This window comes from Sebastes umbrosus, chromosome 6 (genome assembly GCF_015220745.1).
Source record: "Sebastes umbrosus isolate fSebUmb1 chromosome 6, fSebUmb1.pri, whole genome shotgun sequence".
NCBI lineage: Eukaryota > Metazoa > Chordata > Actinopteri > Perciformes > Sebastidae > Sebastes > Sebastes umbrosus.
The window spans coordinates 29,573,000-29,645,088 of record NC_051274.1 but is presented as its reverse complement, the minus strand read 5'-3'; the positions used below and the strand labels follow the sequence as shown (position 1 = coordinate 29,645,088).

The window sequence follows — 72,089 nt, the reverse complement described above, 5'->3', positions numbered from 1 at the left end:
CTGACGCCTTAAACTGTGAACATTAACAGCTGCTATTTTAAAGCGTGTGAAGTGGCTCCAGAGCAGGAAAGGAAACACTGAGCTGAGCTGCTGTTTCACTCATTAACAGGCTGCCACGTTCTGACCAACGAGTACAACTCAACACACTGTTCTGTTCTAACGATTCATAAAGAAAACAGACTGGTACGTCTTTCCCAGGAGAAAATGTACGGTTCTTCTACCAGTTCCTCCAACTCAAATGTTATTTATCAAGCCATAGTTGAACTTTTAAAAGGGACAGTGTGTAGGATTCGATTCACTTATGTATCGCAATTTTTTTTTTTACGATTTTGAAATCGATTTTTTATTGCCAGAATCAATATATTTGTTTCATTTGAGTCTATGTGGAGGTAGAAGGAAGTTACTGCTTTTATTGATGTAGTCTGCGTAACATGACGTTCCGTATCCGTCAACATAAACAAACCGCAGCGAGTCGAAACGACTGAGCAGAAAACAGCGGAGGGTCAGCGTGGATACGACCTGCACCCTCACATGTTAAATCCAAAGTGGTAAACACTACACATCCAGTAAAGTATGGAAACACTTTGGGTTTCACACATTGCAGGAAAAGCAGAGCTAGACATCACGGCTAAAGCTGCATGCTAACTCTGTCATGGACAGGAAACGTTATCGTATTGCGGTAACGTGCGGTCAAGCCGGCCGTCACTCTCATCTCCGTGGTCAAATCGTCCGCCGCTACAACTGTAGACCACCCATATACTGACATTTATGTTAAATGCATTCAAACGGCCCCGATGGAGCTGACCATGTATGTATAAGGAGAACGGAGCTGACGGGAGAGCTAGCGACGACCTTGGAGAAGTTAGAGGAAGTAGACACGTGTGACTACGTCCGGTTCTCAAAATAAGGTGCTAACAAAGGGAACTGTATATATAAAATACATATATTGAATAAGATTGATTAGATTATATTCACCAGAAGTATAAAACATTACATGTCCCTTATAAATCAAAAAGAAAATAACACTAATTTGAGAAGTAAATGTCTTTATTCTTTGATTTTTGGGTTGCTGGAAAAAAATTAATAAATAATTCCTGAAAATGATCCTGATGTATTTAACTTCAGGACATCTCTGACCAAAAGTGTATGATTCAACTTTTTACCCATGGTGTAGTGGTAAAAAAATTTAAGGTAAATCGCAGTAAATTGTAATATCGAATCGCAATACTTAAAAATTGCAATACATATCGAATCGGCACCCAAGTATCGTGATAATATTGATCAGGAGATAGGTGTATGGTTCCATAGTGAATGTGCAGCGGTTAAACAGGATTTTTGATGATACTAATGAGTGTGAACCATTTTAAGATCTAATTTCATTGTTGCAGTTGCTTATTTTGTAACATTAGTGCCAACAAACACCCCTAGCAGAACGGTAAGTTGTAATTCGTACGTGCTTCGTCAGTTTATAAAAGCAGCAGTGTGACATTAATACAGGATCAGTTGACTCTCAAGAGCTTCAGTTACAGTAGAAACCCTCTGATACTCTGAGGTATTCGCTCTGTGAGAAGGATCATCCTGTAGAATATTACTGTGATAATATCAGATTCTCTTAATCTGCAGACTCTTTTATTGAGGTCACCTGCAGAACTTCGATATCTGACGTTGAAACTGTCTGATTAAGGAGGAGGTCAGAGGTCACGGCGGTGTGATGACGATTACGAGAACAGGAAGATAGATGAAGAAACATGGCGGTGTTTCCCTCAGAGCAGCTAGTCTTTCTGTATTTCCACCACAGAGAGACGACTAAAAGCATTCTTCTCTCTCGGGAGATACTTAAATACTCAGTTTACTTTGGGAACTGCATTAGTTGCTAAGTTACAGAACATTAAATGATTATTAGATGATTTTTAAATCAGAAAAACCTAATGTCGAATTCACAGCAGAGCAATGGCGAAGTGCGGCCTGCGGCGAGCTGCCATGTAATATCTGTGAAAAGCTGCGGCGGCCATTTGATTCTGCAGCGAAGTGCGGCCAAACAAAAGTTGGGAAAAGTTAAACTTTTAGCGTCGATGTGCGGCCAGAGAATTCCCTCAGCTAATCAGTAAACCGATCCTGAAACATATGAACACGCCTCCTGACCGCAGAAGTGTGGCGCTCTCAAGTATTGCGGTTTTCATATTGCGATTTATTGTGATTTTTTCACACGCAGACCCTCCACCGTTTTCTACTTTCTAGTTTCGGCTAGCTGCGGATATGACGTCACGTTACTCAGACTACTACAATAAAAGCGGTAACTTCCTTCTACATCCGCATAGACTCAAATTAAGCAAATATATCAATTCTGGCATTAAAAAATCAATTTCAAAATCTTAAAAAAAAAAATGTTCCCACTCCTGTTTGACACGTGTGAATGCAGAGCCAGAGGTTTTATGTGAGTTGGGTCGGCTGGGAACTTCTGATATATGACATTTAAATAAAAGAATTCACTGCTGATCTGCTGAAGCAGCTCTGGTCCATGTTATGACTATTAAATCTAAATATTTATCAGGTTAAGATCTCAGACTGAAACACACTTTAGTTCATCTTTAATGGTTTAAAACAGCATAAAAAGAGATGCTGAGAGGTTTGAGTTGAAAAGTCCAAACTGACATAACAACGGAGACGTCCAACACAGCTTTGGTGTTGTTACATGTTTTCAGTCATTTACTACAAATCACATGTACTTTACATTCCTGAGGACCATTTAACTGAAACACAGCGCAGAGTTTCAGATCTGTGGACGTGCTGTTTATGCGTTCATCTAAAAACTGATGGTTTGTTCTGAAAACAGTCACACGAGTGGAAACTCTACAGGATTTATAGCTAATGTGGAAAAAAACATGTGAAGAAAAAAACAGTGTTATGATCCTTTAATGGCTAAAAAGGGCAGGACTCCACCCTGAACACACACTAACACACACACACACACACACACACACACACACACACACACACAGGGAGTCTATGTGTCCCTGTTGGTTCATAAAGCATTTCTATAGCTCAACAGCTGCAGCGTGATGCCACACACACACACTAACACCGGAGTAACATGCAATTATGCATACACAGGATGTGAACACACTGGTACATACATGTATTTGACCCTAGACTCCAGAGATTAAATCACACACACTTTACAGCAGCAGCTACGTGTTTGCTTAAAGGTTCTCTTTAAGAGTCGTAAACAATTTGACTTAGTTTACGAACATGTTTTACTTAGTTTTCACACATATTTTACTTAGTTTACGTACATATTTTGCTTGGTTCCCATTCGTATTTTACTTTGTCTACGTATTGTTTTCCGTTATGTTATCTTGTTTCCATACGTCTTTTGCTTATTTTTCGTACGTATTTTACGCAGTTTACATGCTTATTTTACTTAGTTCCTTGTAATATTTTACTTAGTTCCTTGTACGTATTTCACTTAGTTCCTATGCGTATTTTACTTCGTTTACGTACATATTTTACTTGGTTCCCATACTTATTTTATTTAGCTTACATGCGTATTTTACTTAGTTTAAGTATGTATTTTACTTAGTTCCCGTACGTATTTTACTTAGCTTACGTACGTATTTTAAGCCCAACCATGATGTTTTTTGTGAACCTAACTAAGTGCAACCCTTTCATGGTAACAACATGGCGTTAAATGACAGGCGAAAAGCCTAAAATGCGTTATCATGACACGCGGAATGTCCTTAAAATGTTGTGCTATTTCTACGCCTTTCATGAGATCAGGTTGGAAGAGGAGAGGACCGTCATGTGAGCGCTGTGTGAAGGACGGCAGATCGATTTGTTAGATGTTTGTTACTGAAAAGAAGACTTAAACTTCCTTCATGTTGTCTTCATTCTCAACAAAGATATAATGCAGACGAGATTATCTGGGTTTGTCAATTTTACACTCTAAACAAGTTCAGACATTTAGGACACTTTAGTCATTCTTTACCCGTTTGGTTTTTATTTTATGTTCATTTATTTTATTCTCTTATTCCTTCTAACTGATTAAAATTATTGTATGGATTGTTGCCTGCTATGTGTTAAACTGTGCACATCTATCATTATGTGGAATATACTGTATCAGTTTTATGCATTTTATTTAACATCTGGCGAAGAGACAACAGATGGAGATTAAACAGTACAACACTTCTCTTCATTATGTTCAATTAATGGAGAAATTAATGAGGCAGATCGTTTATTTCTGTATTTTTCTGCCTCTTTTATCCATTTCTGTAGATTTACTTTGTTGGTTGTGCTTTCCTGCAGTATGTGTGAATTTACACTCCAGTGAACACACTAAACACACTTCTGAACACAAGCACACAGTATGTACACACACAGTACACACACAGTACACACAGAGTACACACACACGTATGTATTTGACCCTGACCTCTCTGAGGATGAAGCACGCACTCACACACTCACACAAACACAGTACACACAGTACACACAAACACACAGGTCCAGCTGTCTGAGGTCAGGAGGCAACGAGGGAGGAAGTGAAAGTGTCAGCTGATTGTTTCCTGCCTGTTCCTCAGCTCATACTGTGTGTAGTATGCGAGTTACAGTCTTCAGTGAGAGCAGCGATGGTGAGGAGACGGTCAGTGTTTCAGGGACATAATGAATGAAAATGATTCAAAAATACATATACGATACAATACATTAAATTCATTAAATTAGGGCTGTAAATCAATTCAAATATTTAATCGTGATTAATCGCAAAATAATCACAAATTTTTTTATCTGTTCAAAATATACCTTAGGGGGTCATTTGTCAAATATTTAACATGGGTTAATGGTTATCAACATGGGAGTGGGCTAATATGCTGCTTTATGCAAATGTATGTATATATTTATTATTGGAAATCAGTTAACAACACAAAAGGTACTGCATTTAGCATAAAACAATATGTTCAAATCATAACATGGCAAACTGCAGCCCAACAGGCAACAACAGCTGTCAGTGTGTCAGTGTGCTGACTTGACTATGACTTGCCCCAAACGGCATGTGATTATCATAAAGTGGGCATGTCTGTAAAGAGGAGACTCGTGGGTACCCATAGAATCCATTTTCATATCTTGAGGTCAGAGGTCAAGGGACCCGTTTGAAAATGGCCATGACAGTTTTTCCTCACCAAAATTTTGCGCAAGTTTGGAGCGTTATTTAGCCTCCTTCGCGACAAGCTAGTATGACATGGTTGGTACCAATAGATTCCTTAGGTTTTGTAGTTTCATATGATACCAGTATCTTCACTCTTGCTCATGCCCGCTACGCATTATTATCGCATCAACTTTGACAGCCCTACATTAAATACATTAAATACATGGGTCATCCCAGAACAGCAGCTGAGTCGGGCCGGTTACGGCTGAAGTTCAGTAGATCCGGCTGTGCTCTCTGGCCCATGAACTGCCGTCAGATTTGGCTTTGGGTTTTGGGAACAATTTGTGAATCCGCTCCAGTCAGCGGTGCTGATGACGTTGTTATGATACGTACATGAAATAAAGCGGCCGTTTTCACAGCACTCTCACTCATCATTTAGCTTCATTCCAGATGGCCATGTCGTTGTGAACATATCCGTGCATTGGAACGTTCAGATCAGATGAAGATGACAGACAGACCAGACAGACCAGACAGACAGACAGACAGACCGGTCAGAAAGACAGACAAACAGACAGATGGTCTGACTGTAAAATGTCTCGGAGGTGAAACGCTGCAGGCTGAAAATATCATATCAGAGTCTGTCTCTCCCTCTCTTTCTGCTGACTCAGCATTTCCTCAGCGCTGACTCCATTGCTGACTCAGCGTGTGTGTGTGTGTGTTTGTTTTGAGACTAATTGTGTACTAATAAACATTGTGTGTTACAGGAAGACAAAGTGCTTTAGACTCAATTAGACACAAGCACACACACGTCTACCTGATGTCTGAACACACACACACAGGTGACAAGTTGACCTGATTTCATTTAAATGTAGCACGCACACACACACACACACACACACACACACATACAAGGTCAAACACACACACACACACACGATCAATATTCCATAATAAGCAGCAGCAATGATGGATTTCCAATAGCAAGATAACTGGAGGAGGAAATAATCCCATCATTACCTCCACACACACAAACACACACACTTTAACACACACACACACACACACATAGACACGTTGCATCGTATCCTCATGCAACGGTTCGTATGATATCTTACAAAAAGTTAATCCTCATTTTTCGGGCGTTTTCCTACGATGTCCAGCAACACGTGTTAATTTACACTTGTTACATGCATACAGTCTTTTCAAAATAAACTTCTGTCTTCACAGGAAACTATTTAGTTAGATTTAGGAAAAGATTGTGGTTTGGGTTAAAAAATAACTACAGAAGTGGCATTACTTAAAGGAAGTAACAAATAAATCAACGCTGACTTCTGATTTCACACGGGACATGAACAGCGGTCTCCTGGTGAAAGTCTGGTGTTTTACCACTATAGATGACAATAACAAAGTACAGTACAGAAATGTGTACAGTACCCTCTTACACCAGAAAAATAGGGCTCCCCCAGAAGCTACTGTGTAATTTGAACACTGTAACTATTGTAACTATTACCATGCATATAATGTTTTTTGTGTAAAATATATTGAACATTGAATGACCAGATCTAAAATATTGTTCCTTCATTTAGCGCAGAGATTTCAAAAGTGGCAGATAAAATTTCTCAGTGGCAGACAAAGAAAATATTTGCCTGCCACAGTTGCAGGAAGTGAGAAAAGTTCATTTCAGACCCTGCCTCCGGTCTGTGAAGGCTTTAACACGTTATAAACTGCCTCGTGGTTACACACACAGCTCAGCACTTTATTCTTCTCTTTATTCTTCATGTTGCAGAGCGTTTCTACTGTTTCATGTTTGTAGGAAGCCTTGCAGCTCAAAGAATCTCAACTGAACTGAAGTACAAAAAGTCACCTAAACTGCCAAAAAAAAGCCAAATATTTTATTCAATTCTGATCTCAGAATTCTTCTATATGGTCTCATAAACATCCAGAATAAAGTGCTTTTCTCTGGTCGCCCATCGTAGTCACAAAATGTCTTCGGCTGCTAGAGTCCTCACAAGATCATATAAACTCCTGTTCTGATGTCTCTCTGTCGGCTACCAAAACTACATCTGACTTACCAAAGCTTTAAGTGTCTCCGTCCTACATCTCCAGTCTCATTACTCCATCAATTTCCTGACCTCAACCATGTTGTTCTATTAAGATTTTCCCCAGTGAGTGTGTTTTTACATGTGAATATTTTAACATTAAAGTGTGCAGAGACTCTTTGGATGATAAATAAACTAAAGTTGCCTATAAATTGTGATTAAATCCAGTTCAACCAAAGCTCCAGTGCTAAATGCTATAATACATAGGAATATGCACAATGTGAGCACAACATGAAACCAGAGTTACAAGGTTTCTACATGAAAGCAGTAATGTGAGCCATGAGAAAGCGGCGACCTCTGACCTCTATCATTGATTCTCTGAAACCGACTCACATGCTCACCGTGACAATTAGGGACCGGCTCTAGGTCGGCTTGGAAAGGCTCGGGGCGAAGGTGCTTCCCGGGGCCGCGGACTGTCCTTAGTGCGCCCCAGCCGCGTCGTGCCCCCAGGACGGGGCTCGGCCTACGTAAAAAGGCGCCAGGGGTCTGTGGCGATGTCGGCAACCCACCCGACCCGTTTTGAAACACGGACCAAGGAGTCTAACTCACACGTGAGTCAGACAGTGCAAGCAAAACCCTGTGGCGCAATGAAAGTGAAGGCCGGCGCGCAACCAGCTGAGGTGGGATCCCGGCCCTGCGGGGTCGGGCGCACCACCGGCCCGTCTCGCTCGTCAGCGTGAGCGCGTGCGATAGGACCCGAAAGATGGTGACGAGAGGTTAACGTCACGCTGCCGTAACGTGGTATCGGTGCCGTTGCATCGGAGCCATTTTGCGATTACGATTACATGAGCACAGTATTGGACCCAATACCCGATACTGGTATCGGTATCGGTGCATCCGTAGGGACAATGCTAACATGCTGATGGTTAGCAGGTATAATGTTCACCATGTTAGCAAAGAGTATAGAAGCAAAGAGATGAAACTCTGCTGTTTTTTAAAACAGCCACCATTTTGGACTGAAAGTACTTATTATATTTATAATATTGTTATTGCTAAACACAGGCCATTTCAATAGAATATGACAATAGAATAAAAATAATTTACTTTTCATCCTGAATGATGAACCACATTTCATCACCATCCATCCCATAACAGTTGCAGAGATGTTGTGTGTAGTGTGATCTGAAAACAGGAGAGTGATGAAAAGCAGAAACAAATGTTGCTCTGTCAAACATGATGAAGAGTTTGTAGCAGATGTTTCAAACAGAATGAGTGTTTCCATGTCCCTGTGTTTATTAGTGGACTAACAGAGCTGATGTAAACTCAGCTACTGAGAGCTGGATGGATCTAAACAGCAGCTCCTTAAAATACAGTCTGAGGACTTTAAGTAGGACGACGTGCTCACATGGTGCTTTCTCTTAATAAAGTGTCTGCAAATGAAGCAAACACATACAGACAATAAACAGCTGTGTTTACAGTTATAATGATTAGGGGTTGGGGAAAAAATTGATCCACCTATGTATCGCGATTTTTTTTTTTTTTTTACGAATCTGAAATAGATTTTTTAAACTCTATCATGAACAGGAAAAATTACCGTATTGTATACTTCCTCTAACTTCTCCAAGTCCGTCTCTAGCTCTCCCGTCAGCTCCGTTCTCTTTATACATACAAGGTCAGCTCCATCAGTGCCGTTTGAATGCATTTAACATAAATGTCAGCATATGGGTGCTCTACAGTTGTAGCGTCGGCCCATTTGACCACGGAGATGAGAGTGATGGCCGGCTTGACCGCACGTTACCGCAATACGATAACGTTTCCTGTCCGTGACAGGAAACTCTGCTTTTCCTGCAATGTGTGAAACCCAAAGTGTTTCCATACTTTACTGGATGTGTAGTGTTTACCACGCTGGATTTAACATGTGAGGGTGCAGGTCGTATCTACGCAGACCCTCCGCTGTTTTCTGCTTTGTTGTTTGTCACGTTACTCAGACTACAACAATAAAAGCGGTAACTTCCTTCTACCTCCGCATGGACTCAAATGAAGTAAATATATCGATTCTGGCATTAAAAAATCTATTTAAAAATCATAACAAAAAAAAAATACATGGGTGAATCGATTTTGTTTTCCACCCCAAGTATCGACTACTAAATTTCTGGTATTGTGACATCCCTATGTAGTGAAACACTGTAGAGCCGTCATAAAGAAACAGCACATAAAGATTTATCCAGTAAATACATATCTCTCTCTCTCTCTCTCTCTCTCTCTCTCCCTCTCTCTCTATCTATATATACTGTATATATGTTGCAATAAAACATGTTGAGCCTCAATGTCAGACTGCAGCTCTTCATCCTCATCTCTTATTCTGATGGTTTAAAACACCGTGGTCATGTGACTGTTTTTATCTCTCCTAATAAAAAACGAATCACATTACAGATTGATCTTATTATTGATAACCTATCAGGTCGGCTGAAGGTTCATCTGGCTGGGAGAGTTTATAAACTATTTATTGGAACTAAAGATGCAAAACCAAAACAGAGTCGTTGGATGACGTCCAAACCGAACCGTTGCTCCACCATTAAATACAGGCCTGCTGATGAGGTGGCCATTAAGTAGTCTGCCTTCTCATGTATTGTCTTCAGATAATATAGAAATATCCTACTATCAATCAGTCTATTTATTTATATATTTTAGAGTTCAAACACATTGGATGTTTTTCTTCCCCTTAATGTACAAAACAAACCGAACCAAAACCGAGACCCAAAAACAGCAATACAAACCGAACCGTTACACCACTAACTGGATTTATCTGGCATCATTAGCGTTGTCTATTTCATTCATCATTTATTTAGTTGACTGTTTTCCTTCTTATGGTAAATTCTTATAACTGTGTGTTTTATTTTCTATGTGATTGCTGTTATTTTGATCAGGACGCTGCTATAAAACAGATTTTTAATCTCAGTTAAGTGTCTCCTGCTTTAACACAGTTCCATATAATCTGAACAGCCATTTACTTTCATTATCAATTATTCGGCTGATTATTTTCTTGATTGATTGATGAATTGTTTGGCCTTAAAAGTCGGAAAATAGTCAAAATAAATGCCTGTTGGAGTTATTTAAAAAGGGACATCTTCAAGCAGAAAATCCTCACAGCTGAAATCATAAAACGATCAATTTAAAGGATTAATTGATTCGGCTGTAATCTGCTTTTATTCACCTGCTGCACTTCCTCCTCTGTAACACGCATAATCACTACTGATCAATCTGGTTATTGATCAGATGAACATGCTTCAGATTCAGTCAAACACTCTCTGAGGCTCCTCTTGTTATTTCTCTGCCTGTTCACATAAATAAATAAATAAATCTCCATTTTGTTTCCTTTATCATTCACCTGAATCTAATCCACTCGATCGATCAGGTTATTGATCAGCTAAACATCTGTTGGTAAGGACACATGTGGGTGAGAGCTGCTGCTGCTGCCTCATTTACAACCTACTCATTCATTATCATACAACCGATCACATCAGTTATTGATTACATGATCCATCAGCTACAGACTGTTGACTCACATATTTATTGATCCTGTATTATATAACTGATCAGAGAAGTTATCCTGCAGGAGAATCTTTATTGTCGTTAAAAAAATCTGATTAATGTGTATTGATCATCTGATCACGTCACTGATTGAGTTCTAAATATATCATTTAAAAACTGATCATCAGGTGTTTTCTCTGATTGAATGTTATTTTAGGATCAAATCAGGTGATTGGCTCTCTGATTGACAACCTTCAGCCTGATCATAAAATCTAATTAATGTGTATTGATCATCTGATCACGTCACTGATTGAGTTCTAAATTGATCATCAGGTGATTTCTCTCATTGAATGTTATTTTAGGATCAAATCAGGTGATTGGCTCTCTGATTGATAACCTTCAGCCTGATCATAAAATCTGATTAATGTGTATTGATCATCTGATCACGTCACTAATTGAGTTCTAAATGTGTCATTTTAAAAAATTGATCATCAGGTGATTTCTCTCATTGAATGTTATTTAAGGATCAAATCAGGTGATTGGCTCTCTGATTGATAACCTGATCATTTACATCGATCACAGCGGGATGAACATCTATAACCAGTTCGATCCCGGTTCTACTCGGAACACGAATCGATCAGTATCGGTTTGTGTGATCCGGATCGGAGGATGGAGGGCTCCTTCCTCTCCAGCACATGGACGCACGGATGAAGGCGGATTCAGGAAAAACATCCATCTGGATTTAGTGCGTGTTTTGCGGGCAGCAGATCATCTCATCTGCGGTTCTGGAGCGACGTTTACACGTTTTTCCGGCGTTTCAGCTGCGATTTAAAGCGTTTTTCTGCTGCCTCCCCCTCTTTGTTCTTCTTTAATGGATCGGCGTCTGGAGCCTAGCTACCTCCCAGACCCCCCTCCTCTCCTCCTCCCTCCTCCCCCACCACCACTCACTGAAAAACACACATTTTTCAGCCCACAAATCGCCTCTTTAACGCACAGAATGTAACCGTTTAAAAATGGAACACACAGCGAGCGGTGCACTAACGGCAGGCCGAGCATGTCTCACTAAATACCCTCCGAGGGGTGAAAGAAAGCAGCCCTACCTGGAGGTAAAAACCCTCCCCCGGTCCGGTTCCTTCACCCCTACACTCCCCCACTCACTGGGTGAGGAAACAGTGGAAAAAAGAGGACATTTCCACGCGTAAAAACGTGGAGAAGAAGCAGCAGATGAGCGGTGATGCGGCGGGGAGACGAGGCGTTTTCCCCCCGAAACATCCACACACATACACCCCCCTACACCACCACCAGCTCCACCACCTCCACCACAGCTACCCCCACATCTATCTGGCACCCTGGACCTGGAGAACCCCCCATAACATCTCCACACAGAACCTCCTCCAGAAAGAAAGCTCCAGTCTTACCTGGACGGAGACGCGCAGAAAAGTCCAATCAGTTATTTAAATCCAACTGCCCAACTGCTGCCGTTACTGCCTTTCTTCTTCTTCTTCTTCTTCTTCTCCTCTTCTTCACATCAGGTGTTGGTGGTGGAGTCCGGACAGGTAAACACGTCCTGCGTTAAAAAGGTGAAAGAATAATAATCCAGAGTTGTTGAGAGTGAGAGATGTGAGATGTGAGATGTGAGAGATGTGAGAGCGGAGCGGCGCGGCGCGTCTCCCCGGTTCACACACAGCCTGCCTCGGCTTGGCTCGGCTCGGTCTGCCGCTGCTCCGACACAACCAGCCCCCACCATCTGGACCGTACCACTCCACACCCGGCTGGGAGGGGGGAGGTTAGCCAATTAAAGGGAGCTCAATTAAACTAGTTCCATGTAAATGAATCGATTAACAAAAGGCTCAACTAGCCAACAACAATATTATTACTAAACAGGAGAATCTAGTGTTGTTTTTTAATCTTAAAGTAGTAGAGATGGAGTGTTTGCAGCTGTTCCACCCCTATACAAACTACCCCTTTGGTTCAGTCCAGCTCCTTAATCTGCTGTTTTTCTCCTCCCAAAGCCAGATGTGGAGAGAGACTGAGAGAGAGACCAAGACTCACAATGAGAGAGAGAGAGAAATATATAGACAGATGCAAGGATGTATATATAGAGAGAAGAGAGATATAAAGATAGAGGGGGAGTGAGGAGCTGCATGGAAATATAAAAAAAGATGCAGAGATGGAGGAGTGAAGAAACATGGAAATAGAATATAGAGATGGAGGAGTGAAGAAAAGAAAGCAGAGTAAAAAAATATTGCTTACAGGGAATGAGAAAAGGAATACAACAACATGACGTAGAGATGGACAAAAGGAAAAATAGAATAGAATAGAATAGAATAGAAAGCTTTATTGTCATTGTATTAAATACAACGAGATTCACAGTTGCCACTTCTGGTCAGTGCTTTAAAACAAATACTTGACAAGGCTAAACGAGGCACATAAAACATATAACAGGTAAAACACACACAGTTATAAAGCAAATAAAACAGGTAAAGTAGAGGTAATAAATAAATATAAACAGAAGTGTTACACTAGAGGTATAACATATAAAAAATAGATGTTATGTAAACAGAGGTAATTGCACCGTAAAATAGGGTAGGGTAGATGTAATAAATAAAATGTAAACAAAGGTAGTTGCACTTGAGGTGTATATTGCATCAAGGATATATTGCACAGACAAAAAGACAAAGATGTAATTAAAGAAGAGAAATATATGTAGAGAAAGAGGGAGATATGTGGAGGAAACGATATAGAAGAAGGAGATAAAATGAACTGTGCAATACTGTCATCAAGACATATTCTTATTAATTTCTTATTTATACCATTCTGGCATTTGTATCAACACACTTAAAAGATCCCACTTCTCAGCATTTTCTATTATTTGTGGTTATTTGTTATATATTGCATGTCTTAATGCAGATATTTGTACATATTTCTTATTTCTTATATTCTCATTTTCTTATTTTTAATTTTAGTACTTATTATACTTACTTATTTCATTACATATGTTGTGTTTATATTGTGGCATTATGGACATAATTTACATGTATACTCCTTTATTTCTATTTTCTTACATTTCTTTATGTTTATACAAGAGTAACTGTAACAAGGATCGATAAAGTATTTCTGATTATGAGAGTCAGAGATGGAAGAGTAAAGAAAAATGGAAATAGAATAAAGAGATGGAAGAAATGTGGAGGAGGAAGAAAAGAAAACAGAAACGGTTATTGGCTCACAGGGAATGAGAGAAGAAATACAACAACAAGACGTAGAGATGGACCGAAGGAAAAAGACAAAGATATAATTAAAGAAGATAAATATATGTAGAGAACAAGGGAGATATGTGGAGGAAACAATATAGAAGGAGAAGACAAAATTAACTGTGCAATACTGTCATCAAGAAATATTCTCATTTATTTCTTATTTATACCATTCTGGCATCTATTCTACACACTTATTATATTTGTTATATATTGCACGTCTTAATGCAAATATTTGCACATATTTCTTATATTTTAATTTTCTTATTTTTGAATTTTAGTACTTACTTATTATACTGACTTATTTCTTTACATATATTGTGTTTATATATTGTAGCATTACGTACATAGTTTACATTTTTATATGCAGTAGATCTTGTGCAATGTGAGTGATGTGCAATATATGTTGTTTGTGGTTTATATTGTTTGTGTTTCTCTGTTTACACGAGGATTGCTGTTTGTTTGTAGTTATTGATGCTGCTGTGGAGGCAGCTGATGGTGTGCAGCACTGAGTCCAAAAGGAAATTCCCCAAGGGGACAATAAAGTGTATCGTATCGTATGTTACATACTTCTTTATTTCTATTTTCTTACATTTCTTTGTTTATGCAAAAGCAACCGTAACAGGGATCAATAAAGTATTTCTGATTTTGAAAATCAGAGAGGTGGAGAAATGAAAGAATCAGAGATGGAGGAGTAAAGAAAAATGGAAATAGAATAAAGAGATGGAAGAAATGTGGAGGAGGAAGAAAAAGAAAACAGAAACGGTTATTGGCTTACAGGGAATGGGATAAGAAATACAACAAGACGTAGAGATAGACTGAAGGAAAAAGACAAAGATATAATTAAAGAAGATAAATGTGAAGGGAAAGAGGGAGATATGTGGAGGAAACTTTGGAAGGAGAAGACAAAATGAACTGTGCAATACTGTCATTAATAATGCATTTATACTGTACATTCAAGAAATATTCGTATTCATTTCTTATTCATACCATTCTGGCATTTATATTTATACACTTAAAAGATCCCACTTCTCAGCGTTTTGTATTTACTTATTTGCACTGTGGTTATTTGTTATATATTGCGCGTCTTAATGCAGATATTTGTACATGTTTCATATTTCTTACATTCTCATTGTCTTATTTTTATTTTTAGTACTTTCTTATTATACTTACTTATTTCTTTACACATATTGTGTTTATATTGTAGCATTATGTATATAATTTAAATGTCACATACTCCTTTATTTCTATTTCTATAAAAATAGAGGTGGAGAGCTTTATGTTAAGATAGTTAGCTTTATGTTAAACAAGTTAGCTTTATGTTAAACTAGTTATCTTTATGTTAAACTAGTTAGCTTTATGTTAAACTAGTTAGCTTTATGTTAAACTAGTTATCTTTATGTTAAACTAGTTAGCTTTATGTTAAACTAGTTATCTTTATGTTAAACTAGTTATCTTTATGTTAATCTAGTTAGCTTTATGTTAAACTAGTTATTTTTATGTTACTATAGTTAGCTTTATGTTAAACTAGTTAGCTTTATGTTAAACTAGTTATCTTTATGTTAATCTAGTTATCTTTATGTTAAACTAGTTAGCTTTATGTTAAACTAGTTAGCTTTATGTTAAACTAGTTAGCTTTATGTTAATCTAGTTATCTTTATGTTAAACTAGTTAGCTTTATGTTAAACTAGTTAGCTTTATGTTAAACTAGTTAGCTTTATGTTAAACTAGTTATCTTTATGTTAATCTAGTTATCTTTATGTTAAACTAGTTAGCTTTATGTTAAACTAGTTAGCTTTATGTTAAACTAGTTAGCTTTATGTTAAACTAGTTATCTTTATGTTAATCTAGTTATCTTTATGTCAAACTAGTTATCTTTATGTTAATCTAGTTATCTTTATGTTAAACTAGTTAGCTTTATGTTAAACTAGTTATCTTTATGTTAATCTAGTTATCTTTATGTTAAACTAGTTAGCTTTATGTTAAACTAGTTAGCTTTATGTTAAGATAGTTAGCTTTATGTTAAGATAGTTAGCTTTATGTTAAACTAGTTATCTTTATGTTAAACTAGTTATCTTTATGTTAAACAAGTTAGCTTTATGTTAAACTAGTTAGCTTTATGTTAAACTAGTTAGCTTTATGTTAAACTAGTTATCTTTATGTTAAACAAGTTAGCTTTATGTTAAACTAGTTAGCTTTATGTTAAACTAGTTAGCTTTATGTTAAGATAGTTAGCTTTATGTTAAACTAGTTATCTTTATGTTAAACTAGTTAGCTTTATGTTAAACTAGTTATCTTTATGTTAAACAAGTTAGCTTTATGTTAAACTAGTTAGCTTTATGTTAAACTAGTTAGCTTTATGTTAAGATAGTTAGCTTTATGTTAAACTAGTTATCTTTATGTTAAACTAGTTAGCTTTATGTTAAACTAGTTAGCTTTATGTTAAAATAGTTATCTTTATGTTAAACTAGTTAGCTTTATGTTAAACTAGTTATCTTTATGTTAATCTAGTTATCTTTATGTTAAACTAGTTAGCTTTATGTTAAACTAGTTATCTTTATGTTAAACTAGTTAGCTTTATGTTAAACTAGTTAGCTTTATGTTAAACTAGTTAGCTTTATGTTAAACTAGTTATCTTTATGTTAATCTAGTTATCTTTATGTTAAACTAGTTAGCTTTATGTTAAACTAGTTATCTTTATGTTAATCTAGTTATCTTTATGTTAAACTAGTTAGCTTTATGTTAAACTAGTTAGCTTTATGTTAAGATAGTTAGCTTTATGTTAAGATAGTTAGCTTTATGTTAAACTAGTTATCTTTATGTTAAACTAGTTATCTTTATGTTAAACAAGTTAGCTTTATGTTAAACTAGTTAGCTTTATGTTAAACTAGTTAGCTTTATGTTAAACTAGTTATCTTTATGTTAAACAAGTTAGCTTTATGTTAAACTAGTTAGCTTTATGTTAAACTAGTTAGCTTTATGTTAAGATAGTTAGCTTTATGTTAAACTAGTTATCTTTATGTTAAACTAGTTAGCTTTATGTTAAACTAGTTAGCTTTATGTTAAAATAGTTATCTTTATGTTAAACTAGTTAGCTTTATGTTAAACTAGTTAGCTTTATGTTAAGATAGTTAGCTTTATGTTAAACTAGTTATCTTTATGTTAAACTAGTTAGCTTTATGTTAAACTAGTTAGCTTTATGTTAAAATAGTTATCTTTATGTTAAACTAGTTAGCTTTATGTTAAACAAGTTAGCTTTATGTTAAACTAGTTAACTTTATGTTAAACTAGTTATCTTTATGTTAAACTAGTTAGCTTTATGTTAAACTAGTTAACTTTATGTTAAACTAGTTATCTTTATGTTAAACAAGTTATCTTTATGTTAAACTAGTTAGCTTTATGTTAAAATAGTTATCTTTATGTTAAACTAGTTAGCTTTATGTTAAAATAGTTATCTTTATGTAAATTTAGTTAGCTGTAGGTTAATCTAGTTAGCTTTATGTTAATCTAGTTAGCTTTATGTTAAATTAATTAGCATTATGTTAAGATAGTTAGCTTTATATTAATCTAGTTAGATGTAGGTTAATCTAATTAATATTAATATAATAAGTAAATAAATAAATACAAATTTGATATCAAATATAATATAATATAATATATAATAAATTTGATCATAATTTTAGCAAAATCTATATTCATAAATCCAAATTTAGCCACTCTAAACCCTTATTTATAAGATTTGAAAATGAAACCAAACAGTACATCAATACCATTTTAATTCACTGTTGAGCACTCTCTCTCTCTATATACTGTATATATATACAGGCCAACTCATTAGGAGCCTAAACCACTATCAATAGACTCACAATGTATTGTTACTTTAAATAAAAAGGTACTTTCTTATGGTTACAGAAATATACTGTGAGTATACTGACATAGTTAAAATATACTCAATCAGACATTAACTTTACATTTTTTATTATACTTTAAATGTGGAAAAGCATACTTCCTTTTTACTTCTTGGTGGTTGGGGAGGAATTAGAGGATGTTCACAGTTTATTTAAAACATCAGTAAAAACGTACACGTGTGTGTGTGTGTGATTACAGATTAGTCACATCCTGACAGGCTGATGAGTCAGAGTCAGACGAGCTGCTGCCGGCTACAACTCCATCAGAGAGACAATGACACAGACAGACAGACAGACAGACAGACAGTGAGACAGGTAGAGGGTTAGTCAGACAGACAGACAGACAGACAGGTAGACAGGTAGAGGGTTAGTCAGACAGACAGACAGACAGTGAGACAGGTGAGAGGGTTAGTCAGACAGACAGACAGAAAGACAGAAAGACAGGTAGAGGGTTAGTCAGACAGACAGACAGGTAGACAGGTAGACAGGTAGAGGGTTAGTCAGACAGACAGACAGGTAGAAAGACAGACAGACAGGTAGACAGGTAGAGGGTTAGTCAGACAGACGGACAGACAGACAGGTAGAAAGGTAGAGGGTTAGTCAGTCAGACAGACAGACAGACAGACAGACAGGTAGAGGGTTAGTCAGACAGACAGACAGACAGGTAGAAAGATAGAGGGTTAGTCAGTCAGACAGACAGACAGACAGACAGGTAGAGGGTTAGTCAGACAGACAGACAGACAGGTAGAAAGATAGAGGGTTAGTCAGTCAGACAGACAGACAGACAGACAGACAGGTAGAGGGTTAGTCAGACAGACAGACAGACAGAAAGACAGACAGACAGGTAGACAGACAGGTACACAGGTGAGAGGGTTAGTCAGACAGACAGACAGACAGGTAGACAGGTAGAGGGTCAGTCAGACAGACAGACAGGTAGACAACCGGCTAATTCTGTTAGCAGTTTGTTGAGGCAGGGTGGCATGTGATTGGCTGAAAGGTGAGAGGGCAGTGACATCACCACTGTCATGAAAAGTGACATCATGAAATAAAAAGTGAACGTCTCATTGTGGGTTTTGGAGAGTTACAGATGTTGTTGGACCCCAGTTCAAGTTTACTGGCTGAGTTCAGGTCCTGACACACTGAGCCGACGGTCGGCTGTCAGACAGTTTGGGTCCGTCGGTGAGCGTCTGTCCAGGTTTTGCGTTGTGTCTCGCACCGTCGGCTCTAGTCGGGCCGTGTCAGAGTTTTTTCGGCTAATCCAGCATGTTGAATCAGCGGCTGTCGTCTTTGCGGCGTGTTCAAATGCAACTTTTTGGCTAAAAAACACAGTCGGCCTTCATCGCCGCTAGTTCTCTGATGTCAGCCTGGTGTGTCTGAGTCTTAATCTTTGATAGACAAAATAAACTCTTTGATTTCCAAGTGACGTCCAGGAGACTCTGAACCAGAGCTGAGGTGGATTATTCTGATATATATATATAAATACTGTCTGTTTGGAGCTCATATAGACTCAGATCCAGAGAGAGACTCGTGGCCTTCAGACCTGCTGCTGTGGTCTGAAGCAGCAGACTCAGTATTTCCAGCAGCTGGAGCCTAAAATAACCGGGACCCGGGGCTGGGTTCAGGTTCAGGTTTAGACTGGAGGTTAGATCCTGCGAGGCTCTGAGGGTTCACCCTGTAATCAGCTTCGGGTCTGACAGTTCTGGTTTTTCCTTCTCCCTCTTTCTCTCTCTCTCTTTCTCTCTCTGTAATTTACTTAATTGAAGCCACTTGAGGGGTCTAGCCCTCTCCTCTTTTCATCTACGCCTTCTCACTGTTTCCTCTCTCCTTTCCTTTCACATTGTTTCATTTCCTTTTACTTTGTTTCCTTTCCATTCCTTTCCTTTTAGTTTGTTTCCTTTCCTTTCATTTCCTTTTACTTTGTTTCCTTTCCTTTTAGTTTGTTTCCTTTCACTTTGTTCCCTTTCCTTTTAGTTTGTTTCCTTTCACTTTGTTTCCTTTCCTTTTACTTTGTTTCCTTTCCTCTTACTTTGTTTCCTTTCCTTTCCTTTAACTTTGTTTAATTTCCTTTCCTTTTAGTTTGTTTCCTTTCATTTCCTTTTAATTTGTTTCCTTTCCTTTGCTTTTACTTTGTTTCCTTTCCTTTCCTTTGCTTTTAGTTTGTTTCCTTTCCTTTCTTTTGACCTTGTTTCTTTTCCTTTCCTTTTACTTTGTTTCCTTTCCTTTCCTTTCCTTTTACTGTTTCCTTTCCTTTCCTTTTACTGTTTCCTTTCCTAAGTGAAGGTATTTCGGCCTCCAGTCGGGCAGAGAGCATCAGACTTTGTGTACGTCCAGAAGAAGAAGAGCTGAACTGTATGTGGAAATAAAAAATGTAATAAAAATGAATTGATTACCTTTTTCCTGAGTTTTATGTTACATAACATGTCGTATTATTTAATACTCCAGTAGATTTTTCCATCCACCTTTTATTCTCCTTTTCAATCTGTGCTTGAATTAAAAAAAAAAACAGAGTGGAAACACAGGAAATTAAAAAGTAGTTGTGAGGATAAAAACAGAAACAGATTTAGTGAATAAATGACGAGGAGGCTGTAACCTTCCTCACATTAATACATGAAACTATCAGTTTGAGCTCTTTGAATCACCTCTTCATCTTCTGTGGTGCTTTAATGGCACCGAACAGCTGGTTGTAGATATTATACTGATATTCACACAACAGGAAACAAGACATCAGTCAGCTTTTATTTTGAAGGTTTTATGGAGACTAGAATTTAAACTACATCTGGATGGAAACTCTGAAAGGGGAATTTACAACATTATCTGTCTCTCTTCCTCTATCTTGTTTTTTCTTTTACTCTCTAAAAACATTTTCTCCCCCCTCCATCGTCTCTCACACCTCCCCCCCTCCACCTCTCTCTCTTCAGTGTAAATTGATGCCGATCGCCCGTTAATCTCTTTAAGTCGGCGTGAAACAGCCAGCGGCATGCATGACAATAGGCCTCTGTGTGTGTGTGTGTGTGTGTGTGTGTGTGTGTGTGTGTGTGTTTGTGGTTGCAGGACCTACTGTATGCTTTCTCCTTTTACATCCCTGCTACTATTACCCAACATCTGGACCCGTGTGTGTGGTTGTGTGTGTGTGTGTGTGTGTGTGTGTGTGTGTTTACGAGGTCGAAGCCGCAGAACTGAATGAATTCTATGTGTGTCTGTTTTTATTTATTTTTACTTCTCTGAGGTTTGACCGATATCCAACACATCTGTCTGTGTGCGTATGTGTGTGTGTGCGTGTTTGTGTGTGTGTGTGTGTGTTTGTGTGTGTGTGTGTGAGACAGTTTATTAACCAGAACCCAAACACACTTAAAGCTGAAAACACAACCACGTCACACTGATCACACTCCAGTTTTAAGTTACTCTTAATGTTGAAATTCCCTTTCAAAGTTTTCGTTCTGGGGTTCAGGTGTAGCAAACCGATCTCGAGGGAAGGCGTATAAATATCACGACATTACACGGACATTTCGCGTGCCATGAGTACGTATTTTAGCGTTTTAGCGTGTCATTTGTACGCCATGCAAACGTCCGCAATTCAGGTTCAGGCAAGAAAACAACTAACTCAGGTTCAGGCAAGAAAAACGCTTAGTTAGGTTAAGGGAAAACATCATGGTTGGGCTTAAAATAAGTACGTAAGCTAAGTAAAACACGTACGGAAACAACTACGGAAAACATGTCACAAACGTCAACAAAAAACGCGACAATTGTTGTAACGTGACAAACGTCACTAACTTAACTTACAAAACAAAACACGGTTCACCAACAGTCTCGAACACGGGTCTCTTAAGTCCGATGTCCGTTACATGGACATTTTGTGCGTCATAAATATGCATTTTTGCATTTTTAGCACTGCTTTTTGCGTGTTATTTGTATGCAACGCAAATGTCCACAGTCAGGTTCAAGCAAGAAAACCACATAGTTAGGTTAAGGGTTAAGAAAACGTCATGGTTGGGCTTAAAATAAGTACGTAAACTAAGTAAAACACGTACGGAAACAACTACAGAAAACACGTCACAAATGTCAACAAAAAACATGTGACAATCCAACAATCACAAGGCTTTCATCACAGAAAATGAAAATACTCAAGAAAAGTACAAGTACTTGTACCCCACTCTCCACCGCTACCTATCAGATGATTATACGTTAGATGTTGTGTTTACAACCGGATGTCTTCTGACGGCTAGTTGAAGCACAGGTTGACAGGATAGTCTGCCTGAGAGCCTTGACTCAGGGCAAAGAAGCTCTCCATCTCTCTCTCTGTCTCTGGTTGATGGCGGGACGGCCGCCAGGCTTGGTTGCTGAGGTGGTTACCATGGTTACCGCTGAGCCTCGCTCTGACCTGATTGTTCAAAAAAAAAACAATGAGGGAAAACTTCAAAGAGGAGCTGCTCAGTTGCCTAGCAACAAGGCCCGGTGGCAGGACGACTCCTCTCTCTCTCTCTTAAATCACTATCTGTCTTTTTTCATCACTCTATCAGTCCGTCTCATCTCTCTCTCTCTTCATCACTTTCTTTTCCCATCTCACACCACTCTCCCTCTCTTCTCCGTTAACTCTCTCATCACTCTATCATCCATGTTTCTCCCTCTCTTCTCCGTTAACTCTCTCATCACTCTATCATCCAAGTTTCTCCCTCTCTTCTCCGTTAACTCTCTCATCACTCTATCATTCATTTTTCTCCCTCTCTTCTCGGTTAACTCTCTCATCACTCTATCATCCAAGTTTCTCCCTCTCCTCCGCGAACTCTCTTATCACTCTCTCTCTCTCTCTTCTCAACCAGGAGACGGCTGTTCGTGTCCCGTGGGAAACTAAAAGTAGCGTTGACTTATTTTGTCATGTCAGTCACATGACTCGTCGGTATCGTCAGTCCTGTGAGTCACATGAGTCGCTAGTCAGTGAAGTTAACGTCAACCATGACTGTTTCCTAACACTAACTAAGTGGTTGTGTTGCCTAAACCTAACTTGCTGTGAATATGGAAGTTTATTTTGAAAGGACATTATGCATGTAACCGGTGTATATTGACACGCCGTCCCGGTCCGTCCGAAAGTAACGCAAGAGGGGAACCCCGTGTGTCCGTCTCCGATGCTGAGGGGCGCTGACCAAACTCCACTAAGGACAGGTGGGTCAAACAAACACACGACTTTCACCAGAGAGACCGCTGTTTGTGTCCCGTGGGAAACCAAATATAAATGTTTCGTCACGTTATGTTTCACAAGAAAGTCCGCTAAGGGTGGTTGTTATTTATTTATGGTTGTTGCGTTACGTTGTTGCGTTACGTTGTTGCGTTACGTTGTTGCGTTACGTTGTTGCGTTACGTTGTTGCATTATTTGTTGTTACTTTGTTGTGTGGCATTATTGCTTTATGTTGTTGTGTTACGCTGTTGCCTTACATTTTTGCGTTACGCTGTTGCATTACTTTGTTGTGTGACATTATTGCTTTATGTTGTTGCTTTCCGTTGTTGCGTTCTGCTGTTGCTTTCCATTGTTGTGTTGCGCTCCGTTGTTGCTTTCCATTGTTGTGTTGCGCTTCGTTGTTTGCCTTCCGTTGTTGCGTTGTGGTGTTGTCGTTAAAGTGAAAAGCCATTATAGAATTTTTGCCCAGTGATGCCAAAAACGTTCTGCCTACAGAAGCTTTAAGTGCGGTTCTTGAGTTCTTGAGTACTTATTTACTTTCCACCGCAATCACAGACATCATGACACAACAACTCATTTTTTATTAATTTCCTCCATCACCTCCGTCTATTTCTATCTGGATGCCTGTGGTCTCTCCTCCATTCACAGAGACAACACCCACGACCTGACCGTGTGTGTGTGTGTGTGTGTGTGTGTGTGTGTGTGTGTGGCTGCCATAAAGCACACACTACATTTATTGCCAGTAGTTCCCAACACACAGCTGGCAGTCAGAGAGTTGCACTTAGTGGTTTTAAAGAATCAGAATGAGTGACAGACAAGTACAAGTGTGTGCGTGTGTGTGTGTGTTGGAAAAGTCCTATGCTTGCAGCAAAGCATGATGGGAGTGCAGGAAGGTCTTGTGGTTGCAAAGGATTTAACACACACACACAAACACAGAAAACACACGGTTACAGCATGTGTTACAGGTTGTGTGTGTTGAATCACGTCTGCTATCTTTCGTAACCTATGATGTCACACACGCACGCACGCATGCACGAACGGCACACACACACACACACAGTCCAGTCAAGCCAAAGGTTTAATTGAAACCACCTTCTTCCTCTCTGAGTGTGTTCTTTCTCTTCCTTTACACTCGTCTTGGCTCTGATATTAATTCACTGTGTGTGTGTGTGTGTGTGTGTGTGTTTGTGTGTAGCTGTAACTTCATCATCTCACAGTATTATAAACACACACACACATGCTGGTGTTTCATGTGTCTCTGCTGCCTCCCGGTGGTCAGCTAACAGTACTAATACTACAGAGTAGAAATACTCTGTTACAAGTAAAAGTCCTGCATTCAACATGTTTACTTCAGTAAAAGTACAAAAGTATGAGCCTCAAAATATACTTAAAGGTTCAGTGTGTAGGATCTGGCGGTATCTAGTGGTGAGAAGAGGAGATTCAACCAACTGAAGCCTCTTCCGTGTGCCAAGCGTGTTGGTGAAAACGTGAATGTTCCTCTCTAGAGCCATCTGGAGCAGAGCCAGTGTGTAGAGTGTGTTTGTACGTGGGAAGTGAGTGGTGAAGCAAGAGAGAGAGAGAGAGAGGCGGCGACGACAGGAGCGGGTAATGTTATTGAATAAAATATGATTTAAAGGACCTGCGATGTTTCTAAAAGACGAGGCCTTAACGCTACTAAAATAACACTCCAAGTGTTTTTTGTCCAAAAAATGTTTATTTGGCATTGATTTCAATATTTTAGTTACAAAATCAACACATGAGAAATTGTCTTTTTACTTTATAATATTTTTGACCGTTTTTATATTGAATGTACATACTTGACTTTGGTTTCTTTTTTTGTTATCTTATTTACATTGTTATTGATCTTATTTGTTATTATCTCAGTTTTACTTGATCATATTTCATTATTATAATAAAACTACTGCATTTGGAGTCAAAATTATACAATTTAGTTGTTTTTTATTGATGTTATACTGTGCACAATGGTAGAATGTGAAGATGCACAGGGTAAAAGTCATGGCCAAAGGCTCCATTGTGTGCACATAGTCTCCTGTAGTGGATATCAGTAGTATTTTATAGCCAGATTCCCTTTCAAGAGGTAGAAAACCCATTTGGCACACTTTGGGTATCCAAGTGGCCAAATGGAGAGTCCGCCTGGTCCTATTCTCACTAAAACCTTTGTAGAATCTATGTGCTTTGTGTTATTTATATCTGCTTTGGCACAGTTCTGGTCAAGGAGTTGCTGAATGAATTCAGTGGCATATCTGTGCATGGCGTCGTTGCTATAATGCTGTTATCCACTGTCTAATCTAGAAAACATTTTAGGTGAGGAAAAAAATGTAAATATTCCTTTGGTTCATCACAATTTACTCAGGCATAGTAACAGTCACAATGTGACTTACACTGGGGGTGAATTCTCTGCGGTCTTACGTATCCATAGAGATCAAAATCATGCATATAGACCTGGTAGTTGTGGAGCTATTCTTGATTTATTTTGGGTATGTATTTTGCGAACCACACATTCCAGCACCCTGGAGCTTAAGAGGTTAAAAATAAAACATTTATAAAGTACACAGATGGTTAACATAAAGAGCAGAAATATTTACAGATATCAGATCAGATCTCGTCAGATGAACAACACAACATATCACATCATAACACAAAGTTTTGACAGTCCAACTCCCTCCAGTTCAATTCTAAATAAGAATCCTCTTTAATGAACTGGTCCGGTCTAACAGTCTACTGGAAACCAGTGAAGTCCAGTTTAACCGGTTCATCTCTCCAGTCGGCTCCACTCAGCTGGAGGATCTCGGGGTCCTCTGGGCTTCTGAACACGCAAGTTAAACCCTGAAAAAGACACAAATACATTCAAATACACAGTTTAAATACACAGAATGAAGTATTTATACACACAGAGAGAGTTAAAGGGTGATGTCACGTAAATGCTGAGAGACGGGGGTCGACCCTGTTTACACCTGGGCTTCGTCCGAAATCACATGCACTACAAGAGACCACCCGAAACCCTCGTTATGTGTGCTCATTTCATTTAGTCGACAAAATGCCAACGGAGGAAAACCCGTATCCTACTTAGTGGTTGAGCTACGAAAGACCAGCTGAGAAGAGACGTCGGGTCCTTAAAAGGACTGACAGCAGAGCCAGGAGAACATCAGGTATGATTTCATGTGTAGGGAGGACACAGCATCGTAGCGTCTGTTTAATGACAGTTACTTTGACTATGTTCTGTACAGTGTAAAATGTAAGGCAGTTTGTGGCACGGTGTGCAGGGCAGCATTAGACTAAGAATAGTTTAAGTACGGTTATCTGTGTGTAGAAAAAATCAAAACCTTGTTACTGTTGAAGTACTGATCTGCCTCAGAGCTTTTCAGATTGTTCATCGTTTCACCGTCTGTAGCAACGGAGTCAATAAAGTAGCTAAATATGCTAGTGTAGTTTATCTGAGGCCATTTCTTCAGGTCGTCCTCCCATCCCTCGGTAGAAGAAGGCTGAGGTATGATCACATTATCTCTATGTAATAGGTGTTGTTCACACGTTTCACTAGATTTTTTAATACAATCGCTCTAGGAGAGAGGATTAGCATACTGTTACCAATGAAAATGCCGGCTCTGGTTAAGTGACACGACGCACCGGAGGTTGAACCCATAATTCATGCAAGGCATCATGGGGGATAGAAATAAGGTGGATAGACACAGGCTGTATTCGAAACTGCATACTGCATACTACTGACGAACGCACTATGCAGTGTACAGTATACAGTACATACTGCGTTTCTGAGTAGTATACAGTATGCAGATGTATTTTGCCGTATGCTAGACCAGGTTTTAGCCTTTAAACCAGCTCTTAAAGCACTGGATAAAAAAAACAAAACACGTACCACTATTGCAATATTTCCCTTCTAAACTCCGAAAACGTCGGAGCAAATGTTTGATTCACCATCTAATATCGTAAAACTGTAAACATTCAAAATCTACACAGTTGATTTCTCGCATCAAACATTTTCAGAAGTGAATTTAGTGATGAAATAGCTACGAAAAATGTAAAAAAAACGAGCCGTTTCTGCTGTTGTTGTAACCATAGCCTGTACCGTTCCAGTGCTTTGCATTGTGGGATACAGTAGGCGAGGTAGAATGGTCCGATGTATACTGGAGATTTTTTCCAAATCAGTACGACATCCGGGTATTTTTGGCATAGCCTACTGTAGATTTTGCTTTTCTTTGCATACTATATGCTACATTTTGGTAAAATCAGTTTGTACTGCTAGTATAGTATAAAGGTTTAGAACACAGCCCCTGTCTTGTTTTGATTTATTCTTCTTTAATTTCTGGGGGACTCGGCACAGGAAGTGCATTACTGCCTCCCGTCGGTTAAAAACAACGAGGCATTGAGTCTTTGCAAACAGAAATGATGAACGTGTTTATTTGCATACAGAGCGGGGAAGTGAGATCTGATCACAAGTGGAGACGCACGTTAATGCCAGGTGTGAACAGGGCCAACAATCCTCGATGAGAAGTAGGAAAAGGGAAGAAAGATGTGGGAATGGATCAGCCTTCAAACAAACAGTGAGATTTTAAACTCCAGATCAAACAGGTAGGACAGACACCTGTAAACAAGACAGCAAAGAGGAGGACTGTCCCTTTAAGAGCTGTGGACAGACTGTCCAGGTGTACTGACCGATGCCTCCAGGTGAGCAGAGGCTGCTGATGTCTGAGACTGAACAGGAGAACTCTTCATAGTCTTCGTCCGTTGGTGAGACACGTGTAGCTGGAAGAGAGAGCACTCACTCTGTCACTTATTCATCTCATCACGTTTCTCTCTCAATTCCTTCCTTTCCTCCTCTCCTCTTACCTGGCATCAGGTGATAATCTCCGCTGTTGCTTAGCGACGGCGGTCCCTCCCCCAGCCTGTGATTGGCTGCCGATGCCGGCTCATAAATGGGCGTGGCAGAGAGCGGCAGGGTGTGAGGTTTACCTCGCGGTGTGACGGTGCTGTAGATGGGAGCTGCCGATGCTCCTGCAGGGTCGTTGTCATAGTGATGGGACGGCGGCAGCGTCCTAAGGGTTAATCATCAGGAAGGACGGTCACATATCACACACTTCTAAAGGGAAACAAACACCTGCAGCATAAAAACACCTCCGCCCTTATTCTCTAATTAACTGAGTAGTAATATCACTAAGTATTCAGATCCTTTACTGCAGTAAAAGTACTAATACCATACTGTGAAAATACTCCACTACAAATAAAAATCCTGCATTCAAGATCATAAATCTGTTTTCATTTTGATTTTATCGATACACCAACTTTCACACCTCAGACAATGGGGAAAAACATGCTATATTTTAAGATTCTTTTTTAAAATTTGCATAAAAACAAGTGGATGGAAACGCTTTTCTAGTTTCATATGACACCAGTATCTACACTCTAGCTTTGAAACTGAGCCCGCTACAACCTAAATATCACAAGTTGCGCGCTAAAGTAATTGGTGGCGTTAAAACGAATTTGCGTGAACGCATTATTATTGCGTTAACTTTGACAGTCCTACTCAAAATATAAGAACAGCTACAAGTCACCACGTTTTATGTGGTTTGCATAAAAGTAATTTGAAGACGACCTTGAGGTGTTTGTTTACCTGTTGGATTTGGGGGGCGGTGCTACAACAGAGTAGGCGGGCTCTGCTGAAGGTGGGGGGGCATGTCTGGGCTTGTTGACCACAGCGTACGTGTCGTTCATGTCAGTCAGACGAGACAGTCTGTAAACGATAGAAAAAAGAGAAAGAGAGAGTTAGAGAGAGAGAGAGAGAGAGGATAATGAAGAAGTAGTTCCAGCAGAAATCACAGACTGTTTCTGCAGATTAAATAAACAGGATTTAAAAATTAAAACATAGAAAAAAGGGTTTATCATAAACTCTTGTTGGCGTGTGAACAAGTGTTGAGATGAGCGGCATCACAGAGGAGGAAGTTTTGCTTTTAGTAGTTTAACCTTTGTATAGTTCCTCTCTGTGACAGAATATAAAATACATCAGAATAAAACTGACTACTGCAACTTCCGTTTCCGTCTCGTGATTCTATTGGGCCCAAAAAGACTTTTCCCCATAGATTTATATGGGGAAAGAGACGTCTGTAACTCAGTGGATCATTTGTTTTTGAGATAAATCAACTCCCCAGTACGTATTCTCAGTATTCTCAGTTAGTAACTACAAACTAGTTGTGCAGAAATTTGAGCTCATTGTTTAAAAAAATAATAATTCTGATTTGAGAATAATTGAGCCAAAGCGAATGAGAAAAACTGTAACATGTATTTCCTCCTCCTCTCTCATTTCTTCTCCTCATCTCCTCCTCTCCTCTCTCGCTGCTCCATTTCCATGGCAACGTGGTAACATATGGGGATGGAGGGATGGAAAAAGGAGGGTGACAAAGTGTTAATTTAACACCTCGGGGTGAGACTTATCTTGTCTGTCTCTCTGCTCGCAGACAGACAGAGACAGATAGACAGACAGATAGACACACAGATAGATATATAGATATATATATATATATAGATAGATAGTTAGATAGATAGATAGACGGATAGACAGATTAATAGATAGATAAATAAATACCTCTTGGAGGAGGAAGCAGATGATCTTGTGGTTTTATTCTCAGGTTTCTGTTGAGAAAACAGGAAGCAGAAGAGTTTAGTTCATGTTATCAGGTCATAAAGGAACAGTGTGTAATATTTCAGGGGATCTATTGGCAGAAAAAAGGCCTTTTAAGGTATAAAAACAGTCTTAAATATATTTACAATAGTCTTAAATATTAGATTACATTAGATTAGATTCAACTTTATTCTCATTGCACATGGTACAAGTGCAACGAAATGCAGTTTTGCATCTAACCAGAGTGCAAACTAGTAAAGTGCTGATAAGACAATATATACAAATGAGGATATATTGGTGTATGTACATAGGCATATACATATATACAGATTGTAATTAAAGTGCAAGTGATCGACATTTTATATTCTGATGAATAATAGCTTAACTTTAAGTTGCATGCTGATGGGATATTGTATAACAAATTTGTATAAGACTATTCTATATCTTCTCTAGCCTGAAAATCCTTGGTACCATAGTTCCAGACCTGCGACCTTACTGTATGTACGTTCATATGTGGACCATAAATAAATGAGTTATTCTTAAACTTTATTAATTATTACACGGCTTTGTTGAATACTCGATTCTGATTGGTCAATCACGGCGTTCTACAGACTGTTATTTCTTCATAACAGACCGTTGCTATGGACGCAGCTCTGATGTCGGACTCTGGCAGACTCTGTTTTTGTGTCAAATTATTGATTTCTTAAGTAAGTAGCCGTGTAATAAGCGGTATAATGTACAGCTAGCGGGTCATTGTTGTGTAGGAAAACTCCTTCACAACTATGACGGGCTAGCTGTACATTATCCCTTACATTATTTATTATATAATATATAACTTTCTTTGTTTAATCCATCTATCCATTCATGATTTGCTGCTCATCCAGGTCATGATTAATTAATTATATTACTAGGAATTGTTGTTGAAAAGGACAGACACACATGTGATATAAATGAAAATAAATTCATGCACTTGGTGACAAATTCTGGGCTTTTCTCCCGCTGGTTTACACGGATATCTTTCATACGGTATGATGGTGAAACAGGTATTATAAATAGCTTTTTCTTAAAGAGTCTGAAGTTTAACCCGGTAGAAACCCCGTTTACTCCTCTTTCGAGCAGCAGGTAACATTTTTGCACAAACAAGTAAGCAATGATGAGTTTTAGTAACAGGGTGTTGTTAAAGTGTGATATTAGTACTGCAGTAGAGGATGTGAACACTTCCTCCAGAACGGAGTAGAAATGTGCTTCTTAATATAAGCGTTTCTCTTTCTGATTGAGTAACATGTCATTCAGTCGTCTCATTGAGCTTTAGATCTTCTGTTCCACAGATTATAAAGAGATTCACTGTTAACACGCAGTCAGAGACACAGAGAAGAAGATTAACTTCATTAAACTGATGAAGGAAACAGAGAATTCACGTCTTTCTGTTGTGATGAGAGTCAGCAGGTTAACGTGATGTTTTATAATCTGGTTAAGAGTTCACCTACCCGTCAGCGTGTGTCGTCCATTAGTAGTTCTACTGTAGTTTTAGTGGCTGTTAAATGTTGACCAGCGTCTCTCTGAGTGTCTCTGAGTGTCTCTCAACTATTTGCTCTCAAACCGTCAAACTGCAACTCTGAATTTACATACAGGAAGTCACAATTATACGTTGGTTCCTCTTTCTGCAGCTGCTCTCACATCTACTTCCTCTCACACACAGACACTCCTGAGGCTACATGAGGAGGAGGAGGAAGAGGAGTCTAAATGTGTTTTACATGAGACAGGTGGAGGTGGAGGAAGTGGAAGAGTCTACATGTGTTTTACCTGAGACAGGTGGAGGAGGAGCAGGAGGAGAAGGAAGAGGAGGAGGAGTCTAAATATGTTTTACCTGAGACAGGTGTCCGAGGAGCTGACGACTGCTGTCCGACTGCAGGAAGCGTTCAAACATGCAGGCGGCCGCCGTGAAGATGAACTGATACTGCTCCTGGAGGAGGAGGAGGAAGAAGAGGAGGAGGATTATGTTATTATCAACCACACAAGTTGTGTTTGTTAACAGATGAAACCTTCATTGCACATGAGTCTAATATTCTACAATCTAGCGTTAAATATTACAAATACACAGAAAGTTCAGACTTTCTACAACTCATGGTGTTTGTCGTCAAACTAAGAGTCAATCAGCTCTTTGATCAGGCGACAGCCAGGCGTTTCCCATAATGCCCTGGGTCTTGCAGTCGGTGGAGAGCAACTGCGGCGCCTGGCTCTAAAACCTGCGGCCGACTCGATCTCGTGAGGTTATCGTTGCCCACATGTGCATGATGTCAGAGCAAGTCGGGATCAAGTCGGACACAAATCTAACCGGTGTGCATTGTGTGCGCGCCGATCGCTGGTGATGGATTCTACTGAGGCCTGGCTCATCTGGAACGAGCCCATTGTACAGCAGCACAGAGCGCCCCCTGTGGGCTCGATGCTTTAAATCCACCTACTTTAGTTTGGACTGAAGAGGGTCTCTGTCTGCGGAGCTCCAGGACGACCTTCATGATGCTGAAGTCTGCTGTGATCTGCTACAGACGACAGGAAGCAACACACTCAAACACTTAAACACTGCCGAAGCATCAACATCAACTCTGTTATTTTTCTGGTTATTTTACTCTCATATTTTGATTGGTTTTGTTGCTGAATTTTGCCCGAGAAGAATCTGCAAGAAAAACATATATTTGCAACAAAAGTTTTTATATATTTATTTAGGCTACTTGCTTACTTATTTACTGACTTCCTTATTTTGTGTTATTGCTGTTACTTTTTATTATTTTATGGAGGATGAAATACGACCCATGGATAAATAAACAAGAGTGAAAACAAAAAGCAAATTATCTAGAACATCAAAACACAAACAAGAAAATATATGTAGTTGGTAAAATGATATTCAGGTTTTTACTTCACAGAAGTTACTTTATCAGAGTACAGTGTAGTAGAAGTAATTATGGATGCAGTATTTCTCTGAAGAGGTCTTTGTGTCATCATGTGTTACCTTGGTAACCAGCAGGTCATGGATGTAGTCGAGAGCACAGATGACTCCTGTCCTCCCACAGCCCGCACTGTGACACACACACACACACACACACACACACACACACACACACAGACACACACACAGGAACAGATGCAGTGTTCATGTTCGCTGTGCCATCGATAGCTGGTGTTACCTGCTGCATATTCACAGCCTCCTGCTCCCTGTGTGTGGGAGTGTGTGTGCCTGTGAGTTTGTGTGTGTGTGTGTGTGTGTGTGTGTGTGTGTGTGTGTGTGTGTGAGATAAGCTGCCATATGTGTGTAACGGCCTGTTGAATGTTAATGACCATCTGACCTGCGATCTGTGCTGCTGGCAACAACAAGCTGCAGTAATGACGTGAAATTAGCAGCCGTTTAGTGTGTGTGTGTGTGTGTGTGTGTGTGCATGTGTGCGTGTGTGTACCTGCAGTGTACCAGCAGAGGTGAGGTGTGTGTTCCCTGACTGGTTCTTGTTCTCTCCAGCAGGTCCAGAACTCCCGCAGCCTCGTAGGGAACGTCGTGATCCGGCCACGACAAGAACTGATACTGAGTCACTGAACGGCTGACCTGAGGAGGAGGAGGAGGAGGAGGAGGAGGAAGAGGAGAGAAGAGGAGGAGGAGGAGGGGGGGAGAGAGGAGGAGAGAGAGGAAGAAGAGCAGGATGAGGACATGGAGGAGGAGAGAGGAAGAGGAGAGAAGAGGAGGAGGAGGAGGGAGGGAGAGAGGAGGAGAGAGAGGAGGAAGAGGAGGAGGAGGACATGGAGGAGGAGGAGAGAGGAAAACGAGGAGGAAGAGGAGGATGAGGAGGAAGAGGATGGAGAAGGAGAGAGGAAGAGGAGGAGGATGAGGAAGAAGAGAGAGGAGGAGAAGAAGGAGGAGGAAGAGGAGGTGGATGAGGAAGAGGGGGACGAGGAGGAAGAGGATGGAGGAGGAAGAGGGGGACAAGGAGGAGGATGACAAAGAGGAGGAAGATGAGGAGGAGGAGGAAGAGAGAAGAGGAGGAGGAGGAGGAGGAGGAAGAGGAGGAAGAGGAGGAAGAAGAGCGGGAAAAAGAGGAGGAGGAGGTTGATATCAATGAGTCTGAACCCCAAATCAGTCCCATTAGTAGATCCAGGTGCAGGACATATTTAGCCTAGCTTAGCACAAAGACTGGAAGCAGAGGGAAACTGTTAGCGTAGCTCCATCAAAAGAGAACAACTCCAGGTCGGTCTGATTTACATGTTACATCTTCAAGAATCCTAAAGAATTACCTGCTGGTAGGTGACAGTCAGATCTCTGACCACTATGTCTTCATTAGGACGCGTCTCCCCCAACTGGAGACACACAGGAACTACATGTTTAAATACAGCAGACATGTTTGACTCAGTTAAAGTTACTGTGAGGAGGTTTCTAATGGTTCTGACAGTCTCAGTTTAACCACATAAACACTCTACATGGGCCCCTTTGTATGACGGAGTATTAGGGCCACACTGAGGAAAAGAAATTAATCTGAGATTTCGAGAATAAAGTAATAAAGAAAAAAAGTCGCAATACTCATCATACTCATACTTTTTCCATCAGTGAGAAGATTGTCTATAGTCTATTGTCTATATATTGTACATACATAATTACATGCATTTAAAAATAAATATATAAAATAAATAAAAATAAATAAATAAATGCAATAATAAATAAATAAATAAAGTAAAAAATAAATAAATAATGCAAAGATAAATGAATAAATTAAAAGTAAATGCTAAATAAATAAATTAAAAAAAATAATAAAAATAATTCATGGGAATTCATACAATGATGAATAAATGATAAAGCAAATCAAAACAGAAATATAAATTTATGTCTCATTTTATCAATTCATTAATAGCTACATTTATTTTTAATGTTATTTGTGCTAAATTTAATGATATTTATTTATTCATCAAGTCATGTATTTATTTTTTCAGTAATTTTTGATTTTGGCAGGTTCTGTCCTCCATAAATGTTATCTGCAAAGCTTTCTGTGTTTAGATGAAGATCTTTACGACATGAGGCGGTGGTGCTTATGGGAAACACTAGTCAGTCCACAGAGGGCGCCAAAATCAACACAACATAAAAGTTCCTTCTCGTTGATTTAAATGTAGTAAAATATTAAAAATAATCTTCTATGAGCTCAGTGTGTGTATGTGTGTGTGTGTGTGTGTGTGTGTGTGTGTGTTCTCACGTTGCAGACAGTAAACGGTCCGAATGCAGCAGACTGGTGAACTGGAGACCAGTAACACTCACACTTCTTCTGCAGAGCACAAAAAATACGACCACAGTTCATCTTAATAAAAACACATTCATCTTCAACACTGATAAATGAGATTCATTATTAATTAGAATGGAAACATAGAAATTATATATGTACATATTTATATAAATGTACACTTTTCTGTTTCTATCTGAATCATTTCTGGTAGAAAAGAAATATTAAGGTAATAATTAAATGTTGAAGAATAACGAAAATAAATTTTATAAAATCATTATGGTCAATCCAAAATGATGAGATGCATAATAATATAATAATACTGCTACATCACAATTTCGCGTGAGAAAATATATCACATTTTCCCAGTAATGACATATTAATTAAAACTATGAGGTACTCATTTAAGTCAAAATTAAGAGACAATAAATCAAAATATATGTTGAAATATATCATCATTTTTCAATCATCAGAGTTATATTTTAGATTATTATTATCATTATTATCATCAGGGCCGGCTTAAGGCATAGGTCATATAGGCGGTCGCCTAGGGCGCCACCTTCTCGGGGACACTGGTCACCATATACAAATAAAATAATATAAATACATTTTTTTTTTGTTTTTAAATGCCTTTGGGTGCCCTACCTCATTTTCTGCATTCAGGTAACAAATGTACAAATAAATAAATAAATAAAGAATGGCTCCAAAATCATTATGATTTTTACCTTTCCCATCTCTATTTCTCTGCAGGCCATGACTATCACCTGAAACACACACACAGTTCCAGACATTAGACAGAGCCTCCTCCATCTGACGATAAAAACATTTTCAGTCTCACATATTAAATTGCTTGAAAGTTAAGAGCAAAGGTTATTGAATTATTGTAGCTGTGTAGTTCTCAGTGGCCCAGACTAATTCCTGTAATTAACTGGCCATGACTGGTTCGTGGTGAGTGTGTGTTGGACCTTGATGTCATGCTGCCAGATCATCCTCCAGAAGTCTGTCAGCGTGGAGCTGAGAGGAGCCTGCGAGGCGATGTAGCTGCTGCATGCTGGCGCCCCCTGCAGGACAAACACCAGCATTACAACACACAGGCTGCAGACTAACTACATCAGAGAATACAAAAAAACACAGAATAACAAGCAAGGAAGTAAATATGTGTTTAGTTTTCTACTCTTTAGTGTTTTATTGTTTGTCAAAGACTTCATTAGTAACTTCCGTCTCAACGTGGCTGGACACTCATAAAGTGTTCTTAATGGGATTCTATTAAATTAATAAATAACTATATTAATGTTCATAATTAATGTGGATGTAAATTGAACATAGATGAAAACATCAACTCCAGCGAAACAATATGGAAGTTTTTTTAATTTTTTGGTTGGACTTTAAGTTAGAAAAATACTAAAGTGATAAAAGTTTGAGATGGATTCAAACCGACAACCTACGTCTCATCAAACCTGTTTTCTGACGAGCTGAGCTCTATCAGCTCTCACACAGCCAATAATCACATTATAATCAGACGTTACTTAAACCTGCAGTAGGCAGTTTATTGCCATCATTGCGAAAAAAATTCCATAATAACCCTTCAGCATGTTGTAATTCAAGTGTTCTGAGACTTTTGCACCTCCTCATGGCTCTGTTTTCAGGCTTTAAGAAATCTAGCCCGTGACAGGAGACTTTGACCAATCACAGGTCATTTCAGAGAGAGAGCGTTCCTATTGGCAGTCCATTCAACGGAGGCAGCTGTCAATCACTCACAAACTCCGACCAAACGATCAAACTAGGCGACGCTGATCAAATATGAAACAATATTATGTTACTGTAATGTCTATTTCTCTCCTCAAATGTTTTCAGAATCATCTTATAGTGTACTGTTTAGCTGAAAAAATGAGAAAGTGTGCTCCGGCTGGTGGGCGGTGCTTTGTATTTCCTCAACAGATCTCAATATGGCTGCTGGGTCACAAACTTTCTGACTCAGAGGAAGGAAGCAGCGCTCACCTTGATGAAGTTGGCGTTGATGTAGTCGGAGTCAGAGTCTGAGGTCAGAAGAGACAACACCACCCGAGTCTGGTCATCTACACACACAGATTCACATTATTTTCAAGTCTGTCTAACACGTTTCCAATGGAAGTGATGGAGGACTAAATGCATTTACTCAAGTACAATTTTGAAGTACTTGTACTTTACTTGAGTATTTCTATTTTCTGCTACTTTCTTCTTCTGCTCCACTACATCTCAGAGGGAAATATTGTCGTTATTGTTCAAAAGTTATGAATCTATCCTTTCATTTATAGATTTCCTCTCTTACGTCTCCCAGCAGGAAATATAAAGACCTTATTCAAACGTGAATTTGTCTTCACATCGTTTTAGAGTGAGAGAGAGACGGAAGGAAGGAAGGAAGTGAGGACACAGAGGAGGTGGTGTGTCCCTACATGGCAGGATGTCTTTGTATCGGTTCTTCTTGATGTTTTCCTTCAGAGCTCCTTCCTCAGTGGTCAAACTGGGATCTCTATTTACCACTGAGGTCTGTGAACGCACCACCTGTAACACACACACATTAAGAGGAATATTATCACACATAAATTCTATACCATAAAACTGAAATTATATGATAAAAACATGACAATTAACTATCTGGTACAAAAAGACAGTAACAGCTGCACACTACAGCTACACGCTACACGATACAGCTACATGCTAAAGCTGCACAACTACAGCTGCACACTACAGCTACACGCTACAGATACATAACTACAGCCGCACCCTACAGCTGCACACTACAGCTACATGCTACAGCTGTTCTCTACAGCTACAGCTACAAGGTACAGCTACACACTATAGCTGTACGCTACAGCTACAAAACTACAGCTGCACATTACAGCTACACACTACAGCTACAAGGTACAGCTACACACTATAGCTCTACGCTACAGATACACGCTACAGATACATAACTACAGCTGCACATTACAGCCGCACCCTACAGTAGCACACTACAGCTGCTCGCTACAGCTACACGCTACAGCTACACAACTACAGCTGCACACTACAGCTACACACTACAGCTACAAGGTATAGCTACACACTATAGCTGTACGCTACAGATACACGCTACAGATACACAACTACAGCTGCACACTACAGCTACACGCTACAGCTACACAGCTACACACTACAGTTACACAACTTAAGCTGCACACTACAGCTGCACGCTACAGGTACACACTATAGCTACGCACTACAGCTACACACTACAGGTATGCGCTACAGCTATACAATTACAGCCGCACGCTAAATCTACACAACTACAGCTGCACACTATAGCTACACGCTTTCACTAATAATTATATATTATTAATAATATTTTTGACACATTTTCCAGATACTCTTCACTACTTTTGTCACATATTTTACTTGTGAACACTATAATTATTAGTAAAATATGTTTCATGTGTATTTGTGTTTTGTATTTGAGTCTGAACATGAAGAAATATGAAGCAGACTTTTACTTTAAATATAAACCTGAGGTCAGACTGAGACAGAGTAGCGTCTCAGGAGAGTCTTTCAGGTCTCTTTCTCTGATGAGTCATTTCAGGAAGAACAACAACGAGGAAGTTTCTTGGCGGGTTAATAATGAACCGACCTGAGAGAGCGACCACACAGAGAATGAGGAAGCAGGATTATTGACCAACTTTGGCTGACCCGCGGGAACAAACAGCCCGACCTGCAGACTCACCTTAACACAACTAGTACCACTATTCTACTCTAAATCATCTAAACCATCACTACAGACACACTTTATAACACAGAGGAGGATTTCGAGCAGCGACGATAATGCATGCTGCCTTCACTCAAGCTTCCTGTGGGTGGTGAACTGTGTCGGTGTAAAGTGACACAAATAGAAACACTGATGAACCTGTTTCTCTGTTTGACCACAGACCTGTATTTAAAGCTTCATGTTGAGACGGTAACCGAGAGGAGGATGGAGCAGAGCGGTCGCTGCTCAGGATGCCTTGCTTCACTATTTCAGTACTGACTGACCTGTTAGATATTTTAAGAGGTGTGATTCTGAACAGACACATTTCTGTAAGGCTGTATATATTTACATGAAGCAGCCTGACGTCACACAGCAGCTCAGTCACTTTTTATTATGTAGCTGCAGCTCATTTGAATAGACATCATAGAGATGTCAAAGCACATGCAAATAAACAGCAGCTTCTCCCAGGAAAGAAGTCACTTACTGTATTATCATCAAAAACAACACTATGTGTGTCCCACAATCCTCTGCACGGCGGATATATTGAAGCCTTCAAATGAAACTTGTGAGTTTGGGAAGTCGTGTACATGATATGCTTGGCATTCAAGTGGTTAAGGCGTGAAGAACGCCGCTGCTAAGCAACGGCAATATTAACGTTACTGTCGGCGTCTAGAAGCCACAGAAGCTAAACATTTTGCGAGCTAGCAAGCGGGTAACATAATGCAGGAAATGTAAAGGCATAATGACAGAGGAAGAAGATGAGGCCGTTGAGAATATCAACATTTTTCTCAGACATATTATATGATTATGAAAAAAAACATTATACGACTAAAAATACAATATGTAAGGGATAATGTACAGCGAGCCGGTCGGGGTCTCTCATCGCCCTGAAGGGGATTCTTTCACAACAATGACCCGCTAGCTGTTAGGGATGCTAATTTTGAAAAATGTTCTTAACCGATAACTGACCCTCGTTAACCGATTATTAACCGACAAGATTTGTTCCTTGCATGCAGCGGTGTACCAGCTGCAGGAGCACAACAGATATTCGTTGATGGGAGTCCCCAGTTCACCCGTCCAGGAGCGTTAACTTAGTAGCCACGATGCTGCGTGTAGTTAACAGGACATGCAGCCACTTTCCCAGTAAAAGTCTCCACCGCACATTTAGTTTAGTTTAGCAGGTTGTCAGCTGTGTGTCTGCTCGGCGTAACGATACTTTGTCTGCCCGGCATAGCTTTAGGGAGTGGCCAACAAACAGTGTGTATTTGTGCTACGTTAGCAGCTCTAGCATTGCATTGACTGTGTGTGTGTGTTGGCGTTGAGTGTGAGTCACAACTCGTGAACTCTGAGCTTTCAGAAACTTTCCACTTACGAGGTCGTGGATACGACAAGAGGGGGGTGTTCTTCTCATGAACACGGCCCCATTTGAAGGCACCTTATGAGCAAGCGGGTCAAAGTTCAAGGCACAATTGTCTGATGAAGTTGTATGCATACTGCATTCAACAGTATGTACTTTGTAAGGGCAGCTGCAGTATGTACTAAGAATACAAATAAAAAGTATAAGTTTTGGAGCGCAGCCACAGAAAGTTGCTTCACCATCATCGTTAACCTCAGCCCTCTGCCCCGGCACTAGCTTTCAACACTTCATGTTGAGGTGTGAAATTCTCATGAGACTTTTAGAAGAGATGTTTTTATTTATATTTCTTATTTTTTATTAAATACTTATCAGAAAAATATCAATATGTTGGTCTTAGAAATGCTCTGCGACGCTGTCAACATTCTGAGTCCTGAAACAGAAATGAAAAGCTGTTTCAAAACTGGAATTTAAAGCCAGTTTTACTTCCTGTTTTTTTGGGTTACGTTCTCAAACAGAGAATGGGGGTGTGGTTAATAGTCAGACGTTATTCATTACCATGGCATCCACATTGCATCGTTTTTCAACCCAGTTTAGATGAATTTACTGACCACAAATGACACAAGCCAGTTTCACATGTTGAAACTGTGGAAAACTTTAAATACCTCGGTACAGTTTTGGACTCCCAGGTGAGCTTCTCTGAAAATACAGAGTATGTTTTCAAGAGATGCTCACAGCGACTTTATCTTCTAAGGAAACTTAGTGACCTCGGTGTCAGTCAGCAGATCTTAGAATTAGTGTATAAAACTATAGTTAAGAGTGTTTTAACCTTTCGCCTTCCTGCCTGGTACGGTCACCTGAACTGTAGATATAAGAATAAACTCTCTAGGATTGTGTCAGTAGCAAGCAGAACAGTTAGTAAACCCCAAAACGCCTTGACTCAACTCTTTACAGAAAGGAAGAAAGTGAGGAGCATCCTGGCAGATAGCTTCCATCCTCTCTTCAGCCAGTCGGGAGGCGCTATAGAGTCCCTCTGGCAACTAAAAATGTGTTTCCTTCAACTAGTGTCATGAATATTCTTACCTAAACAAAGTGACTGAGCAGATCTGAGCCACAGACACTGACATGAACTGTTTTAATGTGTAACATGACCTGTCTTTGTGTCCGTTTTTTACTATCTGCTGTCTGCTTTTTTTAATGTTGTTGTTTCTTGTGTTTGGTGAGCCGATGACAAATTTCCACTCTGGTGGACAATAAAGATTCATTGTATTGTATAGAAATGCCGAAAATACACCGGAGGACGGCTTTAAACTCAATCTAAAAACCTACATTTCAAAACTCGCCCCTTGAAGGTGTGAAAATAGCCTCAACTAGATATAGACACACACACACACATACAGGTATAAAACCAGACACTCACATTGTACTCCTGATCCAGAGTCCCTGGATCCACAGTCCTCAGAGTGGACAGCAGGGAGGACAGCAGCTCCATGTCAACAGCTGATCCCTCTGACTGTCTCTCCGTCTGTCTGTAGGGTTTCTCTCTCTTTACCTCGGTCTCAGTTCTGTTAATAATTTAACTGCAGGTCACTGAGCACCTCCCTCTCTCTAGAGCACAAGGAGGAAGTGTGAAGAAACTTTGAATGAAATAACAGAAAGTTCAGAACGGTAAACTCGGTTACTTCACTGAGTTTTAATGTGTCAGAGAGACATATTTCCTTCTTCAGGACGACATGAAGCAAACCGTCAGACACCTTTAGACACACTGAGGGAGATCTAAATGAGTTCCACCTGTGTGTGTCTGCAGGCAGCGCGTAGAGATAGATATACAAGATAGGAACCCTAGGTTCTCCTTCAATGTGAAAGATGGAACGCAGCAACAACTAGGCCACTCAAAGTGCTTTACAGAAGATATACAGACATTAAGATAAGATATTAGAGGAGCGGAGACACAAAAGTACCTGAGTTGGGGTTCGATCCCCTCGTCTCCACTGGACCATCGTCACCATCTACATTAAGAAGCACAGAGAGAGAAACAGGATCAGACTGAGAAGGGTCACTTTTTCATCTTTTTGTCAATTTACAATTAAGATGCAAATTTGATAATTCATGGATTTTATTTGGCATTTTCATCTTTATGTTACGCTTCCCCGTCGACGGTCAGGACAGCTTTATCAGCTGTAACTGCCGTGTGAGAGCAGTGCAGAGCGACTGAAACAGAGTATTTTTACTGTGTTATATTAGTAGTTTTACTGTGTGGTATTAGTACTTTTACTGCAGTAGAGGATGTGAATATGTCCTCCTATCAGTACTTTTACTGCTGTAGAGGATGTGAATATGTTGTACTATCAGTAAGTATCAGTACTTTTACCGCAGTAGAGGATGTGCATATGTTGTACTATCAGTATATCAGTACTTTTACTGCAGTAGAGGATGTGAATATGTTGTACTATCAGTAAGTATCAGTACTTTTACTGCAGTAGAGGATGTGAATATGTTGCACTATCAGTATATATCAGTACTTTTACAGCAGTAGAGGATGTGAATATGTTCTGTATCAGTAGAACAGGAGGTGACTCTGCAGTCGACTCCATCAGTCTCAGTTTCACTAACAGGACAACATTGACCTCCAGTGGTGAGAAGATGAACTGCAGCTGTGTGAGTGTCTGAGCAGAAACACAGATCAGTGAATCTGAACATCATATAAATATTAAAGATGAAATATGGCTAAATAAGATTGTCCTCACTATCATAAATTCCACTAATGTAATTTCTCTCCTTGTAAATCTATTTAAAAGGGACTGTTTGTAACTTTTTACAAGTATAAACCACCCGGGTCGGTGTCCCATGGGCGCTCGCAAATGCACGCTTGCGTGTGGCTACACTGTTCAGACGAGACTCCAACACAAACTACATGGAAGCACCAAAACCGCAAAGTTCTATCTAGTGAAGCCCGTCTTGCAAAACAGTGTTGGCCGCGGTCAGAGGGCGCGGGGGAGACCGTAGCTTTGCTCTCCAGGGCCGGAGTCTCTGCTGTACTCTGCTCCTCTGCCTGCCTTCACTCAGCTCGCTCCACCTCACGTGCATGCGCGCACACTACACACTGCAGAAGAGTTAGTTTAGCTCTGAGAATATCTAGTGAATGTGCAGTGGACGTTTGTGCAGAAATAAATGCTGCAGCTCCCCAGACCAACAGAGGTTTTCCGTTTCTTGTGAAGTGACGGGGCTCAGCAGCAAGAAACGTTATCGTCTCCAACCGGGTGCCGGTGTCTCCCCTGTTCCCTCCGGCCGCGGTCGGGATGCTGAAGCAGGAAAAGCCAACACTAGGATCAGCATTAATTCATGGAGAGACCTTTGTCTGGTCAGCTAACATTACTGCCAAGCAGCTGAAATATAGAGTGATATTGTGGTTTTAGCTGACGTGTGTCGCCTCACTGTTTTGAGCGATGCACGTTCATGTCTATTTAGAGCGAGCGCAAGTGCGAGCCCGACGCTGACTTTCGTTGACTTAACGGCCACAGGTGTCGCTGTTAACAAGCATTTCTGATTCTTACAAACGGTCCCTTTAAATGTGTCCTGTAAAGTTGAATAGTGACTTTTCTTGACACGACTTGTTTCTATCAGTGACCAGAGGAATGAAACCGAGAGGAAACGTCATCATGTCTGTTAATCCACACGTCACTTTCAGGTAACATTAACCTCAGAGGATCAGATTAATCTAACGTAACAAGTTTCTTCAGTTTTGATAACCAACTAGAAAAACTCCAAATTAATCTTTGCTTTTTACTACAGAGGGAAAAAAAAATAATTTTCAATAAACGGTTACAGAAGATATTTGTCCATAAAGATCTGATAAACTATACATTTAACAACCTTTCAAATTAAAGTCTATAACTTGTTGTTGACGTGATATGAACATGTGATCTGTATCTCTTATCTGAATCAGGAACTGTTTCTATCGATGCAGCTGCTCTCTGTAGTTTTTAGGAGGAAATAGTGACTTTGTTGGGGACTATTTTCAGCGGCTAATGATTTAAATAAGGGCTATTACGTACCGGGAAGTTGATTTACCTAAAAAAACAAAACATCCTCTGATTTACAGACATCTCTTTGTACATCCATGGCTACAGACTCATTTGCGTTTTCAGTCCAAAAAGGCGGAAGCGTTACTGCAGCGCCATCTGGCGGCTGTTGTCAAAATAGCACCAGAGTTTGGCCTCTTTGCTTCTAAACCCTTTGGTTCTAGTACGGGAGTTTATGATTCGGACCCTCAAACAGAAGAAAGTGAGGAGTCGCCAAAGTCTGTCGTCACCCTGAAAACATTTTCTCACTGTGAAGTTGGTTAAATTCTCACTCTCTCAATCTCTCACACACTCACACACTCTCTCTCACACACACACACACACACACACACACGCACACACACACACACACACACACGCACACACACACAGAAAAGTGGTGTCATCAGTATTCGAGTCAGATGTGTTTCTTTCAGTGAACTCAGCTGGCTCTGGTTCTGAGTAAAACCACCACCACACCACCAGGGGGCAGCAGAACTGAGTGTGTGTTTAAATGTGTGTGTGTGTGTGTGTGTGTGAGAGAGAAAGTGCCAAAAAGAGCAAAAGAAAGTATGCATGCATGATTGTGCAGACAAATGTGTGTATTTGTGTGTGTGCCAACCTTGTTTGTATGCTTGTGTTTGCAGGCTTGTCGGTGTGTGTGTGTGTGTGTGTGTGTGTGTGTCCTGACAAAGGCTCCATCCAGCCATACTGCAGAGGGCTGCTGGTTCCCAGAGACCCTCAGAGCTCCAGGACGCCCAGTCTCTCTGCTGCCTGCAGCCCAGACACAGCAGCCCCGACACGGACACGGACCCTCACCCTGCTCCCCCCCTCCACCTCCTCCTGGAGCTCCAGCGCCTGTTTGGATTACTAATGGATGGAGTCGAGTTTTAAAGTGGGAAACTTTAAAAGGAGTATCGGGAGTTTAATGAGAAGAGAAGAGAAGGTGAAAGCAGAGGACGCCTTCATCTCGTCTGGACTACAAACTTATTAAAAAATCTGGTGGACGTCTTAACAAACATCAGCGTGTCTTCGTCATTTAGAAACTTTGGAAGAAGTCTAATAAACAGCTGCCGACTTTGGCGTAATTCAACCAACATTGTTCCTGGAAATTTCGACTTTGTCATCATTTTCCAGGAACTCTGAACTAGTCCTGCAGCTTACTGAGAGGTTTCGGAGACTTTGCCAACATCAGGTTGATCATTTTGTTCCTGAATATCGGGACTTTTTGGAACCATTTTTTGGAATTTTACTGAAGCTCTGCACTATTATTCGTCGTCACGTCCTTTAAAGCACAAAAAAAAACAGTTCTGGTTTGAATCTACCGAATTCAAGCCAATCTTTTGCATTGAAAATGTGCATCATGGCCCCGTCTGTCGGTCTGTGGCTGTGTCTGTACCTGCCACTGCTGTTTACGGACGCAAAGAGTGTCGGGCAACACGACAGTCAGAGCGACGGCGTCGTCAAACTGGAACCCCTTTGGGTGACCAAGCAGCTCAGGACCGGGGACGACACCAACGCCCCCAACCAGAGCCTACCCCTCCCTGAGATGTTGGATTTAGACGCGGACCGGAACCGCCGCCTGGCCCGTGGCACTGACGAGGAGGAGCAACAGTCCACCTTCAGCCAGTCCTTTGAGAACGACTCGGTGACGCCGCCGCAGGCCACCGAGTTCGCCAACGGGACAAAAGTAGGAGCAGGGGACAACGGCGATCATGATCACCATGGAAATGCCACCAGCTCCGACCATGACCCTCCAGGACTCTACAACCCCTTCTACCCGCTGGCGGACAGCTCGTATGCAGCCTACGCAGTGCTCTTCCTGGCCGGCCTGGTGCTGGCGGTGGGCGTGGTAGGAAACATGGCGGTCATATGTATCGTCTGGAACAACTACTACATGAGGTCCGCCTGGAACTACCTGCTGGCCACTATGGCGTTCTGGGACTTCCTGGTCCTGGTGCTCTGCCTTCCTGTGGTGGTCCTCAACCAGCTCTCCCATAGGAGGATCCTGGGTGACATCACCTGCCGCATGGTGCCTTATATGGAGGTGGGTGGGGCTTGTGTTGAAGAATTAGGGGGAAGAGGAAGTCAGTGAGATTGGTTGAGACTGATTCTGTGTTTTTGTGGTATAAATACTTTAAGTTCCAACATGTGCTGGGTTAAATGCGTTCATGGGATTTGTCCTGAGGGTGGCGCGAGAGAGTAAGTTCATAAACTGAAAATAGAAAGGGTTCATCTTCTGAGGAGCCTGAAGGAGTTCAGAGTTATCTCTGTGATGAACTGGTTCTTAGACTTTAATATTTTTGCACACAATTGAAAAGTTTGTTCTGAAAAGGTGGCAGGTTGTGCTCATCCACCGTTCGTAGCTATACCTACAAAAATTAATGCACTGTAATCAATATATCCCACAAAATCAATTTGTATGCCAAGTCATAGTCAAGTCAGCACACTGACACACTGACAGCTGTTGTTGCCTGTTGGGCTGCAGTTTGCCATGAAATTATTTGAGCATATTTTTTATGCTAAATGCAGTACCTATGAGGGTTTCTGGACAATATTTGACATTGTTTTGTGTTGTTAATTGATTTCCAATAATAAATATGTACTAGGGCTGTCAATCGATTAAAATAGTTAATCACGATTAATCGCAAATTAATCTCACATTTTTTATCTGTTCAAAATGTACCTTAAAGGCAGATTTATCAAGTATTTAATATTCTTATCAACATGGGAGTGGGCAAATATGCTGCTTTATGCAAATGTATGTATATATTTATTAATTGAAATCAATTAACAATACAAAACAATGACAAATATTGTCCAGAAACCCTCACAGGTACTGCATTTAGCATAAAAAATATGCTCAAATCATAACATGGCAAACTGCAGCCCAACAGGCAACAACAGCTGTCAGTGTGTCAGTGTGCTGACTTGACTATGACTTGCCCCAAACTGCATGCGATTATCATAAAATGGCCATGTCTGTAAAGGGGAGACTCGTGGGTACCCAGAGAACCCATTTTCATTCACATATCTTGAGGTCAGAGGTCAAGGGACCCCTTTGAAAATAGCCATGCCGGAAAAAAAAGTGTTTTGTGAGGTCACAGCGACCTTTGACCACCAAAATCTAATCAGTTCATCCTTGAGTCTAAGTGGATGTTTTTGCCAAATTTGGAGAAATTCCCCCGAGGCGTTCCTGAGATATCACGAGAATGGGACGGACATATATGTCCCTACAGACGGACGTAGAGACAAACTGAAAACATGATGTCTCCAGCCACGGCGATCGCTATCGCCGGCGTGAAGGCATAAAAACAAACTGCACCCAGCAGAGACTAGAGAGTCAGTCGCCATGGTGACCTGTTACTATGTCTGCTGGAACGTCCTGCTGCTGCTTTCAGAGTTTGACAGGAACAAATTTGGGGTGAAACTGTGTTTGTATGATTTGTAACCCCGTGTCTCCAGCGGCCATATTGGAGGTCTTCAGTTCAGAGAAGAGTTGACAGAGCTTCGGTCTGTCTTAGCAGAACTGAACAGCCCTTACCAAAGAGAAGTTTATTCAAGTGTGCACTTCTATTGAATTTAAAATAAGAGAGTATACTTTCAGTTTACTTTTTATGTACTTATCAGAGATGAACTTATCAAAAGTGTTCTTAAGTTTACTTAGCCTATACTGACAAGTATGCAGAAAAGTCTAAGTATACCTGGATAATACTAACAAGTATACAGAAAAGTCTAAATATTCTTGCCTTATAGGCCTACAGAAAAATATACTTGGCATGCAGTTGTGCTTACTTTTTGATAGAGTAGCCTATTAAAGTGTGTGAGAGTTTGTAAACAGATGTTTTGATATGAATTTACTTCAATTCATCAGGAATTTTGTATGTTTTTGAGTTCTCCGTTCACCGTGGAGGCATGTGTGAAAAACTAATTTTATTTATCTTTCTTATCATCACAAAATGTCCAGTCAAATAGCAAAAGTCTCTTTAAGTAATACATAAATCATTGGCTAAGTACTATCAGTATACCTTTAGTATAGTTTAGTACAAAATAAAACTTAGATGTAAATTAGTAGTGTACTCAAAGTTTACTATTCTTACACTTAAAAGTATACTTTTATAAACTAAAAAATGGGCTAATTTAGCCCCAGGAAGAATTGAAGTAGTACACTTACAATTATACTGCTAGTACATTGATATTAAAAACAATTAAAAGGATTAAAGAACATGAGGGAAGTAAATATAGTCATGACTTATTTTCTTATGTGATTTCAGAAGCACTGGGTTTTACTAAATATGCGTCTGTGAAAAGTCATACAGAGAAAACCATTTTAGGAAATTACTGGGCCTTTTATTTAAAGAAATGAAACTATATATTTGTGAGGTGTTTTTATAGATTCGCGTCTTCAGCAGGAACCAATGAGGACTGCTGAGCTGAGAGCCACAGACAGCAAGTCACACAGTATTGTGAGACAGACTAACACGTTGTTGGTTTGGGTCTGCACATGAGATTTGTTGACTATAAGGCAAGTAAGGGATAATGTGCAGCTAACTAGACTTCTGCACCTCCTCATGGCTCTGTTTTCAGGTTTTCAAAAAATCTAGCCCGTGACGGGAGACTTTGACCAATCACAGGTAATTTCCTATTGGCTGTGCTCCGGCTGGTGGGCGGTGCTTGGTATTTCCTCAACTGATCTCAACATGGCCACCGGGGTCACAAACTTTCTCATTTTACAGCTAAACAGTACACTACAAGATGATTCTGAAAACATTTGAGGAGAGAAATAGGCAGAATAACAGAATATTAATTAATATTTGATCAGCACTGCCTAGTTTGACCGTTTGATTGGAGTTTGTGAGTGATTGACAGCTGCTCAGAGACGGTAGGCTCCAGCTTGGCTCTGATTGGTTGTTTTCCTCCCGTCTGTGAAATCTAGCAGATGCCATTAGGAGCCTTTTCTTTTTTTTTTTTAGCAAAAAAGCATTGCTACAAGAAGCATGTGAGCTGTATAATCTGGGTTAGCTTCACGGCACATGTAATGTCTGGACAGACTATGGTCTTTTCGGTCATGGTGGCCCTTTTCAAAAGCTTTGGCACAGAGATATGACATTTCATACCGTGTAAGTTGACATGATGATCAAGCAATATTCAAGCTAAAATTTCCAATCTCTTTCATTTCAATCACAGACTCTTTTGGTTCTGTATTCTTTAATACCAGAGCCGGACCGAGGGCGCGACTCAGAGAAAAAGTCGCAATTACAAATCTGTATGCTGCTTCAGCACCAAGGACAGCGCCATGGATTTATCACTACAGAGCACAACTAGGCTACTGATGTTTCAGAGCCATGATCGGGGCCATAGATTCTAACTTACTGATATTTCAGAGTCATGATCGGGGCCATAGATTCTAACTTACTGATATTTCAGAGCCGTGGTCGGGGCCATAGATTCTAACTTACCGATATTTCAGAGCCGTGGTCGGGGCCATAGAGTCTAACTTACTGATATTTCAGAGCCATGGTCGGCGCCATAGATTCTAACTTACTGATATTTCAGAGCCATGGTTGGCGCCATAGATTCTAACTTACCGATATTTCAGAGCCGTGGTCGGGGCCATAGAGTCTAACTTACTGATATTTCAGAGCCATGGTCGGGGCCATAGATTCTAACTTACCGATATTTCAGAGCCGTGGTCGGGGATAAAAAAAAAACTGAACAAGACATGAAAACTACATAGATAAGCTAACTGACCTCCGTCGTCGCTCTCTCCTCCTCGTCTCTGCAGGCCGTGTCTCTGGGCATCACCTCCTTCACTTTGTGCGCTCTGGGCATCGATCGTTTCCTAGCCGCCACCTCCTCGTCCCAGCCAAATACTCGGCGGGTGGAACGCTGCCGCACGGTGCTGCTGAAGCTGATACTGGTGTGGCTCGCCGCTCTGATGCTGTCCAGCCCCGAAATCTTCCTGTGGCAGCTGAGCCAGGCCGTGTCCCCGTCCACCGGCCGGCTGGTCGACTCCTGCACCATCACCCCCGCCTCCCCTCTGTCCCTCTACCTGCCCGACTCCCTCCACTCTCTGTTGCTCAGGTATCACCAGGTGAGAATATATACAAGTACTTCATTGTCAATAAGTATTGACACTACCAGAAAGTACAATAATGTCCAAAAACTGCACCACAGACTATTACAAACAACTAAAGTACTACAAAGTATTTCTGTAAGGTAATCAGATTACTGCTGTATTCTGTTTCAGGGACGTATGTGGTGGTGTTTTGGCTGCTACTTCTGCCTCCCCATCCTCTTCACCATCCTCTGCCAAATGGCCACCCGCAACGTCAACAGTGACTCCAGCTCCGCCCAAAAGCAGCGTAACCAAGACGACCGCTCCTCCAATCAGAAGCGTCATCAGCACCAGGCGGTGGAGCGGCAGCTGAACTGCACACTTTTGGCGTTAGCGGTGGTTTACGGCGTCTGCGCTCTGCCCGAACATGTCTGCAACATCACGCTGGCCTACACGCACATCACCGTCTCTGAGGACACGGCCGCCATGCTGGCACTATTGCATCACTTCCTGCTGTTCTTCAAGTCATCGGTGACGCCGGTGTTGCTGCTGTGTCTGTGTAAGGTAGGTCAGAAGTTTACTGGATCAGAGTCAGGAAACATCATGAATCATTCTTACTTGACCCATACCCCAATACCTGTAACGTTAATGAGCAGGGGTGCTCACAACCCACCCATCTCCTAAATATAACATTCCCATACAACAAAACAGCAATCTCAATTACGTTTGGAAGGAAACATATTTTGTCGCGGATTACGTTTGTCTTTGACGACTCACAAATACGTTTGCAAGTCGGTGGACGGCGCAGGACTTCCCCGTAGGTGACCGCTGTTCATGTCCCGTGTGAAACATAGTCATTTTAAGCCCAGATAAGATGCAAATCAGCATTGGCTTGCTGCACGCACATTGGCACTTGAGCATCATGTGTGAACTGTTCAAAGACGCAAGCCACTCGTTGTCCGGTCTGGGAGTTGTCCACGTTTTATTCAGCATTCGGTTGTACTTAGCTCCACCCTCTGGTGTCTCTTCTGGTTGCCAAAAACCAAGATGGCGATGGCCAGAAACAAAGATGGCGACGACTAAAATCCAAGATAGCGATAACCCAAAAACCAAGATGGCGACGGACAAACCAAGATAGCGACGGACAGAAACAAGATGGCGACGACCAAAAACCAAGATGGCGACGACCAAAAACCAAGATGGCGACGACCAAAAACAAAGATGGCGACGGACCAAAACCCGAGATGGTGACAACCAAAAACCAAGATGGCGACGGCCAGAATCAAAGATGGCGACGACCAAAAACCAACAACCAAAAACCAAGGGGGCCACGGACAGAAACCAAGATGGCAACAACTAAAAACCAAGATGGCGACGGAAAAAAAAACAAGATGGTGACAACCAAAAACCAAGACAGTGATGGCCAAAAACCAAGATGGAGATGGCCAAAAACCAAGATGATGACGGCACAAATTGCCAAACTCGAGGCTTCAAAACGGCAGTACACGAACCAATGGATGACGTCACAGTGACTACATCCACTTCTTATATACAGTCTGTGGCTACAAGTCATTTTTAATGGAAGCCGGTGACATTAAGCTACAAACCTGCGCTTGCTACAAATAAAAGTTGAGCTGGCATCAACTGTTTTCAGTGCTCCAACAACAATTCCGGTTCCCTTCGGTCTAAAAAATGAAAGAAAAACATACTCTTGCCGTTTAGCCAGTTCCCAGTCAACTAGCGCTCTAGCAACACTTCAACGGCGACTCGGTGACAACGCTTGCCACGCTGTAGCTTTGTCGCTTGTAGTGCGAACGTAGCATTAGCCAGCACTGACCTGCATGTCGTTGTGTTTCAGGCTCTCGGCCAGGCCTTCATGGACTGCTGCTGCTGCTGCTGTCAGGAGTGTCAGCCAACCACGGCTCAAGGCTCGCCGAGCTCCGCCCAGGTCAAACTGAAGGCAGCCAATGAGACGTCCATCTTCTTTGACAAGGCTAAAGACACGTCGGCCATCTTGTCCATCTCAAGCTAGAGCCACTGGTCCCTTTTTAACCATCAATCCATCATCTCCTCTTCCATGAATCAACCTGTCCATGCATTTCTTCTTTTTACTCTTCAACACGGTTTCTCTTCCATCCTTAGTTTTCGTTAACCCATCAGTTTCCTTTTCAGGAAAACTTGTGGATCATCTTTTCTTTTTCTTTCTGTACTCTCCTCCTCTTCCAGAGTTTCCATTTGTATGATATTCCTCTATGGACACAGAGTTACCCCGTCCAGCTTCCTGCAGGAAGTGAAGTTTAATCTGTAGTGAGATTAGAAAAGTTGCTGTACTTGCACAACCAGCTGTTGTAAAAGCAGGAGCCTGTTTCAGGACTCTCCAAACGGACTCTTCCCTCCAACTTCCTGCTGTGATAATGTATGATATGAAAATCCTGGATGTCTTCTTTGGTTGGTCTGAAGCTGAAGATTTCATGTGTTTTATGGGAAAGTAGCAGATACATAAAGGCTTAGCAGCAGGTTAAACCCCTCAAGGCAGCTTGGTGGAGAACATGATGAAGCTGCTTTAAAGCTCTAAAGATCATTTAGAGTGGTCGCAAACTGCGCCTGTGGTCAAAATATAAAAACAATCAACCAATCAGAGCTTTGTTGGTGGAGATACGAATGCTCTTTATCTGCTAACTATGGATTAGATTGATGCAGGTTGTCGTAAAAGTCATTTCTACAACTTGTGTGTTTCTGTGAAGAATGTGCAGCTTCATGAATGTTTCTAAAAGGGAAGGAAGTGGGGGAGTGGGGGAAGAGAGGAGATCTGAAGAGTATTCGAACAGGACTCGGACCCCGTTCAGACCTGGCACTAACATGCCTCCTGAGTGACCCAAACGTGGACAGCTTTAAGTACGTCTGTTCACACCTGTGATTCGATCTCACTTCCCCGCTATATATGCAAATAAACACGTAGTAAACACATGGCTAAAACAGCAGGCGTGTGATGTAATATTGCATAAATGTCAGTAGTAATATCCTACATATTCGGAAATTTGGGTATATTTTATTAACATCAAAATAAATGGTTATTGTACCGGTGGTCCCCGTGGACCTCCGTGCTGCCAGCACCGCCGCCTTTGCCAGACAACAACGGGTACAGATCTCCAACAGTATGATAATAATGCCCTTTGCATGCCTATAAATAAGATATATTTTAATAAAACAAGTGTTCGCGTCTGTCTGTCTATTCACATGTGGAGCTAAGTGAGAGCCAGCGGATCCCAGTGGAACGTTAGTTGAGTAGGCGGTCCTTCAATGTGGTCCATGACACATTCACTACACACTGCTAAAAGAATGTGGCCCAGACCACCTCCGACTGTGGTCCGAAAGATCCGCTCTCAATGCGTCTTGAATGCGTTCACACCTGTACTTAGAGCTGTCCGATCACTGAGGACGCATGTTAATACCAGGTCTGAACGGGCCCTTAGACCTCCTCAGTACTGAGGTGGTCTCTTTGTACAGAAAGTTAAACTGCGTAGGAAGTTTTTAAGAGTATTAATATGTCTTTAGCACAGTGCTTTCAGTCAGACTATCAAACAACTAGAACAAACGAAGAAACAGAAGATATGAATAGCTTATTTTAATGCTAGATGTATAACTAATTACATCTTTATATGAAGGGAAGTGAGATAGTTATTTTTTATGTCACAAGAATGTTTATGCCTTTGTAATGTTCGGTGTCACAATTCACATAAGTATGTGTCAGAGCCGATTGTGCCTTAGTGTCTCCTCAGCTCGGACTGTCAGCGTCTGAATCAACAGATACTGAAACTAACTTTACATTCACACTGTGAGCAGCTCGTTCAAACTGTTTCTCCAAGGGAGTCTTGATCTGCAACTATAAGTTTTCACCAAAAGCTAGAGGTGTTTAGCACAACGTATCTTTAACACTGAATCATCACTTTTTATTAAAAATTCCCAACTACCGATCGAACTAGGGATGTCGGAAGAACTGATACTTTGGTACCAAGTCGATGCCAGAATTCTGAAAACATGACGGTACTTGTTTTTGTACAGTACTGCAGGTACCATACCGTCAGGGCTCGAGACTAATGGCGTCCCGTCGTCGATAGAAAAATGTCCCTGATAATGGTACATTGTGAACAACAAATCTGTGTTGAAATCGGCAGGAGAGCTAGTTAACGTTAGCTGAGGTTACATTGAGTTACAGTATGATGCATTCAAGCTCTGTTCAGCAAAAATGAGTATTGGGCGAAGGTAAATTATAACTTTATCATATTCAAATATAATCTTGTAAAATTTAGTTTTTGGCAAGAAACTTGAGGTGGATCATCAGGGATTAATAAATATTAAAGGAGTGGATGTTGAAGTACATGAGATTTATTGTATTTCTTTTTTACCGTGGTATCGAATTGGTATCGAGAATCATTGAATTTTTTTGGTATTGGTATCAACTACTAAGTTTCTGTTATTGTGACATCCCTAGATCGAACATTAGAAAAAAATCGAACATTATCTGCACTCCATCTTGGGTCGATGCTAAAATTCACTTTCTGTCTGACCCACAGCGCATCCGCCTGCCCTGTCAGTAAACTGCTATCGTTCTCTTTGCTGATGCAAAAATGGAGCAAAAACTAGCAGACGTTTGTTTCCATGATTATCTGCTAGTTTTATCCTCTAGAGATAACACGCACCACATCTTGAAAAAGGAAGGAATTTTGTTGAATTTCAATAACACAGTAAAAAGACAGTGTGCAGGTAAAAACAATTGTGATAAATGGTGAACTAGTAAAGATTTGACCAAACACATCGTTTGAAGTCACTCTTATCACCTTATATAATAACCCACAGGTGGACCATTGTTAAAATCTTACGGACATTCATACAACTGGTTTATATTTGATACACAGCACTTTGACAGTGATCATGTTTTTATTTGGGTTCCTATTTACAGGGAAATATGTTTGTGTCCAATCTAGCAGCCAAGCTTTCACATGCTGTTTTTCTTTTTCACAATAATTGGACAAAAGACATGAGACATACTAACAGCTCAAGTCCCACTGGTGTCGTGTTTTGAGTTTATTGTAAATGTGAACAAAGTTGACATTAAGTGTCTGGCTTCTCTTTCATAACGTTTTAATAAAGGGACAGTCCACACGAAACAAATTAACTTTAGTGCCTGTCTTTTAGTTTTCTTTCAAAGTATCTCTGCAGGTTGTTTTTATCTTGTGAATAAACCAACCGATCGGATGTAGAGGTGGTAATTTATAAATAAAGCTGTGTAATTTAAACTGCAGTTGTCTGGAAAACTCATTGATGCAATAATGATGGTATTGACCGAGCTGAGCTGATCCCCTTCTGCCACATTCTGCAATAGAGCTACAAGTGTGTGAAGATATATTGCGGGTGTCCATGGTTCTGGAAGTAAAGGGGATTTTTCCCCATAGATGTAGGCTGTATTGAAAACCGCCTACTACATACTACTGAGGAACGCAGTATGCAGCATACAGTACATACTGCATACTGCGTTCCTCAGTAGTATGAAACGGTTGAAGTGATGTATTTTGCAGCATGCTAGGTCAGGCTTTAGCCTTTAAACAAGCTCTTAAAGCACTGGACAAAAAAACAAACTTGTACCACTATTGCAATGTTATGTTAAATTATGACTTTTTTTTTGTTTGTTTCCTTTATAAAATACTGCAGGTTTAGCTCAACCACCCCTTAAACAATTTATCACGATGAAGTAAGACAAACAGGATCATCAACGAGGGGGAGACGGTAAATATAAAATAAAATTTACTAACTGCTTTTTCAGTTACAGCAACAAAACAGTGGACGGATCTCCCTACAGATATTAGAGTAATGTTAAAAATGTTTAATGTCTCTCTGCCCCGTCAGAGGCAGCTCTTTCCCGACAGGCGCTAGCTTGCTGTCACGGCAGTTTGTGGAGCTTCTAAACTCTGAAAATGTTGGAGCAAATGTTCGATTTGCCATCTAATACCGTTATTTCAAAATTTACACAGTTGATTTCTCAGATCAAGTGAAAGGTAAGAAAAAGGTTTTATTTCTCTGTAGAGTTCTTTCCATAATGTTTTCAGACACTTATAATAACAATCTGAGCCTGTCAGCGGCAAAAAAAAGCCCTTTTAGTGGACGTAAACTGGCGGTGAGGAGTTGCCCCGAGCGATTACATTACAGCCTGTTTAGCAGCTGCCGTCTGCAGCGTTCTCCCTTAATACTGGACCAATTTCAAAAATTGTTGTCCTCATTAGTCACTTAAACACAAAAACATGGAAAATAGGGTCCAAGTTGAAAAATGCTAGCTACTTTCATTGGAAAAGAGTTGGCAACACTGGGTTCAGTTTTTCGGCTGGATCATTTCTAAAAATCGAATGTACTCTTGCTAGTTTCTAAAGATCGCCCACTCTGCCTTTAATTGACTCAGATTTTGGCTGCAGCCGCCACATCAAGGCCAAAACACTGAATTAACCTTTTATGAGATAAAACACACAACAGGAATAATTGGTTTCATGGTAAAAAAAAAAAAAAAAAAAAAAAAGATTTTGAGAAACTCATTAAAGCTTTTTCTGTCTGTCATGTAGTTTGAACTGGTGTAAAGGAATCCTTCCTCCCTGCTAAGAGGAGAGGAGGATTTTCCCTCAGGAGAGCTGCTGCGCTGCATATCAATGACCTCACTACTGTCCTGTCGCCATGGGATACCAGCCCAAATTCACGTGTGAGAAAGAACACACACACGCACACACACAGTTAATTTAGAAACTCAAACTCTTTTCTAATCGATGTGAGCCTCTTTTCTTTCCCCCCGTCTTTGCCTGGTTACCCATGAAGGGGATTTACGAATTTAAAGGGAAGTTAGGAAAATGATGTTTTCTGTCCTGCAGAGGGACAGAAGACAGACAGACAGAAGATAGACAGGAGGGTAGAAGATATAATACCGACTGTCTTATATTTGGCCTAAAAAACGAAAGAGAACGACTCTGACCGTTTCTCTGATTCAGTTCCACCTGCAGCCCCAACAACATCGTTCCTCTTTATATAGAAGCAAAGAGACAAAACTCTGGTGTTTTTTTTTACAACAGCCACTGATGCTGAAAACTCTTATTATATTTATAATAGTTTATTGTTCAACACGGGCCATTTCGGTAGAATATGACAACAGCAGAGAAATAATTTTGTTTTACTTTCGTAAGGCACTTTTTATGTAGTCCGGTAGTCACTTTCAGTCCAAAATGGTGGAACCGTAGCACTGATGTTGCAATGGAACGAACAATTGACTTTCACTTCTTGGCAATATATGTTCTTTCTACCTAAGTGGTTGTGTTGCTTAAACCTAACTTCCTGTGAAAACAGAAGTTTATTTTGAAAGGACACTATGCATGTAACGAGCGTTTATTGACACGCCGTCCCCGGTCCGTCCAAAAGTAATGCTAGAGGGTTACCCCGTGCGTCGGTGGCGCTGACCAAGCGGCGGTATTTCACAAGTCTGGAGTGAATAGGTATTCAAATAGGTAGTTAGTATTGCAAGTTCAGGTATTGGAAAATTTCTAGACAAAACCAGCAATTGTTGCGTCCAACGCACATTTTCTTTCCTGACGCCCAGCATCTGTCGGGTCGGGCTTTTATCGGGCTGATACTGTTTAGTCTGAACCCGGCATTAGAACGTCAAAAACTTTGGCACATAATTTTGACTCACTTTTTTGTCACTCTTAAGATTTAATCTACTTTTTTATTCTTTTCTGGCTGGAAATGAAGTAACATAAATAATTAGGTTAAGTGAAAAATAAGTTTGATATAATTTGAGTAAACGGACCGTTTGAATGTGATCTCAGCCCCGAAATGTGTCGGGGAATCAGGAGGAGAAGTGTAGAACCAGAGAGAGAGAGATTGATAGAGGAACAGAGTGTTTCAGGAGGCTGGTGATGTTGTTCTCATTAGTAGTGATGAGAGCTCACCCCTCTGATACAAACTACTGAACAGACCGCCTCTGTTCACTAATGAAGCCACACACACACACACACACACACACACACACACACACACACACACACACACACACACACACGCTGAGGCGACTAGACCGCCATTGGTCATGCGAGAACGTCTCTGGGACAGACTGGATGGGAACCAACTGCAGGCTGCGGTTACGTAACAGGAAGGTCACAGGTTCGAGTCCCACATCTATCCATTAGGTGGGTGTATGTTTCACATCCACTTCTCACTTAGTTATTCTTGAATTTTTGTAGATCTCCAGTGAATAGAGTGCTACAGAAATGAGTCCTAAAACCCAGAACTGCGTTAGCATTTTAGCACTTCCTGTTCCCTCGTCTGGAAGTCAATGGGTTTTTAGTTAGACTCCTGAAATAAGGTCTGTGGTTAACACAAGCTGAAGAGATTTTTACGTTTTGTTCTACAATAGGAATGAACGGGAACTCGCCTCCAACGCTTTATTCAGTTCTCTTTATACATCCATGGTCTCCATCTTGGTATTTGGTCATCATCATCTTGGTATTTGCCGTTGCCATCTTGGTATTTGCCCGTTGTCATCTTGGTATTTGGCCGTCGTCATGTTTGTATTTGGCTGTTGTCATGTTTGTTTTTGCCCGTCGCCATCTTGTCTTTTTCCAACCAGAAGTGACACGAGAGGGTGGAGCTAAGTACAACCGAACGCTGAATAAGACATTTTTAGGCGACCAAAAAGCTTATAATTAACTTTGATGAACTGAAAACACACTGTGAAAGAGTTAAAGTTGTAAGACAAAAACACGGACAACTCCCAGACCGGACAGCGGCGTGGTAGCAACCTGTCAATCACAAGGTGGTCATGCCCTAAAGCATCCCCTGCTTTATGGTCTATTTGACTCTAAATGGAATGCCGCAGCTGGGCTTACATTGGAGTTAGTTGAAAGCCCGGTTCATCACAAACTGTCGCTAAAAGATACCTCTTTGCGTCGGTTTCCGATGCCGAGGGGCGTTGCCCAACACATCAACGCTTTTTCAACAAAAAACACCTCAAGAAAGTGAAAACAGTTTTCCGTAAATGAGAAAGTTTTATTGAATTTTGCTTGTTTCCATCCAGCTTTTCTGATGCGGTACTTCGAAAGACGAATAAAAATACATTGATGGAAACACGGATTCTGTCTGTGTGAAAGTTTAACAGAAGTGTTCAACCTCTCGCTCAGCGTGTGAATCCCACCAATATGAAGCACCACTTGTCTACAAGTGTGTGTGTGTGTGCGTGTGTGTGTGTGTAACTTAGCCCTCTCATCAGCAGCACACTGTGAGTGAATGAAGAGCGACAAGTGTGTATTTTCTAGTGTGTGTGTGTGTGTGTGTGTGTGTGTGTTTCTCCCTGAACACAAGCTCAATGAACACAAACTAATCTGACCTGAATGTCTCACACACACACTCTCACACTCACACACACTCTCACACTCACGCACACACACTCACACACACACACACACACACACACACACACACACACTGAAAACCAGGAGCACAATGTTGGTTTTGTTCTGTGGGAAAACTGATGAGGGAAGGAATGAGTGGGGATGAGGAGGAGGGGGGTATTGTTGCCATGACAACGAGCATGGGGTCCCCGATGGAGAGCTAGGTTGACTCTCATTGGGAGCGAACACACACACACACACACACACTGGTGGGACCACCTTGTACTGCAGACAGGAAACACTGAGGCCTGTTTCTTTGTTGATTGGTATAAAAGTAGCTACACACACACACTCTTACTTCACACTATGAAAGAAAAGTTTTACCCACTTGTTGACAAGTAGCACATAGAGGAAAAAGGAGGGAGGGACGGAGGATGGATAGATGGAGTTAGACGGAGGGAGGTTTTATCAGTGCGATCACGTTAAAGCCAAATGACCAGCTTCTATTTTTTCCTCCTTTCGGTTTCTTTACTTCTTTTTTTGTCCGTCTGCTTTTGAGTCTCTGAGAAAGCTGAGCTCCACACGCTTTTTCTTTTTCTCTCCTCTAAACTGTCAATTAGCCACCTAAACCCCCTCCCCAAAAAAAACCTGAATGATAAGAGAGCTGTTGGTGTGATGTGACAAAACGTTCCTCTAGTGGCCATGTTGGAGGCCTTCAGCCGTTCACAGAGCAGCATTACACTACACTATACTGGAACATGATGATATATAATAATATATATAATGGTCTGACCCAAGAGTACTACACTTACTGAAGTACTGTACTTAATGTGTATTTAATGTGCGATTCATGTTGTGTGTTGTATATTTTAGTGTGTTATTACGGCTGTCAATCGATTAAAATATCTAATCATGCTTAATAACAAAATAATCTCACATTTTTTATCTGTTCAAAATGTACCTTAAAGGGAGATTTGTCAAGTATTTAATACTCTTATCAACATGGGAGTGGACAAATATGCTGCTTTATGCAAATGTATGTATATATTTATTATTAGAAATCAATTAACACAAAATAATGACAAATATTATATATCAAATATGCTCAAATCATAACATGGCAAACTGCAGCCCAACAGGCAACAACAGCTGTCAGTGTGTCAGTGTGCTGACTTGACTATGACTTGCCCCAAACTGCATGTGATTATCATAAAGTGGGCATGTCTGTAAAGGAGAGACTCGTAGGTACCCATAGAACCCATTTACATCCACATATCTTGAGGTCAGAGGTCAAGGGACCCCTTTGAAAATGACCATGCCAGTTTTTCCTCGCCAAAATGTAGCATAAGTTTGGAGCGTTATTTAACCTCCTTCACAACAAGCTAGTATGACATGGTTGGTACCAATGGATTCCTGACTGTAAATACTAAATATGTTTGAGTGTTGTAGAATACTGCTGCTGTTTTAAATTCATATTTAAAAGCCTTCAGTCAGTCTGTGATGATGATTGAACTGCTGAGCTCAGCTGCTGCTGAAGAAGAGACGAATTAGTCTGAATCAGACCCGAGAGCTGACCCCACACACACATACTGGAGGAAACACTGATGAGGTGTGTGTGTGTGTGTGTGTGTGTGTGTGTGTGTGTGCGTGTGTGTGTGTGTGTGTGCGTGTGTGTGTGTGTGTGTGTGTGTGTTTGCTGCCCCCTGCTGTCTCATTAGTCACTCAGCAGCTCTGAACCACTTTAATGTTGATTGATTGGATGGAAAAAAAACTCCAGTGCAGAAAACAAATACAGAAAATACAAAGTATTAAACAAGAGCCACAGTTTAAATGTTTTATGTTAAATTAAAGGTCTTATTCATAACATTTTCATGTAGACGAATATTCTTAAAATAATAATACATCCACAGAGCTTTTCCCAAAAAGAAAATGATTGTAATTGTGAATTAATCATTTTATTTTAAAATTTTGGCGAAAGACATCTGACCTTCGGTTCCCACTTCTAACACTTGTGAGCTAATAGTAAAACAACGTTGGTATCACGTGGTATCTCTGGGTAGTCAATTAGTGTGGGAAAAAAACGGATAAATGGCTGACATTGACGGTAAATGCCTGGCAACGACTTGTAAAACAATATCAAATCAATATGTATAAACTGATGTGTCACATATCTAACAAAGACTGTTATATAATACTCCTCAACCACAGAAAATACTGGACTCTAACTGGCAGGGAGTCGATAGTTAAAATGGAAATGATATATCATATATCAAACACTGCTCAGGTCAACAGCGTAGCCTACGTTAGACTGCAGGTTTTATGTTCATGATTAATAAATGATCTGCTACTAAACTTTCCTTTTATTATCCATTTAGGTCAGAAGAACAAATTCACATATTAAGATTCAAATTTCTTTCAAACTGATAGATTTTCCAGTTTCATCTCCATTTTGTTGTTTTCTATAACAAGTGTGTGTTTTTGGTTTCGACCATTTGGACTCAAATAAAAGAAAGTTGTTTTTCTAAATAATATTAACAATATTCTAAGTAAACATTAATTATTGAGAATACATTTCATATGATGAATAATTCAAAACAAAGATGAGGAATGTTGTTTAATAATAATAATAGATTAAACTTATATAGCGCTTTTTATAGATCTCAAAGACGCTTAACACATTCGGGGGGAAAACGGTGTGAGACAAACAAACAGGAGACGAAAGACAAAAAACGGCGACATACACAGGCATTTCTCCATAGTATTTAATTAGTATCATACACAAGCATGTTTCTATTAAAACACATTATATCAACTGAATCAAACAATAATGTACAAACAGGTTCAAACTGACCGTCTCAGCGCGTTCACTCTGCACGTACAAACCTCGACGCTTTCGCCACCAAAACTACAGGATCAGCAACAAAACCAGAGACATCCAGTCACAACGCTGCTGATCAGTTTTAGTTTAAACTAATCTCCACATTTAAGGTTGTTTTTTAGTTTATTTTGGTTGTTCAAACTCAAAATTTTAAATTCAAACAAAAATGGGTAAACTCCATCTGCTGAAGAAGATTGTGTGTTAAGATTGAAAGCACCAGAACGGCTACTAAATGGAACTTGTGGTGAGTTTGTCCTCACCATCGGCCTTTTCCGAGCTGGTTTATTTTTTACGACAGGTTGTTGTTTTTAAAATGACCATGGTCATTCAAAAGATAAGACTGTAATCTAATAATAAATATATTAAATGTATATTTACTAGCAGTCTGTGAAAGAATAACAAGCGGTTTAGTCGTAAAGAAGATCTTTTCAAAAGGTCAAAGGTTTCCAGTTTCATCGGGTTCAATATGGTTTAGTGATGCTGAACGTTGGGTCTGGATTTTGTCATATTTTGGTGCTCACTCTATAGAAACATTCAGTTCATGATGAGGAATTTAACTGTATAATACATTTCTCATCCTGTATAGTTTCAGTTTGTACGTGCAGGTTCACAGGACGTTACTAGATTATTTGCCATAAAAAAATCTGGTCCGACTTTACATTACATTGACCATATTCCAGTGTATTCATATGTTAGAAAAGTACTGTAAGCACACATTCATTATGTGAGACAGAGAGAAGTTAAACTCAGTTTAAGCATCGATACGTCTGGTTTATTGCACTGTTTTTAGTACATTTCATGTTGTGTACTTGCATTACTTTTCTGTAGGTTAATACTCAGGTTGACACACTGGATTAAGGCCATTTTATCGGTAAAGTTGCACCAAAATGACCATTTACTTCATCAGGTCCCACAGATATACAATCCCTGCCCTCGGCATGCAAACAGAAGATACCAGAGCCAATCAGAACAGAGCTGCAGGGGAGATTTAAAGGTTGATAAACAAGTACAGAAAATACCAACGGGTGTCGTCTGAAGGCATCGTTCTGCTTTAATAGACGTTTCACAGGCTGGTAAACTAGTCAAAGTGTCCGGTGAACCAGGAGACAACACATTTCAACATCAGCTATAAATCTGTCCTTTTGCTTTCCAGTGTGATCCCAATTATAGTTTTAAAAATTAAGAAATAAGACTTTTTTTTAATTTTCTTAAAAATGCATTTAGAAAAACGCAGGGTGGATCGACCTGGTCAACCATATGTCCTACAAAATTACGTTCCCAGACAACTTAACTTCATTCTCAATAACATTTGGAGGGGAAACATATTTTATCCTGGATTACAATCGCAGTTTTAAACACGTGGTTAATGTTGTAAATTGAAACAAACCTAAACAAAAAAATGCAATTAAACTTCTTGGTTCGGTTGTGCAAAATAAATTCCAGCTTAACGTATGCTAACATTGGTAGAGCAAATCTACGAATCATTTAATAATTGTCCATTTCTGTAATTTTTAGGAGACCGGGCTAGCCTGGTGGCCTTAAGGGATCAGTATGTTTAAAACAAAGTGCTTGTCGGATCACCGAACAACGCCTGAAATCTTATTTCTGACGTCCAACAATTTGCGTAACATTCCGAAAATATCAATCCCACAATCATGCCGACTTTACGCAGCGACTGGCCAATTGTGTCAAGCTCTGTTTCACTCTTCATGCAACTACTTGTGTCTGTTTCATGTGAACATCTGAGCACAACACCATGAAGGTGCTCGAAAGTTACCTGCATTTGTACCATTCATCTGTTTTTGCCTTTAGGTATGTTTCAAACTAGTTTGTTTGAAGCAACCTTTTTGGGTCTAGACCGCTGAGTCAGAACATCCCTAATTTCAAACCCCACGAATTCCTGTTAACTCTCTGCTGGATATTATCAAAATACCCCAGGCTGATTTTGAAATTATCTCTGCAATCTGGGCTGTCCGATGGCATCAATAAATAATAATGACTGTGCTGGCTGATCAACAGTGGATTGAGCTGAGTCAAGCAGATCAGAATTGAGTCAGACAACAACTCTTTGCTGGTTCAGAAATCACCAGAACCTGAAAACTGGAGCAGCTGGAGAACAAACTGAGCCATTTGAGGCTGAACGAGATTCAGTTTTTACTTCTTGGAATTAAACCATGTTACTTGTCTAATTAGTCCGAGTTGTGCATATTGTGGTCTGGTGTTTCATCAGGGAAGTACTGGGCCTTCTGGTGCTTCCAGCTTATTAACACAGCTCCTTCAGATAGACGGCTTTGGATAGTTATTAAGAAATAAGCAACTTTCCACTGCCGGGCTAAAGAGGGCTGTTTTGCAGCTTTAGCATCACTGCTGGCAACTAAATATTAGAGTCATATACACTTCTGTTTGGAAGATTCAGTCACTCATAACAAGGTGTTTGGCTCTGCTGTGGAAACCACTATCAAGACGAAGAAAGGGACTTTCTCAATAAAGAGTATGCCAAGATCAATTGTTGGGAGTTCGATCTCGCCTGGTGTTGTTGAGAGTTCGATCTTGCGTTGGTAAGAGTTCGATCTGGCATTGGCGAGAGTGCGTTGGCGACAGTTCGATCTGGCGTTGGCGAGAGTTCAATCTTGCGTTGGTTAAGAGTTCCATCTTGTGTTGTTGTTGGGAGTTCCATCTCGAGTTGTTGGGAGTTAGATCTTGCGTCGTTGAGAGTTCGATCTTGCGTCGCTGGGAGTTCGATCTCGCGTCGTTGGGAGTTCGATCTCGCGTAGATGCGAGTTCGATCATGCGTCGTTGGGAGTTCCATCTCGCGTCATAGAGAGTTCCATCTTGGGTTGTTGGGAGTACAATCTTGGGTTATTGGGTATCCCATCCACATTTTTGGGAATTAAATGTTGCGTTGATGGGGAGTTCGATCTTGCATCGTTGAAAGTTTGCTCTCACATCGTTGGGAGTTCGATTTTGCATTCTTAGGAGTTCCAACTTGGCGAATTGAATTTGGAAGTTCTAAACCTCAAGAATTCTCTGCCTGTAACTGGGACAGCTCAGGTGGTTCACTTCAACACACCTGTTCACTGCTACAGACCCTAACATCTCCAAAAATGTTGGAGCAAATCAAGTAGGCATTATTCTTGATAAATTGACCACATATTTGAAATCTAAAGACTAAATTAGGTCGGTAACAGTTCAGAAGAAGGTTTGAATTATGTGCTTTGCTATCGCTGCTAGTTGATGTGAAATGGATCCTGGGAATACTCTTCTACCTGAAGATCATACAAGTCTGCTCCCAAAGTATCCTGTAGAGTTGTTGTAATTAGTCATTTAATAGATTAGTCAATCAACAGACATTTCATTTTGAGTCATTTTTAAAAGGGAAAAAAAACGCCTTGCTTGTTGTTGTCTTATATGACAGTAAGCTGAATATCTTTGGGTTTAGAACTGTTGTTTGGACAAAACACGCATTTTGAAGATGTCCCCTCTGGCTCCAGGAACCTGTGATGGGCCTTTAATACACCAAATAACTAATCAGCAAAGTATTCAACAGATTCATAGATACTGAAAAGAATCTTAGCTGCAGGCTTAGCATCCTCAATAAAATATGCAGAGCAAGAACACGTCTGAGCTGGACATTGGAAGCGTTCTTGTTTAAATATGGACTTTGAATTGGGGGAGTACTTAGGCCAATTAGATGCCAGGCTGACCCTGTTTGGCCCGACAGTGTAAAGCAGAATGAATCTCCCACATACACTGCTGACAGTTTGATCACTCTTAAACAAACCGCCCTTAATACAGAACAACATACAGACAGGTAATGTTCCTTCCTTTTCCTGTTTGTTCTGCGGTCTGATTGGCTGCTGTCAGGACCAGGACGTGTCAGAACGTGATCTGGACCAATAGAACAGAGCTGACCAAGATGTTGCAAAAAAAAAGAAGAAAACACAAGTACTGTGAAAATAGTGAGAAGCATAATGCTAATGACGATCTTCGTATGAAGGTACGTGCTAATGTTTTGGGACTATGGATGATCTGGTTTTCACTGACATTGCTCTTTCTCAATCTTTATTGGATATAGTATATTTTGGACAATCAACAATATAAACTTGCTTTCAATACTTGCTCTGTTTTGCTATAGTCGATGCACTACATTGAATTACTTAACTAGCTAGCTAAAGGTTTAAATACTTGAAAATTTGTTGCTACCATTCACACCAAAATAACAATAACATATTCCTTCACATTCACCATAAGCTGGTGGTAAACTGAGACCAGCTACATGAGCACCAACTGATAAATAAATGGGTAGAGTAGATTTCCTTGTGTAGCATCATTCAGTCAGCGAAGTCCAAATCCTGGTCTTAAACCAAATTCCTATCATATCGGATTTACCATATATACAGACGGTAAACACCGTTTTGTGTGGAAGTCTATGGCTGCCAATATTAAAAAGAAAATAAATAAAATTGTCATTTTTATGTTTGAAAATGCACACAATGAAAATTTAAATAATTGTCAGTGTACTTCTGCGCTTAACACCAACATTATATGTAATGAAACTAAACGTGAAAAGGACATTCTCAAATTTTCAGACAATGTGCAACCTTAACTTGAAAAGTTTAAAAACTTAAACTTTTGCATTTTAATTTTGTCATTCATTTCTAATGAAAATAGAATTTCCATAATAAAAGGATTCTCCCAGGTCTTTTTCTGAAATTTACAAATTTGAAAATGACCATGAAAAAGAAGCTTTTTATGGATGTAATTTAAATACAAAGTCCAGTTTGCTATTTCATTTTCACGCTTAGGTTGTACATTTTCTGCTAGTTTCACATTCAATTTCATTGTCAGTATGGCGGTGTTTAATGCTCAGGAGTACATCGAAAAGTATCGTCACTGAATGGAGTTTTTCATTTCCAAACATTAAAATGATAATTTGATTATACAATATTAATTCCGTCATACATCACAAGCACAGAAATTCATATTTCATTTCTAATTTAGTTTTAATATTGGCAGCCACAGACTTCCGTATTTCTGTTGTCATTTTCTGGTAATCTAAAACAGGAGGTTTTTAATTTTGTGAGGAAGGATGTGAGGTTGGAGATGCCGAATATCTTTTGTTGAGATTATCAAATTAGTTTTGTTTTTTCATAAACAAGAGAAAACAAATCCAAAATGTGTTTTGTTGACACTCCTGGTGTCATGACTCATGAAAAGAGGAAAATAAATTGATGAAAACTTTTAAATCGATGGATTTTTAAAATAAACATTTAATATGTGGGAGTTTCAACGATTAATTAATTACATCGCTCCATTTTATCCGACATGATGTGCAATTGATCACGTGACACCCCAGGTCCAATCAGCAGACGTCTCAGAGCAGAAAACACTGAACTCTGGCTTACATCCAGAGTAGATTTATGAAGTAAAAAACAAAAAAAAAACAACAAACAATAAAAAATAATAATATAAAACAAATAAGAAATAAAAAGCTTATTACAGAGATATGAACAGAAACATTTCTTCTTCTCCAGTTAAAGTACCACTTCCTTAAATCTGGACAGACCAGGTTATGTCACAATAAGAAGATTATTAACATTATTCTCATTATTAATATCTTACAAAACCAAAATCAACAGTGCAATAAAAAGGTTTTTTATCCCTCGCTCGGCAGGAGAGCGAGAGAGACGGCGAAGGGCGGGGCTTGGCGACAAGGAAAGAGAAAGAAGGTCACATCCAAAAATAAGAAAGGAAGGAGGGATAGAGAGGGAATACAGAGGACAAGCAGTTTACAACAGACGAGGGAGGAAGAGGGGCTTCTCAGGATTATATAAATGTGAAATAATGGGAGGTGTGGATGGATGGATGAACGATGCGGAGGTAGAGAGGGAAGAATGGAAGGAGAAAGGGAGGAAAATCAACAGAGGAGGAAAGACGAAATGATGAAGGCAGATTTGTGGTTACTGGCTAAGAGGTGATGAAGGTGGGGGTCGGGGAGGGGAGAGGAGGATCATGGGAAAACTTGAGGAAGATCCACAAAACAGGCTCCAGCCAAATGTGTGCCTATATCTCCCCATTTTGATAGGTTGTGTTGATGATTAAAAGTCAAAATGACTGCAAAGATGTCGAGTATAGGATCCCAACCATTTTATAAATGCAGATTGTAATGGAGGCTGTTGTGTGGATCTGTAATGATGCACTTAAACCACTTTTCTGTTGCCAGTATCAAACACTAAATGTCAGTTCACCCAAATCACAAAAAAAACACATTTCCTCTCTTCTATCCACGCAGATGTTTTTTTTTTTTTTTTTTTGATAATCCACGGACTGGTGACTGGTTTTCAGGGAGTATCTTTTAGCGGGGAAATATTCCCGATAACTAATGTTCCTGTTCTGTAATTTGGGTGAAATGACCCGTTAACTATTGTTAAAATAAAGCCGTAAACTTCTGTAGTGTAACCTGTGAAACACCCTGCAGAGAAGCACGTCAGCCATCAGTGAAATGAACTAACTAGAGTTGAATGTCAGGAATTGAGATCCCAGTATTTCCTGGGAATTCTCGCCAAAATCTGCTCCTGTTTCCGGAGAAAAATACCTGCTAGCATGTCAACTGTATGTGCTGAAAACAAAGACGCCTTCTCCAAATCAAGTAGTAGCTTCTAATCAATTAGTATTTTTAATGATGTATTATAAGCTGCTTAGAGCTAGTGTTAGGAAGTCAAACAGGTCATAATTCCCTCTCTAGTATCTGTTTTATATATTGCTGTGAAAACATCTCCTTCAAACATCTGGATTCATTCAAGTTTCTCACCAAAAACTACATTTTACAAGATTACATTTGAACACATCATGGTAACATTAGAATTAACCTTCACCCAATACTCATTTGTACTGAATAGAGCCTGAACGCACCATAATGTGGTGCGCATTTTTTTCTCTCTCCGCCATTGCTCCGGTCCCAAACAAACTGAAACATGATAAAGTGTGCGTATGCGTCATTGTGCATGCGTTGCTGTCGGAAAGTATCAATAGAGGAATCGATAGTCACGGAAGCATGACGCAAAGACGCCTTGCCTTCTTCAAATCTCATTAATGCTTCTAAGCAACTGTTAAACCACGGGAGCAACACGCCGACAAGACAACGTTTAATTTATGGCAAGAAATCCCAGAAAATGTGTGATATATTCCAGGTAAGTCATAATTTTATAACCCTGACAAGAGCTGATGGGAGGTTGTTTTTCTACAGGAGCAAACAGGAAGTTGATCCGGAGGCTTTGGTTTGGTGTTTGACATGATCTTCCTGCTTTGATACTTTATTCAATAAATAACAAAAACGAAGTATCAGTGCATCCCGAGGTGAAGGGGTCAGGAGGTATTAATATGAGGATGGGGTAGATGGAGGAGGGATAGTTGGGAGGTTATGGGTGGGGGGTTGATCAAAGAGCAAGTGTGTGTTAGGACAGGTGGGCGTGGCCTGTTCTGTTGGGGGACGTGTCTGTTCTCAGGAACTCCTCTTAGTCCGGGAGTGTTGGATCAACCACTGAAGAGTGATGTCTGCAGAGAGAGACAGATGTGTGGACAGAAACAGAGACAAACAGAAGAAAGACACAGAGAGAGTGAAAGAAAAGAAAAAGGTGAACTAATAGTAAAGTGTAACTGTGTGTGTTTTCATTTTGAAAATAGTCTTCATCAGACTACTAGCTGTCATTCCACTGGGTCAGGACCCTCAGGTATATGGAGGAGGGAACCTCACGAAATCCAAACTAAATCAATCAATAAATAAATGTATTCACTCTTTTGTTTAATTTTCCCTTTTATTTACTTATGTATTTATTTTTAAATGTATTAATATATTCTTGCATTAATTTTTTATTTATTTTTGCATTTATATGTTTTAATTTATTTCATATTTATTTTTGAATGTATGTATTCATTTATGTATTTATGCATTTAATTATTTATTTATGCACGATTTTCCTTTCCTTTGCATTTCACCCCTTATTTATTTCTGTATTCAAAGACGCAGTGCTTTGCTGGGTGACGTTGCATTACTCTGCAGTTGATCCTGGTTCAGGGTTCAGACCTGTACGCTGGCCGCCCAGTTATACCCATGCAGTGGTCTCATTGAAATGAATGAGGAGGATGTTTTTTTCACACAGTGGCGATATCGGTCTGAACACAACCTTGGGTTGGGAATTTATATTTATTATGTCAACCAGGGACCCAGTATAACAGTATTAATGTATGTGTGTGTGTGTGTGTGTGTGTGTGTGTGAGTTTGTGTCGTACCGATGTTGTCTTTCTCCTTGCAGGAGATGGAGTAACAGCAGATCTCTCTGTCCTGGATGGCCGACAGGTTCCTGATTAAAAACACACAAGCAATCAATCAATTAATTAAAATGAAAACTCAACATATGAATATGTTCATCATGCAGCAACAATAATCTATAGAAAGTATGTTGGTTGGCTGTTTATCTACAGTCAGCAGTAAAGTCCAAACAAAGTCTTTTTCTGGGAATAACTGAAACGTCTTTTTTTATGGTGTTTACCGTGTTTGCAATATAGGGGCATTTGATTTGATTCGCGACCTTAAGGGCCGGTAAGTGGGGGGCCCCCCTACTTCCGGCGCCCATGGCATCAGGTGTGAGCCAGCACTGACACTTACATCCTCTCTATGAGCTCCTTCTCATCCAGAGCTCCTGGTAGGTCCCTCTTATTGCCCAGAACCAGAACCTGCAGACACACAGGAGGAGTACACATCAGAGAATATAACAGCTGTCAGTCAAATCAGAGGGTTTTGGTCAGGTTCAGTTGGGTCTCGTTCGTTTCCGTCAGTTTCATCTGGTCCAGTCCAGTGTATTAGTTAACTTAGTTTCTGGTCAGGCTAAGTGGGAGTGCTCGGTTCTGCTCAGGATCAGGATCTGGTTTGTTGTGTTCTTACAGGAATTCCCTGCAGCTGCGGTTTGTCCAGCAGGTTGTGGAGTTCGTTCTTGGAGGCTTCGATCTTCTCTGGATCTGCTGCGTCCACCATGTAGCTACAACAGGGAAAAAAAACTATGAAAACATCTGTACGTTCATTCAAAAAAGTGATAGAAAAAGGTTAATTTAAATAACAGTTTCTGTAATTTTAGCACCGAATCAGAAAATACTATTGGTTCAGTTTCTGTGGCCCTCCAATCATATCATGCTCTGTCCTGCTGAACTGGACTAAAAACCAAACCGAAGTTGTAGAAAAACTCACAGCCCATCAGGATCACTTTTACTATCATCTCAGCGAGACATGCAAACCAACTTTGTTACATAAATGTGACCCGTTTACCCTGCAGCTTTCCCGTCCCATCTCACCAAGACAACTGGAGTAATACGACACAACAAGACTGCAGGACGGTATTCTGCTTCTTTCTCATGATCAAATTCTAGGATTCTATGATGGTATTCAGCCCGATTTGACCAGTAAAAACCTTCAAATGTTATATTAAATGCTGAGCATCTCTCTCTGTTTGTTGGACATAAGGATGAGTTGTATGGAGGACGGAACCTGACAAAATTAAAACAACAAATAAATGAAAAACTCGATAAATAAATATGTCATTAAATGTATCAAAAATATTACATATAGTTTATATTATA

General features: G+C 40.2%; 4 protein-coding genes across 4 annotated transcripts in view; 1 reads left to right on the top strand and 3 right to left on the bottom strand.

The window, feature by feature from the left end:
• plxna3 (plexin A3) overlaps positions 1 to 12,497 on the bottom strand; it is a 122,365-nt gene extending 109,868 nt beyond the window's left edge. The window contains 1 exon segment of the mRNA XM_037772637.1: positions 12,129 to 12,497. The gene's annotated coding sequence lies outside the window, so the exon portion shown is untranslated.
• Positions 12,498 to 25,510: 13,013 nt separating this feature from the next.
• ptpn18 (protein tyrosine phosphatase non-receptor type 18) lies at positions 25,511 to 41,812 on the bottom strand. The gene is made up of 16 exons (XM_037772706.1): positions 41,467 to 41,812; positions 37,368 to 37,476; positions 36,934 to 37,010; positions 35,901 to 35,996; positions 35,661 to 35,699; positions 34,912 to 34,980; positions 33,965 to 34,027; positions 33,139 to 33,281; positions 32,697 to 32,763; positions 32,152 to 32,229; positions 31,557 to 31,652; positions 29,654 to 29,700; positions 28,685 to 28,804; positions 27,904 to 28,109; positions 27,730 to 27,819; positions 25,511 to 25,887 (listed from the first exon to the last, which is right to left on the bottom strand). Exons 1-16 carry the CDS (start codon positions 41,536 to 41,538, stop codon positions 25,814 to 25,816), a joined length of 1,446 nt encoding a protein of 481 aa, XP_037628634.1. The 5' UTR covers positions 41,539 to 41,812; the 3' UTR covers positions 25,511 to 25,813.
• Positions 41,813 to 44,813: 3,001 nt separating this feature from the next.
• gpr37l1b (G protein-coupled receptor 37 like 1b) lies at positions 44,814 to 54,140 on the top strand. Its single transcript, XM_037772703.1, has 4 exons — positions 44,814 to 46,154; positions 49,893 to 50,201; positions 50,358 to 50,729; positions 52,024 to 54,140. The coding sequence occupies exons 1-4, from the start codon at positions 45,462 to 45,464 to the stop codon at positions 52,195 to 52,197; spliced, it is 1,548 nt and encodes a 515-aa protein (XP_037628631.1). The 5' UTR covers positions 44,814 to 45,461; the 3' UTR covers positions 52,198 to 54,140.
• Positions 54,141 to 69,737: 15,597 nt separating this feature from the next.
• The window catches only part of LOC119489829 (ADP-ribosylation factor-like protein 8A), an 8,229-nt gene continuing 5,877 nt past the window's right edge, over positions 69,738 to 72,089 (bottom strand). The window contains exons 4-7 of the mRNA XM_037772744.1: positions 71,401 to 71,494; positions 71,125 to 71,192; positions 70,749 to 70,819; positions 69,738 to 70,013 (exon numbers count right to left, since the gene is read on the bottom strand). Of these exons, the coding sequence (XP_037628672.1) occupies positions 69,961 to 70,013; positions 70,749 to 70,819; positions 71,125 to 71,192; positions 71,401 to 71,494 (286 nt within the window). The 3' untranslated portion in view covers positions 69,738 to 69,960. The remainder of the gene's footprint in view (positions 70,014 to 70,748; positions 70,820 to 71,124; positions 71,193 to 71,400; positions 71,495 to 72,089) is intronic.

Excerpts from the sequence above, each read along its gene's own strand:
- gpr37l1b (XM_037772703.1), top strand. The coding sequence starts at position 45,462 with ATGTGCATCATGGCCCCGTCTGTCGGTCTGTGGCTGTGTCTGTACCTG. Across the intron at positions 46,155-49,892 it reads GCATGGTGCCTTATATGGAG|GCCGTGTCTCTGGGCATCAC; the intron begins GTGGGTGGGGCT and ends TCGTCTCTGCAG. Across the intron at positions 50,202-50,357 it reads TGTTGCTCAGGTATCACCAG|GGACGTATGTGGTGGTGTTT; the intron begins GTGAGAATATAT and ends ATTCTGTTTCAG.
- ptpn18 (XM_037772706.1), bottom strand. The coding sequence starts at position 41,538 with ATGGAGCTGCTGTCCTCCCTGCTGTCCACTCTGAGGACTGTGGATCCA. Across the intron at positions 35,700-35,900 it reads TCTGGCAGCATGACATCAAG|GTGATAGTCATGGCCTGCAG; the intron begins GTCCAACACACA and ends TGTGTGTTTCAG. Across the intron at positions 34,981-35,660 it reads GAGAAATAGAGATGGGAAAG|AAGAAGTGTGAGTGTTACTG; the intron begins GTAAAAATCATA and ends TGTGCTCTGCAG.